The sequence below is a fragment of the Centroberyx affinis genome, unplaced genomic scaffold (assembly GCF_046629955.1).
Source record: "Centroberyx affinis isolate AG114_WGS23_722 - 3 ecotype Tasmania unplaced genomic scaffold, CSIRO-AGI_Caff_v1 ptg001577l_1, whole genome shotgun sequence".
NCBI lineage: Eukaryota > Metazoa > Chordata > Actinopteri > Beryciformes > Berycidae > Centroberyx > Centroberyx affinis.
The window spans coordinates 322,487-385,000 of NW_027280027.1; the positions used below are offsets into that span (position 1 = coordinate 322,487).

At 43.5% G+C, this 62,514-nt stretch overlaps 5 protein-coding genes and 1 long non-coding RNA gene across 8 annotated transcripts in view; all 6 read left to right on the forward strand.

Annotated features, from left to right (window-relative positions):
* Window positions 1-1,676, forward strand: part of hoxa5a (homeobox A5a) — a 2,406-nt gene extending 730 nt beyond the window's left edge. Inside the window, exon 2 of the mRNA XM_071527816.1 lies at window positions 588-1,676. Within this exon, the coding sequence (XP_071383917.1) occupies window positions 588-838 (251 nt within the window). The 3' untranslated portion in view covers window positions 839-1,676. The remainder of the gene's footprint in view (window positions 1-587) is intronic.
* Window positions 1,677-10,013: 8,337 nt separating this feature from the next.
* Window positions 10,014-12,108, forward strand: hoxa4a (homeobox A4a). The gene is made up of 2 exons (XM_071527800.1): window positions 10,014-10,494; window positions 11,034-12,108. Exons 1-2 carry the CDS (start codon window positions 10,077-10,079, stop codon window positions 11,366-11,368), a joined length of 753 nt encoding a protein of 250 aa, XP_071383901.1. The 5' UTR covers window positions 10,014-10,076; the 3' UTR covers window positions 11,369-12,108.
* Window positions 12,109-20,579: 8,471 nt separating this feature from the next.
* hoxa3a (homeobox A3a) lies at window positions 20,580-26,203 on the forward strand. Its single transcript, XM_071527795.1, has 3 exons — window positions 20,580-20,978; window positions 23,048-23,627; window positions 25,413-26,203. Exons 2-3 carry the CDS (start codon window positions 23,165-23,167, stop codon window positions 26,201-26,203), a joined length of 1,254 nt encoding a protein of 417 aa, XP_071383896.1. The 5' UTR covers window positions 20,580-20,978; window positions 23,048-23,164.
* Window positions 26,204-30,520: 4,317 nt separating this feature from the next.
* On the forward strand, window positions 30,521-32,981 carry LOC139650980 (homeobox protein Hox-A2a). Of its 3 annotated transcripts, none has more exons than XM_071527799.1 (3): window positions 30,521-30,558; window positions 31,050-31,251; window positions 31,908-32,981. In XM_071527799.1, the coding sequence occupies exons 2-3, from the start codon at window positions 31,161-31,163 to the stop codon at window positions 32,630-32,632; spliced, it is 816 nt and encodes a 271-aa protein (XP_071383900.1). In that variant the 5' UTR covers window positions 30,521-30,558; window positions 31,050-31,160; the 3' UTR covers window positions 32,633-32,981. The 3 variants fall into 3 exon arrangements, with proteins under 3 accessions (XP_071383900.1, XP_071383899.1, XP_071383898.1); XM_071527798.1 differs by having other exon boundaries at window positions 30,542-30,673; XM_071527797.1 differs by lacking the exon at window positions 30,521-30,558 and having other exon boundaries at window positions 30,868-31,251.
* Window positions 32,982-36,648: 3,667 nt separating this feature from the next.
* On the forward strand, window positions 36,649-38,352 carry hoxa1a (homeobox A1a). Its single transcript, XM_071527819.1, has 2 exons — window positions 36,649-37,267; window positions 37,973-38,352. The coding sequence occupies exons 1-2, from the start codon at window positions 36,655-36,657 to the stop codon at window positions 38,350-38,352; spliced, it is 993 nt and encodes a 330-aa protein (XP_071383920.1). The 5' UTR covers window positions 36,649-36,654.
* A 1,934-nt stretch (window positions 38,353-40,286) lies between these two features.
* Window positions 40,287-56,303, forward strand: LOC139651006 (uncharacterized). The gene is made up of 3 exons (XR_011695665.1): window positions 40,287-40,359; window positions 43,818-43,911; window positions 55,801-56,303. It is a non-coding gene; the product is annotated as an uncharacterized lncRNA (long non-coding RNA).
* The last annotated feature ends 6,211 nt before the right edge of the window (window positions 56,304-62,514 follow it).

Sequence of the window (62,514 nt, forward strand, 5' to 3'; positions counted from 1 at the left end):
TATTGATATTTTAGCCAGTGGGTCTCTTGCCACAAGCAGGACAGGCCTGGATTTGGTAATTTCCCGTTAAATACGAGTATTAAAAAGTCAGCAATTTATTTACTTTCCAATGGAGCATGTGGCACCATATGCGCCACGCGATCAACTGTTTGGTGTGTTCACTTATTGATGTTCAGTACTGTCAAAATGAGCAAAGTACAGGCTAATTTACAAACATTATCTAAGCTTAAATTCTGTAAAAAAATATATGTAGGATGTGTATTTTATTTTTTGAATTTTATGCTGTAATATTATCTGGCTGGATATATTTTATATAATTTAACTGTGTTGATTCCTATACGCAAGGTGTGTATTTGAAAAGGTGTGTCTGTTAAAATGATACTAATTCCTTTTATGACTCATTTTGGGTTCTTTTTACGCGCCGGTTAAATATGATTCGTGCGCCAAGTTTGTAGCCATTTATGCCCCCAGAAACCATCCCAGAGAAAGTAAAAAAAATCGCCAGAAATGTGGTCAAAAAGTTGTTTAACTCATGGTAGACCATATACTGTATCTCCTGTGTTTTTCCCTGTCTCTATCTATACCAGACATGTCAGGACCAGAGGGGAAAAGGGCCAGAACTGCCTACACTCGGTACCAGACCCTGGAGCTGGAGAAGGAGTTCCACTTCAACCGGTACCTGACCCGCAGGCGGAGGATCGAGATAGCCCATGCCCTCTGCCTCTCAGAGAGACAGATCAAAATCTGGTTTCAGAACCGCAGGATGAAGTGGAAGAAAGACAACAAGCTGAAGAGCATGAGCATGGCGGCTGCAGGCGGTGGAGGCTACCGGCCTTGATATTCACTCCCTAATCCAGTTCCTATAATGAGCACTATAAAAATAAAACAAAGATTGTGATATCAACTTCCCCTCCTCCCATTTCAAAAGCGCCAGAGACTTGTTACGGGCTGTGTCCGGGACAAGGGACACCTCACCTAGCCTTCTGTATGTCCTACCGGCCCTTTCAATTCCTTAATATTATTTCCTTTTTATTTCCACCGTGGTAATGCTTATGTGAGTAAAAAAAATGCATTCTGTACAGTTCTGTCTAGATTTAGAGGAAAAAACAAATGAAAATAAATGTTTGTTTAACTTATTTCTTGTTCAGACGAAAAAAAGTCAAAGCTTGAAATGTTACCTACCGCAAATAAATCCAGTAAAAGTTGTGTGATGCACTCAGAACAATAACAACCGAATAAATAGAGGGTTGAGGTTGAGCTGCCTTTGTGTTTAGCCTTCGTTTTCTGTATGTATGTATGTATGTATGTATTTATTTGTTTGATGTATTGTACCAACTTGTCAGATAACTTGCTTCCTAAAGTAGAGCCAGCAAAGTAAAGCCTTGTGTGGTTATTGTGTGCGTTGTGAACACATGTATGGACAGAGGTTCCGACCCAGTCTTGTATGTACAGTAGCTGTGCCTTGTATCCTTGTTTTGCAGGAACTGCTGTTTGCGTTGTTCACCTGGGCGCAGCATTTTAGTAAAACGTGTTTGTCTTTGTTTTCTATATCTATTTTTATGTGGAAGGTCCCACAGTGAATTCCATTGCCTAAGTGTATAGCTCCATCGTGATAAGCTTTTTGTAAATGTTTTTAAATGACTGGAAGTCGAGAATATACTATAATGATGATGATGATGGCCATTATAATAAACTTTCTACTGGAACGGCAACACTGCAGTGAGTGTACGGTTATTTTACAATAGTTGAAGATTAATTTGCGCTTTTGCCACGACTGTTTCTATGCAAATGATCAGTTAGCGTTTGAGGTTAAGTCCAAGCTGTTCACCTCATTTGGATGAACTAGAAAAATTTAACTTTGCAAAGTTTCTCTAGGATCTAGCTCCGTGAATTCAACAGGTAGCCTGAATGAAATCTCTCAGTTTTACTCACCTTGCTGTGGTGCGGGGGGCTTTAGGGTCCTTGGCCACTGACAGGCTCCAGGGGCCGGGCGTCCCCCTGTGCTCGGACTCCCGGGCTATTCCCCGAGAATCAGCTCGACTTTTCAAGCTGTAAACTTTATTAAGGCCGGTTCTGGCTCTCTGACATTTGGGTGCTAAATGAATGGGGGGTTTTGTCTATGAATTAGATCGTAAAAATCATCCGGAGCGCGGCCAGATAGGCTCACTGGCCATAAACGGTCACGTGGTGGCCATTAAAGTAAGTTTTATGGTTTTGGGGAGTTGACAGTATATTGCACATAACATATAATCGCACTGACGGCGAGGCTTCGTCTGACTCTCTCTTTGCAGGCTGTAAGTGTTACTTGACCGGTACAGCCCGTCCCTATTGCTCAGTCTGCCTCAGGATGGACCGGACGCTCTCCAGGAGGAAGACCGCGTCTCTGGGTAAGTTTCTCCAGAATAACCGGTAGCCTGAGAACAGCCAGCCTGTGTTAAACAGCCTTATGATTGTATTCGCTCTCTCTATCCGTCCCTATTAGTCCATTACACTAATTTGTCAGTTGTGCAGTGCTGAATACTGGTCTCGGCAGATGTTGCGCAGGGTTGGGTCCGGCTCATGGCTATTTAATTGCTTCCTTCCCCGTGTAACTTGTTTCCCTCCATCTGTGGTGTAACTCATAATCCATTTTTACATGCTGGATAATTATCTCTGTCCATTTCCACCCCCACAAACTTCTAGTTGTTGTAGTTTTATTACATTGGAGGATTAACAGACCATGAGCCAGAAAGTTACCAAGGGGTGTGTAGATTGTGTAAATTTGATGAAGTTGACCTGTAATGCAGGCCTACAGTTTTACAGATTGTCCAGTTTCGTCTGATCCGTGTGATGTGGGTACGTTTGGAAGTTGTAGATTCACCTCTGAAAAGTTGCAGTTGTTGTTTTGCTCAGGGCTGCGCTCCACATGTTGGCGCCCTGGATGGCTTTAGGACAGGCTGTAAACAGTGTCAAGTAAACACAACATGGGAACAAAACGCAGCAGGGGCACTTTTGAAAAGGAATTCCGTTTTGTGTCAGCCACGTCATTTTGTGTTTTTTGGGGGTTGAAAAGTTCAGATGACCCTTCGGAAAAAGTCACTCTCGCTTTGTGGTGACCTCTTGTCCGATCAGGGCCGGGGGAAACCAGCAGACAGTAGATCCCAACTCCAAAAAAACTTGGACGGAAAATGGAAAAATTAGAGTTTGTGACTTTTTACTAACGCACGGGCCTCATCTGTTGTTTTTTTGGACTGTAGAGACCATTTATGAGAAGGGAATGTGGTTCACAATAGTCCGTATTCTGAAATTTCCAGTATAAATCTGCAGATTTTAAAACATTTATTGAAATAATTTGATGTGACAATTTGGCTCGCATCCCTTAGAAGTTGGCGACCAGTTATCTGGTGTGTAAGAATTACGTTTTTAGTTTGCTGTAACTTTTGTTGGACATGCAAAGGTTTTAACTGTCCGCCAGCTTTGGTTAAATATCAGGTTTTAAGTTTTGTTGCAGAGGCCTTCAGCGCACATGATCGGTCGACCTACAAAACGGAATTATTACCTATTTCATATGAGGAAATATGTTTTTCTGAACCATGCTGCAATTAAACGAGTTTAATTTTCACCTCTCTTAGTCATTTCCACCAATGTTGGGGGCTATTGATTTAAATTCAGGCCACCTCTGAGAATTAATTGAACGTTTTTTGTTTAGACTAGATGAAATCCTCTCAAACGGATTTTTCCATAAAGAATCCACAATGTTTGAAGGTTGCATTGATTGGCAAATTGGACTAATCTAAACCACATTGCTGATATCCCCCGATTTATTGCTAAACAAATGTTGCTATTATCATGTAAAGAAGTCACCTGCTCAGCAAAATACGTAGTCATATCCTTTTCAGTTTGATATAACACACATTGAAAATACAACATGGCACAGTCAGAGTGTGGTTATTTTAAAATTAACACCCTAGCCAACATTTCTAAACGAGATATTTCGAAAGGGCCCCATGTGCGGCATGCTGCCAGGCAGAGAGAGAAGCGCTATAGGTTCATCTGGAGGTCAGCCACAACACCAAGATAAATCTGCATCCTCTCGGAGCCACCAGCAGAGCTCGCTTTAGGCCAAGTTCACTGTCACCCTGCGTATAGGAGAGAGGAAAAACACTCACACAACCACGGTATCACGCACACACGCGTTCACGTTAATGACACGTTTACTTGGCGTTGCCTATAAGCATAATGTGTATAAATGAATTTACTGTGGTATGGAGAGCCTGTGGTAGCACACTGCATTTAGAGAATAGGCTACACAATGAAGAGAGGGGGAGTCTAACTTAAAGTGTCGCCTCCAACAAAGACTTTTGGCTGCTTTGGTTGATCTAACGTTAATGAATGATTTGCATATTTTACGGCCCTATTAGTCTTGAGTTAGGGGCCTTTTGGACTGATCTTTTCGCTCCCTCGTTGGAGAGATCACATAAGCTACAATTGCATTTTAGTTCGACTACTGGCATCTTCTCTAATTATGATATTTGTGAAAATGATCATTGTAATGGCAAGAGATACGGAGTGTTAAAATCAATTTTTCGTTCCAAGAGGCCAGATTCCTCACTGGGCTGGGACTGATGAGATCGAGATAGCGGGAGAAGAGGAGGAAAAATTGGGGTCAAAAGTTTACGCACTGAACAAGTCTCCGTCATCTGTTCACTCGGAGCTTGATGCCAGCCTTATAATAGCGATCTTGACTCTCCACACAAAAGGCAGAATAGCTTTGAATTACATATGTTGCACGGTGCACTCCAGGTGAACCCTGGAAGCGCGGTGACCCCGCGTTAGGGACCAGGGGAGGGGACCCCCCACCCGTCCCCAGCCACAAGATTGAGTGGCTGGCGTTTTATTAGGGCGGTTGATTGGTGAATTTCCTTTGAATAAATTGCATTTGATATGTTTAGGGACGAGGGCAAAATTAGCATTTTGAGGATTGATTCTCTCGACCCGGTCACAGGGTAATGGGAAGGCCCACAGCCCCCAAATTGAGGCCCCGGACCCCTTAAAAAACATTTAGCCTCTCTCTTCCTGATCAGCTGAAAAGAAACATTCGAAGACGGACAAAAATGGCACAAAAAGTGGTTTTATTGATAAACAGAGAGTTGGAATATTTATTTTTTTGTACAATTTTGCATCGAGCCCATATCGCGGTGGTATAACCTACACATTTTTATGCATTTCTTTGTTGGCTGTTTGGGGCGAAAAAGGCATTATTTAGAAGAATTTAGAAGAATATCTTAAAGAGAATAAAAATACAATTCCCAATAAAAGACCAAAATATCAGGACTTATGTTTAGGCGTAAAGGCCTGTTGGATAAAGCATAGTTGGTGGAAAATAAACCCAAAACGACGCCTAGAACACAATAATCATGTTGATATCGTCGTTACACAATGCGTAAAACTGGAAGTCTCGTTTAAATCGTCTAAACTCTCAGATGTCTTCGGCAGTTAAGCCCACAAGATCATAAGGAATACATGTTTATATCATTTTAAAACAAAATAATGAAATTGATCATTAATTGGGATCCCTCAAATATTTGACCCAATAAAACCAGAATGCATATTTCGATTTCAACATCAGTTTATTGACAGGGTAAACATAAAATGAATTACAAAAAGAAACAGACACGGTTACACTTCATTTTTAAAATCTCCAAAAATGTTTTTATTTTTAGACCTCCATCATATTTACACAGATGTAGTATGGCATGACTTCCATTTAGTAGAAATATCGGGCTCTATGGTACAGAGGTGCGTCCACAAAATGTTCAAACAATTCAGAGAAGATGGCCGCCACACTTGCTCCACCAGAAACAACATTTATTTACTTATTTTCAAAGTGAAAACTTAACATTCCGTGTTATGGAGAATATTATCGGCCTCCCTTCTCGTTCGCTCACCAGAACCCAAAATGCTACATACTGCTATTTCTTCAAAGTGTGATACTATCGTTTTCAACAGCGACCAAGCTTTAAACCTGCCTTGAATTATTTTGGTCCTCCAACATATGTGCAGTTGTAACAATCCAGATCAGTTTAAGTTTGAATGTTACACGTCGCCTCAAAGTGCACAGTCCTCTACTTATCTTAGTCTTCACCTTTTAAACAGCTGTTAAAGGTAGTTGTTAGATTGGGCTGTTTAAACAGCGGTTCTTCACAGCACACTCGGACACACAGTCTTGGTTATTGCATTTTGAAAACATTCCTTATATCGTCCCTGTCTGCAGGATGCTGAATCTCAGTACTTTCAATGGCAATTGCCTCATCATTTAGAGGAGTCGTGAAGTTGTCCATGCAGTTTCTGACGGATTTTGCTGGATTTTTTCAACCTCTTTCACCTTTGGTTGGAGCTTTGAGGTCGTGTATTGCATTAGGCCTAATACCCAAGTGGAATTTTGCATCTTTATATAACTTTCATAATTCTAAGTGACCATGCTAAGTAATTTTGACAGCTTGTTGAGTTGTGTATGTGTTCTATAGGCTACCTGTTTTCTGAGTACCAAGCGGTAGAGAGGACAACCATACATGACGCACTGAAACATCATTTTAATATCAGTCTTTTAATATAAAAATCCTCCCATAGTGGTATAAAACGGTGTTTTTTTTTTACCCGAAGCTTTACCCCATCTTGAATGCAGAGGGGATTTTTTACTCTGCCGTCAGGGCTCCGTATAGACAAGAGACCTTGTGAGAGCCATCTGCAATCTGTCACTATCGTCACAGCACTTCTCTGATAATCTAAATTTACAGTAAACTGTCATCATGATGTATATTGGTTAAATAGACCTTCACTTCACAGTATATCCTCTGCAAAGGAACACAATGATCTAGCTGCAAGCTTATTTGGCCCTAAAATAAAATCTAACACAAACCGTTTACGATTTTTTTGCTCACATCAAGCACAAAATTAGAGTCTTTTCAATTTTGCGGAAAATTACTTAGATAGTGCAAGCTGGTTTCACTTAATAGACCTAATTCTTTCCAAATGCTGCTTTTTAATCCAGTGTTGAATGAGATGATCATTATCCTTTTTATGTTTTGGTATTGTCCAAGAGATTCCTAGATGCTTTATTGCATTCATATGTAGCCGATGCCTTGCAGGCCTGGAATAGATAATACAGGTAATACCATGGCTGTTATCTAAAATACCACGGACCGTGCCTGCCTCTTCTAGTACTGAATCAGATCCGCGAACCTTAATGATAGTATATGTTTCAATAAAGTTATTCAGAGCTGAACATTTTAAAACGCAGTATATAGCAACAAGTAGAATGACCTGTAAAAACAGATAGCCGTCATTCACGCAAGGATAACTTTCCCTAAGTGGATAATAGTCAAGCTGACCTGGCCCGTATTTATACAGGATCTATATATAATACATTGGCAGTAGACTGTAAATTTAGATATCATGTGAAGTCGTCTTACCGCGGACATTATGTTGACATATTGCCTCTCAGGTGGTCTCTCGGCCATAAGGATACAGTGGATATATGGCGTAAAGTACATCCACTGCCATTCACAGTGAGTTAGGTGCGAGATAACACGACGGATACCTAGCCTGCCTTACAGCAACTGTTGACTTCAGTGTGTTAAGATGAAAAAATGCAGAATCTGCTGATCAATAAAAACTGCCACCTGCCTGTGTTTGCTGAGTAAAAGAAGAATTCACCTGTATTAGTCGTCTGCATCAACATATCCAAAAGCAAGAGGCTGTTCAGTGGCAAAAATGATAAAAACAATTACATAGCAAATTCATACGACAGGCCCATCTGCAGCAGACTGCATTTCCAGACCTCTATAGCTGAAAAGATCGGCCCTCTACTCAGATGTACACATTTTAACTTTCAGGAGTGCAGGTCGGCGTATATTTTTTTTCAGATGGCTTTAGGGGTTTTGCACAAGTTTTTTTTTTTATCCTTTTGGGATCTTCCTGGGTGCTGACCCGTGCTAAGTGCTCTCCCATCTCCCCAGAGTTGAACAGATCCTGCAAAACTGAAGTCCAAGTCCGGGGTGAACCTCAGGTCACTGCGTCTAACAGATATGAAAATGTCGCCTCTTTGGAGAAGGGCACGCCTTGTTGTTTAACAAAGACTGTCAATGGGCAAGATTAATCAGAAACAAAATGGAAACGGTGTCACATTGGGGTCATGCAGAAGTTATCTCTGTTTAGGGGAGCGAATTGAATGAGGGAAGCAGAAAAAAGAAAAAAAGGAGCAAAAGAAAGCTTTCAATATTTCCGAAGTTTGGCCTCTTGTTTCTCCATGCAAAGGCCTTGTTGACGTGGACAGTGAGGAACAGCTTTGTGTTGGGCTGCTGCTGCTTCAGGGGACACATACAGTGTCCCACCTCGGACATGGAGAGGAAACAGGACCTGGACATCGTGGCTGATGGCGAGGAATACGGTCAGGGGCTGCTATATCTATCTCATTGGTCGACAGGGTGGTTATTTATTTATTTATTTATTTTATTTTTTAGTCTTTAGAGATGTTGGAGTCTGAATAAGGAAGTTCCTGAATTTGTACGTGTGTGAGATTGTAATTAATGTCATAGGCTGTTTATATTATTTACATCTTATCAAAATTATTATTATTATTATTAGGCTATTATTAGTATTATTATTATTAGGGTATTATTATTATTATTATTATTGTTTACTGTAGCCCACCTGGGAATATTTGTGCCTTCAAACTTTTAGTTCCTCTTCTCCTGTAATGGGGAAAACCTATTTTCATTGTTATAACTGATCACAATGTTGCTCATCTTAGCCTGGGTTGTTTACAGTAATATGGTGCCGTAGGAAGCGCTAGAGTGTTTCTCTTAAGCAACACATGACAGATATGAATAGAAATATTTGCAAGTTGTTTGCAGTGCGGATTTGTATATATTGCCAGATTAATTCAGAATTTGAAAATGGTCTATTTCTCAGATATGAGGCTGTTGCTGCTGTGCAGAGTAAATCCACCTGATACCTCTTGCTGTAAAAGGCCCGTGTTGGCTGAAAAGCACACGCTTTGTATTGGCTTAGGCTAATGCGAGATACGTGTGTGCAAGTGTTTGTTCAGTGTTTTGATGGGCCTTTGAGTAACAGTTCACATATGAGAGTTGACAGATAAGTAAAGACCACGCGATAACCCCATCCTCTTATGTTTAATTTGTTACTACAGGGAAATCTGTGCCCCAAAACTGTTCAAAATCTTTGTGATGTTTTGGAAAACCTAAGGACCAAGAGCTGTTAATATTATTTTGAAGATTTGAATCAAATATAGATATTTTTGAAGGGCCTTTTGCATAGACACAGCCGTGCAAAGTCGGTGGCGAGGGTTATCTGTAGTTCATTTGTTGTTGTTTATTTTGATCAGGTATTAATTAGAGTTTTTATTGATGCACTAAATCAGACATAAGGTCATATGACTTTTAATAAGCTTTTGACGTACAGACTTGGACGTCAGCGGAGCAGCGTGCTCGTCAGTGCTTGGTCAGTAAGGCTGTGGCCTAACACTGTGTTTTCTATGTCGATAATTTCAGTAGCTTAATATACCACATGCGTACTGTTGTTTTTGCCTGTTTTTTGTCCGCCTGTTTGCCTGCTGGTGTGAATCTAACAAACATTCTCAGCTCCAATAACCAATATCCATGTCACTGCAGAAATAGTCTTTTGTTTCTCTCGAACCTGTATTTCTGTGCAGGGCTTGAATTTGATATCCAGCTTCTCATCTTTTTTACAGAGGATGTTGATTTTGCTACAGAGTAGCCTCGCCCACTTAAGTTTGGCCTCATGCAGTAAACAAGTTGCTTGATTGGGTTTGCTTTATATACTGTGATTTAATAAGGAAAACACCAACGTAAGCCAGTCCGAGCAGTGTTGGTGGTGCCAGTGCCATGCTTTCCATTGGTTCCTGTTTACATGATGCCCACAGGACACGCGGTGATTGGTGGCGCTTCACACGTGACCAGACAACTTTGTACATTTGACAGGGAGTAGGAGGGTTTTGTGGAGATCAGAAAAACGACAGCGCGATAAAAATTAGTATTGTTGCACTTCACAAATTAATGACCATGAGTTCCTACTTGATAAACTCCAACTATATCGAGCCTTCCTTTCCTCCATGCGACGAATATCAGCAGAGCGGATACATCCCCAACCCTGGTGATTACTACGAGCGGCCAAAAGATACGGGCTTCCCCCATCACGACGAGGCATCCTATCCGAGGTCAAACTACACAGAGCCGGGCTATGATTACGGTAATGTCCCCGCCACCGGTCTTGAAGATTTCGGCGACGGACATCACGCACAGCCCCAGCCCGTCCCACAGAGCCACGGTCCTCGCCTCAACACGGCTCCAGATAGTGGCGCAGGGACCAATGCCAGCAAAGACTGCAGCCTCGCCAATGAGGCATATCCCGGCGTACCGAAGGGCAAGGAGCCGGTGGTCTATCCCTGGATGAAAAAGGTCCACGTTAGCACCGGTGAGTTATCGTCACGGTTAAATAGCAGAACCACTGAGAAACAACCACTGGAACACACGCAAGCCCATTGAGGCAGCACTAGTAGCAGCCCTTACAACAGCAATTTACGACTATCGAGCAGCAGGGTCGGTAATTAAGGACCCTCGTAAATTTTATTGCCTGTGTTCGTCTGTCGGGGCCATGTGCCTTTGTTGCTTTTTAACCCAAACTACCTCCATGTCTGGAGCCGAGCCAAACTGTAATATCCAACCCCGCTGTTTTGTTAATCATTTCTAAGCTTGATCTGTCCCTGGATGCGAGTGCTTGTACACTCGGCATCTCCACATTAAGGTCATGTCCGCAAACAGAAACGAGAGAGAAAATAACACAAACAGAGCGGCAGTAATTCCCCCCCAAAAGAAATACCTTTATAGTTTTACATTCGTTTAATGTGTCCAGTGGAGAATTTAATATGTCCAATGGAGAATCTCGGATTAAACGCTATCAGCCTGCATGTAACACCTGCTTGCATGCCTGTGTATGGCTTTTTTTCCCCCCAGTCAGTGCCAGTTACAATGGAGGAATTCCCAAAAGGTCCCGCACTGCCTACACCCGCCAGCAGGCTCTGGAGCTGGAGAAGGAGTTCCACTTCAACCGGTACCTGACCCGGCGCAGGCGGGTGGAGATTGCGCACACCATGTGTCTGTCCGAGCGCCAGGTCAAGATCTGGTTTCAGAACCGGAGGATGAAGTGGAAGAAGGACCACAAGCTGCCCAACACCAAGATCCGCTCCTCCAGCTCGGCCTCGTCTTCCACCTCGGGGCCCCAGCAGCAGCAGCAGCAGATCAAAACAGGCCAGCAGCTCGTCCCCACGCCGTGCACCGCCGGCCTATAGTGCATGAACACCCCCCAAAAAAACCAACCCAGACTGAGAATGGCAAATAACACAAGTGGAATTTGGTGGACCGATTCTCCAGTATTTTACACATGGTGTTATCCCCTCGCCCCTGCCTCTGCCATTGGGCCCCTGTCACATCCTCTCTATCCCCTTCCTCTTCGTTCGTCCTCGCCCTCTACATATAAGCTTGAAATTCACCTTTATTTGCCAGGGTGGCAACTGAAGTGTATATGTATTTGTTTATTATTATTATCAAAGAAGGATAACGCACATTCAAACGTAGGACTTGGATCATAATGTATGCATTACAGTAAAAATTAAATGAGGTGAAAGTAAGTGGGAACTCATTTTTCTATGTCCTTTATGATTTTTTTTTTATTGCTCATGGAAAGTTCTAATATACTTGAAAGATATTTAGCGAAGCTCTAGATGCCTGTTAGAAACCAGTCCGCTGTTTTGGGGTTAGGGCATCATTCGGAGTAACAATGTAGTTTGTGTGTTTGAGTGGGTCGGTTTACTGTTGAATGTAGTCCAGGTGACTTTCACATCTAATGTACATAGACAAATCATAGCGAAGGCACAATAAGGAAAGCATTTCGTCAAGTAGAAATTCTGTTTGTTGGTATCGTAAGCTGTAGTTTAATTTGTGCTAGTACGTCCCATGTTGTGCTGTGTTCTAAACTGTGAATATTTGTATGTGTTGTCTAAATAATGAACGTTGTAACGTAGGCTAGTATAGACCCAAGGTGTTCTTGTGAAATAAATATGTACTTCACTTACATGGCTGACATGGCTTTGGATATTGTGGCATAAAGTACTGACTTTGAGTTCAGCAATGAACTGTTGCAGCCGTGCGTAACACACAACATGCCTACTGCATTTAAATACCTTCTCATTTGGATTCCTAATTTTGGGATTACAATTTCAGTCTCTAATATTTAGCTTTCATGCTAGTTATTTTATTTTCATAAAATAGATTTAGCATTGGTCATAAATATGTATTTAAAGTCGGTGAATGAGTCATCCAGTGTTTTGTGATGGCGTGCGTAAAAGGTGATTGCGTTTCAGGGGAATGGACAATTCAATGCACCACACTTTCAAAATATTTTTTTAGACATTGCTACTGCATTTGAACACAGTGGACATTCAGTTGCTTCATATTGTATGTTATTTGCAATAAGGGTTGATTTAAATCAGGGCTGCAATATTGCTCAGTTCCTCTCATTCTCTTTTCTTACAATGGCAACTTATTATAAGGCAAGATGGCAACTTATAAGGCAAGATTTATATTAACAGAAACAGTCTCAACCTTATCAAGATTATGGATATTTAACCTATTCAATATGATGTCTGGTCTAAGAAATGTGTAATCCCTAGTATATCACCATGGGTAAAGAAGAATGCAGATAGGCCTAATTCTACTCTGATACGTCTTTTAATGCTCAATTGACTTTATAGCCTTGTCCGTGAAATATTTATCTCTTTTATGCCCATGAATGTCATGCGCCTTTTTGTAGACGGAATTGATGTGATGTGTTAGAAATATAGGAGGCTGATATCAGGCTTTAGGTGTTACAGGCTCTACTCCTGACACCACCAAACCCAAACTGTTAAATGTATTCAGCCACACATACTTTTCACTTGCCATTATAAGGAGATCTCCTCGAACCTCAGTGCACCAGTGTGTGAGTGTTGGTCACTACCTGCTACATCCAAACAATAGAGAGTTCAACCAGAGGACACGGCCGGCTCTGGCCAATCACCGACTCGGAGCACTTCTTGTGACCCCTGACCTTACGACACACACAATGTTCAGACCATACATCAGTGTTAAGACCTCCGTGAGCTTTTTTTTCTTCTCATTTTAGATTCACCCAGAGACAACGCGGAAACAAAAAACGGTGTTTAGGTGTGAATCTGAGCCACCAATTCACCAGATTATTCTCTGAGACAGCTTTTCTGCTATTCGTCACAGAAACGCCGCTGTCAGGCCGTGTGTGGAAAGGGCAAATATGAGAAGAAACATGCTACTGTTATGCATGCCATTCAATATGTTTTCATTTCCATTTCCACTTGGCTACACCAGGACGCTGTGTTTTTTCTGCTCAAAACTGCATTATTTATACAGCATAATAAAACGTGTTTATAATATATTTCATCATAAATTAGATACAATTGGCACCACTTCACTAAAGTCTTCACAGTAGAATCCACAGACCGACAGACAGATACAACTTTAACCTATTTTTTTTTTTTTTTTTTTTTTTTTTTTTTGTAGCTTTCCATCCTTGATTGCATAATTCCATTGCATCTTGTACATTTGCCTACTAAAGCATTTTGCAGGCGAAATTAAACAAAGGAGACTGAACTTGATTCCTTTTTTGTCAGAAATGCTGTAAGCGCTGTGCTTTGCACAGGCCCTTCAGTTCTGTGCAGCAGTTGCAGACATGGCAGCTGTGCAGAAGATGGCGTTTGGGCTGATTGGCACCGATTTTACCTCCTCTCAAGAAGTCAAGCTAGTTAAATTACAGATTTCAACTCATTTGATACACGAATAGAGGTCACTTCCAATGTACTGAAATTTTAATTTGCCCATCCACGTGACTTGTTGAATAATGAATGCCCTCGGGTCAGAAATAGATCTGAAATTCTGCCGTATTTTCATTTGAAGTGATCCTCAGCAGGGTGCGAGTCACATCTCGTCTCCCCTGACAAAACTCTGTTCGGTCCGTGGTGGACACCGACCATCATGACTTGTGAGTAGATTTGGATCTTTTTTACTCTGTGAGGATTTTTGAAATAGTGCAGAATAGCCTAATTTATAACGTCTTTAGTGTGTCATGATCTTTGGCAGCAGCCTGTAAGCAAGGGTATTCTCACCAAGCGAGCATGTGGTCCATTTAAAATTATTATTGTAGGCTATATCCTCAGATACAGTTCTTTCCTCTGTGGGGTTTACTGAGGCCAATCACAATTTGCTCATTGGCAAACTCAAATAATCAGATTTGTAAACATGCCATTCTATCAAAGTATTTTAGAGAATATTTACGTGTAGTTTGTATATTTACGTTACCTAGACTATAAAACATTTTTGAGCCATATCGTATGTTGGACTATTCAGTAGAGTACGGTAGAGTTGTGTGCAGGCCAGCAGCTGCACTTTCCCGTAACTTCTTACAATAGCCTACCTTTCTAAAAGAACATACCCAAAATACCAAGGTGACTATTAAACTATAAATTAAAATATAAAAGTTTTGTGGGACTTAAAAAATCTTGCAGTGTTGCTAAAATGATTTGATACTGCAGAGACAAATACAAAGTGATAGGTGTACATATAATCGATGGCTGGAACTTTTCTGGGTGTAGAAATACAATCCCTTGAATTTGGCGTGAATAACATAATTCTAAATAAATACAAACCTCCGTTTATATTGGCTAGAGCTGGACAGGGGTACCTTACCTTAAAATGACTATGACTTCAAAGCTGGGTTAGGGTTGAGAAATGCTTAACATATAGGCGTTTATTTTATGAATTATGATGGAGGAAGGGTTATTCATTTTAACCAATCTTAATATGTACATTCGCCTTTATTTGTTATACGGATGAGGGGAAATGTGTTAAAACTACTTTAACCCATGCAAAGAGTTTTTAGAGGCCTTTGTGCTTCGCTGAAAGTTGTCAGGACAACTCGAGAGTCTGAAAAGGCCCTTCAGTGAGAGCGAGCACAATGAAATAGGTTAAACATTAGCAAAGTCCTTAGGATATGTAATGATGAATCTCTTTATATTACTATTATTATAATTAATATTATTATTATTGTTAATATTATTATTTTATACTGTTTTGCACTTACCTCAAAACCTATAGGCTAACAGGCAGCCATTGCAAATTATTAGAACTTGCAATAATGCCTCAATATGGTTTGGCAATATTCTCTATCACAGAAAGAAAACGACTGAGTTCAACATGAAAATTCAACTTCAGTGCTTTATTACAACCACCCATAAGCAAACAATCCCATAGTCTGCCGATCGAGGATTCCCAATGCTGCTCTGCATTCGGAGAATGGGCTCCAAGTCACCTTAAGGCGTTGAATTTCGCATTAGCCTTGATGTTGGCCGGTGTAAGCCTTGGAGAAAGAGTTATCTTCGGCTGAGTGTATCGGTAACCCAAGCCTGGCTGTTAAGAGCTCCGAGTGTCAACATTGTGGGGAGATATGGACCGCCGTCTGGCCAACATCCAGAGGTCTGCGCCTCTAACTCCTCTTCGTTGACAGTGATTAGAAGCCTCGATTTGTGTAAATAACTCTGCTAAAACATTTGAGATATAAAACACAATCACTCAACTACCACTTTTGTGCAAAGAGCCACGTTGGAAATACTGCAACAAAAAAAAGTCAAAGGAAAAGTAAAAATGTAGGCTAGAAGCTGAAGGCCTTTGGTTTCCATCTTCTCCTTGTTTTTGAACTCAAAATAACTTCACACTCGCCTCTCCTTGCCTCTGCCCGGGTCAGGGAAAAGTTCAGGTGCGGTGGCGAAAGGCAGCGTGGGAGTGAGGCTCTGTTTTCTCTCCATAGTCAGGTCGAGCCTTAATGCGCCGTCCTGGTGCCTTTGCTGCTTAGCCTAGAAGTAAAATGTAAGAACAGAAAGAGAGCAAAATAAATAATTTGAAATCAAACATTATGGTTAACAAAACACAAACATTGTTTAAAGAAACCTCATTAATTTACTAATTATGTCTTAAAGCCGTGCGTAAAAGTCACTTCCATGGAACCTCATCACTGCTAAATGAAGCTTTGTCCTTTTGTCCTTAATGTTAGACACGTCTGGAAGGTGAATTGATAAGAGCCGGTCTGCTGCTGCTCGTGGCTTTAAAAGTTTACCGCTCAAGTTGTAGTTTGAGAGGACAAAGGCTGGTGTCCGCCCCGAGTGATTAATAGTTGTGGTGGGATTTTCCACGCCCGCTACTCGGTGTTGACGGAAAACAAGCGCCAAACGGTGCCGAGGAGAGAGAGGCTCTTCCGGCCAAGATTTTTGGCAATACCAGGGGTGGCAGAGGCCAACATATCTTCCATGACAGCACAATTACGCATGGCAAAATCTTTAGTGTAGGATTGTTGAATTGTATGGGCATATGCTTAATTGTTTCGGTGGTCTTGGTAAATTAGCATATGATTATGTCTGCACTTTTTACCATCTTTCCCCCTCCCCACAAAAGCGCCAAAACTCTCCCTTTGCGCAAACCTATAATTTCCAACATCACTCAACTGGTCATAGGAAACGCGTAAGCGCATGCAGGTCGAACGGGGGTCCATGTAGTGATCAGCGGGGTCGAGGACCCACACTTTGGTTGCCTCATCTCCACTTTCCGCTCACTGCTGACTGACATAGACTACACGCACCTCTCACGACCACCAGGACGCACACCTTCCCTATAGGATAGGACAGGTAATGATGTGACGTTTTATTTCTATTTAGCCGTCAGCATGCAGGCAATTGATGATGGAGCAAGAGGCTGACTAAGTGGTACTACAGCCCAACTCTGGGATAGAGGACGGGGGGCGACATTGAGTTCGCTGTAGCACACTCCACAGTGTTGACTGCGTTGTAAATCTCATAGAAAGGAGAAGAGGCTGACTGGAGTGTTGAGTAATCATTATGCCATCCTTAAAGGGTATTTTCGAGGGAAAGCCCTCTCCATCTCACATAGTGCGAATTGTCACGCTGCAGTGCAAAACATCCTGCTCTTAGCATGGCTGAGAGCTGCAGCTGCACTTGAAACTCGGCATAATACAGCAGGATTAGCGCTAAGGCTCACTCAGGCACTAATAGGCACCAAATATATGGTACTTTAAAACTGACAGAACAGCCTTTTCCTCTGAATGGGCGACATGTGGAAAAGCTGCTTCTCTGCGAGAGACTTGCTCCTCTGCCAGATACATTGCAGTGTCATGTACCCCTCTTTTTTCTCCCTCCAAACTGATCCGTTTCTCCTCAGGGGCAATGACTGCCTCCATTAATGATTCACGGGCTCAAATAAAAGGGATTTAAGTTGACGTTGCGTCACGTGAGCGGGGCGCATAATACTGCGCGGTGTTATGGCACGGGGAAGAAAACCGGAGCCCCGGTCTGGCCATATGATGCTGATTATATGCGGGTTACCCCCACTTTCCGTGAGGGGAGTCCGGGCTTTGTAGTTTTTTATCGAGGAGAGAAAAAGAAAGAAAGAGGGAGAGAGACAGAAAGAGAGAGGATCCCGGTTTTGTGGATGGTATTATACTGCTGTCACGGACGGATATGTTTTTCCACGCGGACAGAGTCAGAGCCCGTGCTTTGGGAGGATGGATTTTATTTTGAGGTATTTCCGCCGATTGTTCATTACTGTCGTGAGTTATTGCCGCGCAAGGCAGAGGTCAGTAAAAAAGAGTCTAGGTTTTTGCCGGGCTAGAAAATACAGCGCTAATAAGAAGCTATCAATATTCACCTATCTGCAGATATCTCAAATTCATCATAGCTGATAAAGTTAACCAAGCGAAACATAAATAGGCCTCCAGAATTTACAACACAACATCTAGGGAACCATTTGAGGATTTGGCTGAGCGATCCCTTAAAATACACGCATGTAATTGCTCCATGTTATGCTTCCAGGAGGCTAGGCTAAACATTATAATAAACCCATAAACCGTTTCATTCCTACATTACAACAGGGCAGCAAATATTGATATATTTCTATTTTCACCTCATGTTTTGCAGCATGAGCAGCCACTGAGACAATAGGCCTATATAACCGTTTGTAAATAAACGCGGCCATTTAAATATTGGCTGACAACAAAAACCCAAACAGAGCAGGTGAAAGCGGCCGCCCCAAGGTGCAACGCCTGTCCTATAAAATGCATCAGTTTGTGTCTTTACATGGGTTTCTGCGGGTAAATGATAAATCAAGTTGAGCTCCATAAAAAGTAAGGGAAAGCAGTGGGGTTGTGTCGCTCCGCCAGGGAAACGAGGATATAATGGAAGACGGAGTGCCATCCAGGACCGCGCGGCCGCGCTGAGGTCACGGCGCTCCTGGTTGATTTATGGGCGCGGGGACTTAGGGAAGCCGGTGCGCGAGAGCTAATGACTATTCGATCCGTTTCCCGAGAAAATACACACCGACCAGCAGAGAAACAACAATCATGTTATTTGCATAGGCCCATGCTCTATTATTAGTGCTATTACACCTATATGCATGCGATATTTGCTTGGCGTGTTGTTTTTGTCGGGGTAGAATCCGTGCATACTGGCCTTTATTTAGGCGTATTGTTTATTAGTTTTGGATAGGCTTGTGTGTTCTCAGTGTGAATATATTTTTGTTAGTGCTTTGCTAAATTTTTTTTACCAAGAATCTAGAATTTAGGGATACTTTCAAGCCACAAAGATTTAAATATTATGACTTGATAAATACGCCTGGATCCTGCTGTGTTAAATCTTAATTCTAGCCTTAAAAAAAACTATCTTTAAGATAATCGCATCAAATTTGACTGGATTTGGGTTTTATTTTTGCGCCATTTACGCATATAGGGCCTACACCAATACGCATAACAATATTAGTCTAATCTAATTGTCTATTTAGTTTTCGATCGCTATAGAGCTCATCTATTTGAAATAATATTCACAATAATATAACTGCACAATGCATTAAAAGGTTGAATTATTTTCAGTAAAAATGTGAATATTTATTCCATTCTTCATTGCAGAATTCCAGCCAAGTAAATCCAGGCCATCGCACGGTCTTCCAGACACCCTGTTCTGCCTTCGGTAAGTCTATATATCTTTATTGATTTGTGTTATGAATGCTTGATGGTCATATCCTTATTCAATTTCTAATAAGTACCACGCACGCCCACTAAAACGCTCACAAGGATAGACAAGCAGCCTATGGCTTGTATATTTCCTTGTAGCAGCGATATGAAGAGCCCGAGAGCAATAATTCCTTCTCTTCCACTTGTCTTTGTGGTGTAATTTGTCACTATAAAAGTGACGAGGGGAATCGCACCTCTTGGAGCGGTGCCTTACTCCTTTCAAAAACCACTTTCTGTGAAAACCATCTGCCTGTCCCACACTATAGTTTACTGCATTGTAGTTTTAAACAGGATTTTCTTTCCTCAACATTGCAGATTTTTTTTTTGTCACATTGTTGGGGCCTTATTGCGCACGGCCATGCGACCACCAACTCACTGACATTTAACCCTCTAGTCAGGGCCAAATTAAAGAGAAACACGAATCAGCATTTTAGCCCAACACAAAGGAGTAAATAATTATACAATGTGTCTACTTCGGTTTGTAAAAGAAAAAGCCACGTTGGCTAAAAAAAAATCCTCTTGAGTGAATTTTTGTCCCACTCACCCTCCCACGCCGTCCGTGTGTTCTACCTTTTTAATTGTGTCGTTGAATCTGCGTCCCAGAGCCTCAAACCAGCAGAGAAGCTGCTCTGGACGTGTTTACAGCCTGGAGAAGCGAGAGGACATAAATCTTTTTTTTCTTTTGGCTGCAAAAGACACCATTACCATGCAGAGGGATTCCCCCTGCTGTCGGCTCTGCTCTCCCTTGCTTCTCGCTGCATGTCCTCTGCTCGCCTTTTGGTGATGAAACTTCTTTCCATTTTTCTCACCCAGCTCCTGGTGGGGTTTTTCCCTTGATATACAGCGAACAAGGCTTTGATCCACGTTTTTGTTTTCTTATCTAATAAATATCATAGTGTATTCTTTGCCTAAAAAGCCATGCAGCCAGCCGCTCAGAATCAGAGGAATATATGACGTTGAAATGAAAACGAATTGCCCGGAGGATTGAGGATCATATGCAAAAAATGTTGGTTAATGATTAAGCCGTGAATAGAAGCCCTTTATGTCCCATGGAAATGGAAATGCATCGTGGTCAGCGGCTGCTTATCCCATTGTTTTCTCCTCTGCTCCACCATAACATCCAGCAATAATTCCACTCAGAACGTGGAGTAAATAATAACAAATGATTTAAAACACGTTAGGGATGGGCTTGCATGCTATTTGTAACGATATATGTTTTTTTTCTACACACACTACCTCATTTGGTGGGGGGAGGAGGAGATGCAGCCACTTGATTTGAACTGGCTTTCCAAGGCGCTACTTCATTTGCATAATTTTTCTTGTCTATGGTGACGCTCTGGTTCGGGGGAGTTCACTGGTGTCTGCATGGTACTGGTGAAGGATCACATAGTCCAGCAAAGCCCTGGCTGTGTTTAATATTGCTATGAAGCCCTGGCCATTGCTCTATAGCATGTGATAAGTTCAATCGTGAGGCCAGATAGCTCTTATCTCGCTGACCCGACTGCTCACGCCTGCTTTCGTAATCTCGGTTTACCCATCCACGTCGAATAGGAAAAAAAGAAAAGGAAAAAAGGAAAGGGGTTTCTCTCGGCTCTTCCCTTTTTGTTGTGGCCGCTAATGCCTGGTGCATGGCAGGGCGCAGTCTGCTGCTGCTTTACCCAGCCAGCTCTGCCTTTAAACTTTTCTCTGGATTACTGCTTTGATCGATTTCGTCGCTGAATGAGAAAATATTGCTTGGTGCTCTGCATTCGTCGTCAGAGGATAAGGTAAGCAGGCCAGAAATAGGCTCCTCGGTTGTAAATGGCGGAGTTTGTGTGTCGTGCGGTGATTTATCACCGTATGACTTAGATCTCGGTTCAGGAAGAGTTCACACACACAGTCAGGCAGCCAGATTTCTCTAACGTGGAGCAGAGGGCTGAGCTCAAGTCTGTCTTTTGTCTCTCTTTCTATACCATTTATTACTATCGCTCTACCTCCACTGGAAATACACCAAAAAGCTTTCTGATATCCTTTCCAGATCATCATTTGAATAGCAGATGTAGTGAAGAGATCTTCTTTCATTCTGCGGTTTACTTGCGTTGAGGGCAAACTGAGTGGCTCTGATTTTATACAGATTTGCCTGTCGTTATGCACTGCTGCACAAAGACGGAGTTGTTCGAGATTTTCTCTATCTGTTTTTTTATGTTCATTTTATGATAGTTAATTATAGTCGTAGGTCTGGTAACAAAGTAGATCTGGTAACTGTGAAATAAATATGACATATTTAACTGTATAGTAATCAGATCGTTATTGCCTCACGTTTTACTATTAGGCCTATAATGACCCTTTAGCAGTTTCAGCAGGTGAATTTTTAAGTTGAAATAGACTTTTTTTGTTTTTGTTTTTTTAGTCTCAAAATTCTTATTTTTGTGTCAAAACTGGTGTTGTAACTATAATGCCCGACCATATGCTGCCAGACAACTAGCCCACTGAAATCTAAAGCTATACAGCATAAACAAAAGAATTGCATTTTCAGTTCGGAACCAAATAGGGAATAAATAGTGCTGTTTTTGATTATTTTTCAACATTAATTGGAAGCTATTATTATTATTATTATTATTATTATTATTATTATCATCATTATTATCATTATTATCATTATTATTATTGCCTCCACTCCTCACTGGCTTTAGTTAAAAAGTCCTCAGTGCATGATATATTCTAAGCTACATAGTCTACATAAAATATCTCAACGCACCATTATTTCATTGGAATGACATAATATGAAAGATTTCCCAAAAATGACCTGTAGATCTATGTCGATTATGCTTGATAGTTTCCCCAATAATCTTTCAGCGGCTGTGATCCCCATGGTTACCTGAGTGAATTATGGTAGTGGTTTAGCAGCAGGCTAGCTGTGCATCCCGGGTTTCTGTCCGCCTGAGTACCGGGCTTGGCTGCTCACCGGGCCGCTCATTCCGAGCAGGCCGTCCCGGCCCACTGACCCCCATATATCACCGCGACGGGCCGCCGCGCAGACAGCACCGACAGCAGCCATTATTATGGGCCTGCAAGGAAAAGTTCACACCGTGGTCATGGAGATGCACGGATGCCCGCCCGGTTTTTCAGGTTTCCTTGTGGCTCTTCCATTTATCTTGCAGCTCACATGCAAAGAGAAAAAAAAGAGGAGAATGCGGTTGTTTATGCTTTGCACCAGGTGGCCGGGGGAGCACAACGCATTGAGGTCTATCCTGTTACTGATGGAAGATTTTTTTTTGACCAATAGTGAGAAACAAAAATAGGCCCAGTGCACTCACAAAGAGCTTTAGCTAAAAGCATGTGTTTTCACCTGCTGCATAGGAAATAAGCTAATAATGATGATATCCCTGGTAACAGAATAACTGCATAACAGAATTACAAGATATATATTATTAATTAAATATTAGCAGCCTATACCATAGCCTCGGATCACTTGCCAATTTGCCCAGTTTATATTAGTAGCCCTTAGCACATTCTCTATTAGGTGTATTGCTATAAACGTGTAATATCCATACAGTTTCGTGTTTAGTGGGCTAAGAAACCTAAAATGCCATGTCTTTTCTTGTTAGGCCCTAAGACTGATTTGGAAATCTGAAATGCTTTTGAAAACGTTTTTGTTTTGATGTTGCTTGGCACAGATGGTTATACAAGGTTAGTGCGTGCCTTTGTGCCCTGTGTAAGCCATAAGGTAAACGGTAATAGTCTCCAGAACTGTTGGCCCTATCTTGCCTCCATAGTCTCCCGTGTCAGGCCTGTATTGAAAAGTAAGATGGATCGCCACCATTTCTTCTCCTCACAGTGCTTCTTGTAACCCTAGGTTCACCCGAGGAGGCCATTGGCGGAGAGGCGTCACGTGACCACGGGGTGCCAATGTTATTCTACAAGGGTGTCAAGACCCTGTCAGTTTCTGAAATAAATATTGGGAAACGGCGAGATGCAAAAGGCAACCTACTACGACAGCTCCGCAATTTACAGTGGCTACCCGTATCAAAGCGCAAATGGCTTCAGTTATGATGCCAATCAGGTCCAATATCCCCGGGCCTCTCATGTGGAAAGTGAGTACCATCGACCTGCCTGCTCCCTGCAGTCTCCTGACGGCTCCGTGGCCCTGCAGAAGCCGGGGGAGATGGCGGAGAGCTGCGACAGGACCACAGCCATTCAGGCGGCGCAGTCCACGGTTCATCCCGAAAGCAATCAACCGCAGGTGCCAGTGTCAGGCCCACCCCCTCCTCCACAATCACCCGGTGCTATCAGCCAAAACACGAGCAACGGGTCCAACCAGCCCAGTGCCAAGAATGGCTCCCCGACCTCCGCAACTCGCAGCAAGCATATCTTCCCCTGGATGAAGGAATCCCGTCAGAACACCAAGCAGAAACCCACCAGTAGCTCCAGTTCAGGTACTTGGCCTAAATAATGGTGGTGACACACACACACACACACACACACACAGCCTTGATAGCCTATGACCCAGTACCCACAAATCAATATAGACATGCATTCGTTTTGACCAATAATCTACGTGTGTAATGTGCCAGTGCATGCAATTACTATTGTAAATATTACATTCTAGCCTATATCAAATCCTGTTAAACATGACAATTAGCACTGGATTCCACCATTTGCTATCCCAATGCCCTGCAGCTGACCTGTCCCTACAGTAAACACGCATCTCCTCTGATCACACAATGTTCCCGGCGAGACAACAAACAAACACACACAGCAGTTGTTTCAGTTTGTCCTGCTGTTTTGATTAGAGGAAAACTTGGTGGGTGGGGGCGCTGCTTGTTTACCATAGAGCCAACCTAAAGTTCAGGGATGCTAACATTCCCATGGCCCTCTCATTTCTTATGTTTTTTTTCAATACAGGCCTATTATGCTGTGGGTAGTTTTCTAATGTACTTCTCTATGACAGTTGAAAATGGAAAGCAGTGGGGCGCCATTCATTCTGGCTTTCTCTCCAGGAGCCAATTCAATCTCATCATTCGTGATGATCATGGCAGTTCTCGAAGACTTTGTAAATTATGTTTGGGAAGGTATTTTCGTGAATTTTTAATAATTTACACTGTAAGGTGCTAACATTTATGGAAAGCCTTTTACGCACCTCTCCAAGTCTGATTACAATCTTTTTTATAATGGCATATTTAAGTTTTTAACGCATGCGGCAGGCCTTTTACGCACGTCTCCAAAATCCGTCTCCTTTATGAACCGGTCATTTACAAGCATTTTCAAATTGAATTCATAAATAATCGTGTAATAATCATAGTAATCATCCGTAATTGCCCTTGTAGAAAGTACACGGCTATTCCCCGTGTTAAGTTCTCTTTCCATCTCTGGAACAACCTAATGGGTTAGGTTATGTCATGCTGCATTCCTTTTGCTCTGGGTTTGGTCGACTGGTAGTGAAATTTATTAAGTGTTGGCCGCCTGCCACAGCGGTAAGTAGACCAACACCTTGCTGTTCTGCAGCCAAGCTCCAGCCTCTTGGAAGGGGAAGCTTATCAGTGAGGGCAAGGCGAGCTGCTTTATACACCCCGAGGAATACATAATGCTTGTGTTTGCATTACGCGTGTGCTACCGTGTGACTACGGAGAAAGATGAGGGTCAGAATGCTTTAGTAGGAAATCTGAGGTTACCTGGTTGCATATCAGGTATTGACCTACTACTCTCTGGTTACAATTTTTTCTGCTTTGCAGTTAGTGTAGCGCGCACAGGAGCGCATTCTCCATACATTGATTGTTAATTGTCTTATGGCACCCTGATGATAACCTCTGTGCTGTGCAGTAGGGAGCAGATTTATCAAAATCTTGAGATGCTTGCAACAGCGAGAGAGAGAGAGAGAGAGAGAGAGAGAGAGAGAGAGAGAGAGAGAGAGAGAGAGTCAATAATAAAGCCTTTATTTGAGTAGGCGAGCAGGGCATATCTAGTAAACTACTCTCTCTCTCTCTCTCTCTCTCTCTCTCTCTCTCTCTCTCTCTCTTTCTCTCTCCACCTCCCTCCAGCCCCCTCTCTGATGTGGGAGATTTGTTATCAGCTGTGTGTGCGTGTTGTCACACTGTGTTTTGCTTTCTGTTTCACTCTTTCACTCTCTTCTCCTCTCTCTCTCTCTCTCTCTCTCTCTCTCTCTCTCTCTCTCTGGAATGGATTACTGATTGACATCCTCCTCTTCTCCTCCTCCCTGACAGTGGAGAGTTGCCCCGGAGACAAGAGTCCTCCGGGGTCAGCAGCATCGAAGAGGGCCCGGACAGCTTACACCAGCGCACAGCTCGTGGAGCTGGAGAAGGAGTTCCACTTCAACCGGTACCTCTGCCGGCCCCGGAGAGTGGAGATGGCCAACCTGCTCAACCTCACCGAGAGGCAGATCAAAATCTGGTTCCAAAACCGCAGGATGAAGTACAAGAAGGATCAGAAAGGCGTCGGAATGATGCCTTCGCCCGGAGGACAGTCCCCTCGGAGTCCCGTGGGCCCGGCCTCCGGTGGGGGAGGGGGCGGAGGATACCTCAACTCTATGCATTCTCTTGTAAACAGTGTACCTTATGAATCCCAGTCGCCGACGTCTTACAATAAACCCCATCAAAATGCATACGGTATGGCCACGTCATATCCCCCTCCTTTGAACAGCTCCCTCAACAACTGCCCGCCCTCCCAGAAGAGGTATCCCGGGACCGACTCGGCCACGCCCGAGTATGACGCGCATCCTCTCCAAGGCAATGGCAACTACGGGACGCACATGCAGGGCAGCCCCGTTTATGTCGGCGGAGGCTACATCGACTCCATGCCCAGTTCTGGGGCCTCCGTTTTCGGTCTGACCCACCTCTCGCACCCGCCGTCCGCAAACATGGACTACAACGGAGCAATCACAATGGGCAACAGTCACCATCACGGAGTGTGTGATCCGACCCCGACGTACACAGACCTAACGCCGCACTACTCTCAGGGAAGAATCCAGGAAGCGCCCAAACTGACGCATCTGTAGCGGTGGCGCAGCCCGGATCACTCCGCCCATTGTCTTATCCACCTCCAGACACATTACTGCTTTGTTTCTGCGCCTCCTCACGGCTTCCACCTTCTCTCTGCTTTTGTTTATGTTCTCTATAGTTTGATGTGTGAAGTAGCGTAGGAAAAATAATCACTACTTGCTTGAATTTTTCTCTATTTTCTCGTGTCATTGTCCCACAAAGACCTTTATCTGGGCTATAGGACGGCAAGCGCGGGAGGGGTTTGGGGAGGGGGGGCATTATATGCATAGGCCTATTTAATCTTTTTTTTTTTCTTGTTTTAAAATCGAAAATCAAACAGGGTATTATGAACAAATCTTATGGTATTTCTTTTTTCAATGTGAATTTGTCCGTCTTTTATTTATCCGCATTTGAAGAATTGTGTTTTGCATTTTGTTGCACTTGTGAAAGGATCCTCAAGAGCCACGAGTTGGGATTATTATGAGGGAAATACATTTTCAGAAGGAGGGTCTTGAGCTTACACGCAACCTCCCTTGCTTGTGTTGTTCTGATGGACTTTTCTAATGTTATTTATTTTGTTCGGTGTAAAGATAAGAGTCCTCTAGTATTATTTGACACCCCTGCGCTCTTTGTGTGGGGAGAAGGTTGGTGGAAAATAGCGTCTTGGCCCTTTCCAGCCCATACTTGTAGTCTGCAGAAGCTCCTCAGCAGGACACTGCTATATGTTGCTATTATGGTTTCCATTTTTCTTCTTCGAGGAGGTGTTTTATTTTCTCAACGAATGTAAAATCAATCAATCATGCAATAAGGGTGGAAAGAAGGACACACGTTTAACAGTTTCTTTATTGAAGAAAAAAGAAACAGATATCATAATTTTTTTTCAATGTCATACATTCCATGCTGCTCCAGTTCTAAGAAATAAATAAATGAATTGAAATATAATTATAGTATATCCTTCAGTTTTAATTTTGGCGCATCCCAGAAACATTACACAAAAACACAAAACTAAATAAACAAGACAGTGTCCTCAGTAACAATACCAGACTATATCTCTCCTTTGCCATAACTGAGATAAAATGATCCAAGAAGCTTTACAACTATCAGGTCAATAATACAATGACAAAAAAATACATTTGTAAGAGAATAGGTATTAATTGTAAATAATGAAAAAAAAGCGGCTTTTTTTTTATTAATAAACAATAGATGCTAAATGTTAAAATAAGCTAGGCATTAGTTAATGCACAGAAAAAAATAATATAATATCAATAGCCATAATTAATGTTCAATAACATCAAAGGAAACGGCTGAAAATAACGTCAAATATTGAATAAAAGCTACTTGATTTTTTTTTCCTCCTCTCCATTCGACATGAAGGAAACTCTCGGGTGGCCTTCTCCCCTCCTCTCATCTGCGTGGGCACATCCATAATAATAAAAATGTCACCCAGGCCCTTCTGGAGAATCTGCAAGAAGACAACAAGCTAAATGAGAAATCGTTGGAAAAAATAATTCCCTGATATATTCAGTCAGTCAAATGTAGTCAGAAGGAATACAGGCTCTACTAGAATCGTAACGGGGCTTATTTGCCTCATTATTTTACTTATTTACAGACGCCAACGTAAAGCCAGTTGAACACGAATGCTTCTCAGTTGAAATTACACATTACCGAAAAGCAAATCAGCATTGACGAGGTGAAAATAGTGAGCGGCAATATATTTTTGTGTGTATACTTTGGCGAAATAGGAGGGTTGTATAGAAATTACCCTCTATTTTATTTTATTTATTTTTTTCATTTCAGGTATATACAATAAGTACCTAGCATTTCTGAATTTCCATAAGTAAAAATACAGACAGATAGAGCTAAATGTTTTTATTGTTCTGTATTTTTCTCGCGTTGTTTGGAACAAATGCAGACAATTATTTCCCAGTAACATGCTCATGGTTTTACCTCTCTATTCATAAAATTAGCAAGACCTTTTTGTATTGTGTTTAGTCTTTATGCTTATGTTATAGCCTACCTTTGTGTAACAGCAGTATAATTTGATCACACTGATTTTAACACCAAGAAATGGTTTTCAGCTGAATATGATTGATATTACAGGGCATGAACATTACTAGCCCTGACATATGGTTAGCAGGGGAACCTAGAACAATTGAACCATGGTGTGTCAGTGTAAAAAAAGGCTCATGTACTGAGCAATTCTGGATCCAACACACACACACACACACACACACACACACACACACACACACACGCACACACACGCACACGCACGCACACACACCCATACACAGCGAGACACTGATTTGACCCATATGTGGCATACACAGGTAGCACATAAATAACGTTTTAGCTGAAATAGAAGATTTGTATTTCTTTCATTGCATTTCCATCCGTGGGAAAGTGGTCCTAAATCAATCCTGCTGTAAAGAAAAGTGTGTAGGACAGGCTGGGGTCCACTAAATGCCGCCACCCACTCCTTTCCCTGCACACAAAGCCTGTGCGTAATTCCAAAAAAGCCATCCATCTCTTCCCTAGCAACTCTGTCCTCCACCACACTGCCCGGTCCGCTCGAAAACCTGCACGTGTACTAAAACGAAAAATAATGTCGTTATGTAAAACAGTCTAATGCAAAGACTGGGAGTAAAACGCTGCTTTGCCCTACTCACCGTTGGCGCATTACCGCCTCCTCATAAAGGAAATCGTTGCATCGTTTGGTTGGCTTCTGATTTATCTTTTAAAACATCCCTCCAGCGACAGCTCGGCTAAAACTGCGAACAGAAACTGGTTCTAATCTGAGTGACCAGTGTTTCTCGCCACTTCCTGGCTGCATTTGATCCGGGGGAGAGTTAGAAGCCTTAAATGTGTTGTGAGGGCACCGAGCTGTCAGACCTTTTGGCGAGTAAGATTGATCGCGCACAGGCTTCCAGGACTCTTTGTTTGGTATATAAGCAATAAACTGAGAGAGGCCTACCACTTCTCTTCCTCTCCTCTCTTACTCACTATTCCATTTTTTTGGAGAAAATACAACATGTACTGCTTGACGAAAAACATCCCAAATGTGGCTTTCACAGATTATTCTGGAAGGCTATAAAACCAAACACTGCGGGGAAGACCCAGTCAATAACATTTCTATCTGCATAATAACCCGGCGATGGATTCGTTGTAAATGGACAATTCTAACGTCGTTGGTGTTTGTTTCATTGCAGTTGCAGGCAGAATTAATATTGGAAATGCAATAGAAATAGTCCTTTTCAGAGGAGACGGTCTTTCTCTCCATTCTTGCCACTGTCCACCCAACAATCCCTGGCTTAGCCTCTGCTGTGGCTTCCCACTGCCAGAGACATCAATAGGGAAGCTTCTTAAATATGATTAGAATAAAAATTAGGAGAATGCGGTCGCTGCCGTAGCCTTGCAATCTTTAGAAATCGAAATTTTGGACTATTAGAAAGCTCTATTGGATCAAAACAGAGGAGCGATTGTGTGTGGGTTTCCTACTCTGTGTGTATATGTGTTTGTGTGTGTGTGTGTGTGTGTGTGTGTGTGTGTGCGTGTGTGTGCACGCGTGCGCATGACCTTGTTACAAAATCGACCTTTTGTGGATTAAAACAAAAATGCACATGTAAACTAAGCTACGAGGTTTAATATTATATTCATACGGTCTGCATATTCTATAATTAATACAATAATGTTTGTGTGAGTGTGTATATCTGTCTGTTTACAAGTTTATAGACTACCTCTGTAAATGTTAAGCTATTGTTATGGGATGAAATGGTCTTAACGTTTCAATCAGTCAGTGCTACCCTGATTACATAATGGTTTTATGATTTTTATGGCGACACATGTCAATGAATATATTGTATCTCATTATTTTGTTTTTATAGTAAATCTTTGCAGCCTGCGTTACATTTGTGAGTATCACATTTTCGTCTCAAGTATGAGAGACATCACAGACACAGAGCTACCGTACACATTGAATTGTTGGGGTTTGTTTCTGTCAAGAAGTCTCAATATCAGTTTTTTGGGGTGTGTTTTTTTTTCACCCATGAAGCCTGACTCTAGCCTATATGAATAGCTACTGGCGTGATGTGTGTGTGTGTGTGTGAGTGTGTGTGTGTGTGTGTGTGTGTCTGTGTGTGTCTGTGTGTGTGTGTGTGTGTGTGTGTGTGTGTGTGTGTGTGCACGCGCGGTGGGGGCGTTCTCGACTGACATCCTCAAACAATACCAGAAAGAGGAGTGCACGAATCCGCGCACCCTAGGCTGGGCTCCTTCCCTGTAATAGTGAGCGTCAGCCATTCTTAAAAAACACATTTTGTAGCTTAGTGGAGTGGACTGGAAGGGCGAGAGGAGGATAAACTGAGCGGACAAAGATGTAAATAAAAACAGTCGTCCCCCAACTGAGCGAGGCGTTCTTCACCAGAGTTTTTGGATCAATCAGGCAGACAGTGGCTTCTTTTGATTAAACCCCAAATTGTCATTGGGCAGAGGTAATCATGTGACAGGCAATTCGGTCCAATTTCAACCTTGTCTCCATGAATTCAATAGTTTAATAGTAGCTCGGTCCCCATACGGCCGTAATCAGTGAAATAGAAAAAACACTACCAGGAGATTTTTTAATGATTTTTTCTCTCTCTTTCTCGCTGAGCCGCAACATTTATAAAAATACGCGTGCAAACTTTCCTCGGCTCTCAGGGAGCGGAGATGAATTACGAATTCGAGCGAGAGAGCGGTTTTATCAATAGTCAGCCGTCGCTTGCTGAGTGCCTGACATCTTTCCCCCCTGTCGCTGATTCATTTCAAAGTTCATCAATCAAGAGCTCGACGCTTTCACGCCCGACACTGATTCCTCCTCCCTTTGAGCAGACCATTCCCAGCCTGAACCCGGGCAGCCATCCGCGGCACGGCCGGCCCAGACACAGCCCCGACGGATGCAGCCCGCTGCCCACCGCCTCCTTACCCCCGGAGTACCCCTGGATGCGGGAGAAGAAAGCCTCCAAGAGGAACCACCTGCCGACCTCTACCGCCACCACCATCTCCAATGGACCTGTGTGCTTCTCCCCGAAAGGTGGGTGATTTCAACACACGGGTATTTACTGCAAAGCGCAGCACTGAAAGGCAAACGTACACTGCGCAGGTCGTATGTTTACTATCTGTTGCTAAATTGTAGCCCAGTGCACAGGCCTTTCCAAAACGAATAGAGTCGTTTTTATCCCAGTAGATTTATGGATATTGGTTTGCTATGGTTATGTCTGAAGAAAGAAAAAAAAAAGTTTGGGCAAAGTTTGGTAATGTAAGATGATTTATTCCCCTAGCCGTGCCAGAGTTTTGATGTGTGACAGTAATGAAGAGTGATGGAGTGCCGTTGCCGAGGAGGGCAGCTGGAGCATTCATTAGTATCCCACACAAGCCTGGACCTCACTGCCTTTATAGTGTGGCTCTTAGCTGGGTTTTGCTTCGATTTTAGCTCATCTGGGGCGTTATTTTTATGTGTATAACAATGATTCCACGATTAGCTTTATGCAGTAATGATTATGGGATAAAAGCTATAGGCTATAAGCTTGGGTTAGTAGCACCAGCGGCCATTTTGCTGCAGTGTGTTGTGAGGCATTCTCCAGTGGCTTGTGGTAGCCTAACGCTGGATTCACAAGCTAGGGTGTTATGTAATTTATGTCGCTTTCTTTCGTTTTAATCTCACGCTATCATGGTGCTTTTCTTTTCCAGGCTCGCCTGAGATTGTGGAGAGCGGCGGGGGAGGAGGGGGCTCCCGTCGGCTGAGGACAGCATACACCAACACACAGCTGCTGGAGCTGGAGAAGGAGTTCCACTTCAACAAGTATCTGTGCCGGCCGAGGCGGGTGGAGATAGCGGCCCTGCTGGACCTCACCGAGAGGCAGGTCAAAGTCTGGTTCCAGAACCGGCGAATGAAGCACAAGCGGCAGACCCAGAGCAAGGAGAACCATAACGGGGAGGGGAAAGGGCCGGGCGCCGACGACGGCATCCACAGCGACGAGGAGGACGAGGGCCCCCTGTTTGAGCAGAGCGGGGCCCTGCTGGAGAGAGATACCTGCTCCTTTCAGTCCAACTCTCTCGGCCCCACGCAGCAGCTCCACAATGGCGAGACCATGAGCTTTGCTACTGCGCCGCTGAACAGCAATGACAAAAATCTGAAACATTTTCCCAACCCGTCACCCACTGTTCCGGGCTGCATGTCAACAATGGGCCCCGGCTCGGCATCTGGCCCGGACAATGGTGACAGTCCCCCGGCCCTGGATGTTTCTATACACGATTTCCAAGCTTTCTCCTCGGATTCCTGCCTACAGCTCTCCGATGCAGCCTCGCCGAGCTTGTCAGAGTCTCTGGACAGCCCCGTGGACATTTCTACGGACAGCTTCTATTTTTTCACGGAGTCCCTAACTACAATCGACCTGCAGCATCTGAACTATTAATTGAAATCAATCAAAATAACTTTTCTTTTATTTTTATCCGGGACAGTGAAAGTCAGGCTACGATGGTATTAACTTTGATGTTAATTTTGTGGTTATTTGTATATTCGGCACATTTATTCTGTTGATATTTGACTTGAAGATTAATTCAAGGTAAGGATGAAATTAAATCATTGAAATAGATCTAGGCCTACTCAAACGTGGCTTGTAATTACCATAACAAATTGATCTCTTGAAATGGAAATTATGAGTGTATGTGAATAATTATACAATATTAGGCCTATGGAACCTGGTCATTTTTATTTTTGTATAGCTTCCAATGTCTTGGATATTTTTGTTAGAATACAATTAACTTGCTACAATCTTTTTCTGGTGTTCTGACTCGTTTGTCTTTTTCTTTTCGCGGGTTGAATATTTTACTTGAATTATTCATGTAGAAAATATGCTAAATAAAAAGAAGTAGGGCATAGAAAGATATAGATGTTATGCAAATGTTAACAACAGGTTGGCAATGAATATAAATAGTCTACTCCGCTGGTAAATTGGGGTTTCGAAAGCACACACACATTTGAATTTGACTGTAATTATATAATTTGTCGTGAATTTGAACATTGCCAGGTTTATTTTCAATAGTTTGCCGATGAGTATGAAAAGGTTGTCAGCTGAAAAAAAAATGCTTCAGCGGTCCTGTTTCTTAACTTCGGTGATAAACTTTATAATTCTTCTTTAAAATTACTTTTTTACTCTCTCTAAATTAGCAGTTTATTAGCAGCTATTGAAGTCCAATAGTAACATTTTTGTTGAAATTAGCTGTGGTCAGTCTCTGTATATTTACACAGAAACGTTACTATTTTGCCCAGGCTATCTAAAGAAACCATAATGTATTTTATTTTTTATTTTTCCTCCAAAACTTCATACTTAATAGAGTAGCCTAAGAGGAATAGCAAATAAGCCAGCGAGGATCTTCATATGACAGAGCTGCTAACACTGTGTGCATGTTGCAGGCAAATACCCGAGCCATGTTTGCCTTCAAGAGCTCATAAATCACTCCGTGGCATGAATGAGACGGACATTAAAGGGACCAATTGTGGCGCAATGTGCACAAATAAAACCCCACTTACATTTTCATACGGGACTCCCCAATTCCACGCTAAAAGGGGCTGAGTCTCTGCATGCGTTTGGTAATAATTCATTTTTATAGCTTGTTTAAACACGGCTCTGGCTCGGCGACAGCGGCAACAGTAGCAGCCTGCTCATGTTATGAGGCTGCACTCTTCCGCGTGTTAAAAGTAACCCAAACCCAAAACAGACTGCTTCTGGACCAGATATTCTTTATCAAACTTACATTTACTAAGAATAGCGCTCTTGCTGCAGAAAAACCCCAAACATTATGTAATGTTTGCCTTGATTTACTGAGAGAGTTTTTGTGTGTTTTGGATTTTAAAAACATCATTACAACAACGGTAGGCTAAGTGTTGCATTGATATTATGAAAAGTCTTGGAGTTCAATATAGGGATTATGGATGGTCTTGCTCTATTGTATTGCACTTGGGTTGATTTATGGGAATCAGTTATTAGCTCATGGAGGGCTTGACTCAAGACTCAACAGGCTGTCCCACTTTAGCAGCTTTGTGTGTGAGAACAGCAAACAACCACCGGTTGCGACGCCGGCCTGCACGGATCGATGCAGAAACTCATCTGCACATGCGAAGTTCATAACCTTCCAATGTTCAGCAGCGTCCCGACGTTTGGAATAATCTGGAAGCCATAAGCAGCCCATCGACTGGCTGAACGTTAGCCTACTGGGCAAGTGTGTGTGTGTGTGTGTGGGGGGGGGGGGGGGGGGGGGGGGAACTATAGCACTCCAGCACCCAACGACTAACCAAACCAAAGGGTCAGTAACAAAATCATTCCGAGACAACGCGCCTTTTCTGTGCACATGTGTTCACACAAAGAGCCAAGAAACTCCAAGGCCTGGCGAAGTTTCCACAGGCAAGGCAGGACTCACTGCGCCCACGCACTCTGTTGCAGAGGCAGCTGGGGGAGAGAGAGAGAGAGAGAGAGAGAGAGAGAGAGAGAGAGAGAGGGAGGGAGGGAGGGAGGGAGGAGGGGGGGGGGGGGGGGGTATAATATTGGCCCCACTGCGCCCACAGCTTTTTTACTGGTGGGAAGTTTGAGGGAATCTTGCATCACCTCTCCTTTCAACACTTTCGTCCATATTTTTTGAGCTTGGAATTATAAAAGTCTGTCTGAGTAGAGTGCGGTTCTGAGATCCCAGCTGGCAAAACTGTTATTGCACGTTATATCATTTTAAATACTTAACCCCAAAAGGTTAGGCTATATTATAAATTAAATAACACCACAAAAAAGTCAGATATAACCTTATAATTCCAAACTCACGAGTTGATATTTAGGATTAGAAACCGCTCTCCAATAAAATGTAAGTCTATTTATCTATCTATCTATCTATCTATCTATCTATCTATCTATCTGTTGTCGAGGAAATATTTATAAGGAAATGTGTCGCTCAGCATTTAAAAATAGAGTGAAAAGCCTTGTGGGTTTCTGCACAAATACTGCCAGTAGGGGCGCTCATCCATTCATCTGATTCTCTCTCGCTCTTCCTCTCTCTCCCTCCTCCCCTCTCTTTTCTTTCTCACTGAGAGGTTGGCTGTCTATGATAGCTATACCTCAGCCCTCCCACGCACACTCTCTCCTGCTCTGTCTTTTCAGCGGTGCTTTTCGTGACCATTAATTTCTCCAACAGCTTTATTTGATGAACTTAACAGGATAATCAGCCCACATTCCCACCTCGGGCTATATGGGCGCATTAGCTCCGCGACTGGCCTCGCATTATCAAATCACTTGATCACTATACATGCATAATGAAAACGTGTAGGAGTGAAATCAGAGTAGATAGCAGACCCTATGACCCTAGGAGTGGAAAAAAATTAATACCACATCATCTTAATGGATATGTTGTCTTGTCGTAACTTCACCTGTGACCTCCCTGCGAGAACATAGACAAGCAGCAACACATTTCTAATGTGACCTTGATGGGCAAACAAAGGTATCAAGAAACAAACCGAAAACTGTCTTTGCTTGAACTTTGCTGAAAGGACCTATGTTTTTGTCAGATTTTACCTCATTTTGACCCGTGAAACCTTCTTGTCTCTCCCTCACCGTCACACTGTGCCAACATTTGCTGATCAAATCCCTCACACTATTAAAGTGTGAAACACCATGCATTGAAATTGGACCCTGATAGCCCACAGATAGCCTGTGGCAGTGACACACAAACTCTCAGCCACCCATCCAAGTGAAAATGATTGCTGCCCCTCTCCAGCAATGACACTATTATACATGTGACATCATGGCAGTTACGCACGGACGGATAGAAATACGCACAGAACGCACACAACCGTGCACGCGCGCGCAGGCACACATTCTCGCGCGCGCGCGCACACACACACACACACACACACACACGCGCGCGCGCTCCACCACCTCGCTCTCTCTCTCTCTCTTCCAAAAATACCGCACCTGAGGTCAGAGTGGTAGGTCGTCCTCATGGAGAGGTTTCAGGGGGTGAAACGTTAATCTTCCCCCGGGCGGGCGAGCACACAGCGGGGGTTAGAAGACGCCGTGTTTGCCGTTCCCCGCTCTTCATGCGACCCCGGAGCTGTCCACCACCGTCTGCCTCCCAGCTCATTGTTTGCTCGGCCAATACATTAGTGCCGACGCGCGTCACCTTGATCGACGAGCGCCTGGAATTTAAATAGCCACTCAAACACCAATCTGTCACCGGCTAAGGGGATAAGGACAAGTACCTCACTGGCTGACCCGGGCCCACGTGACAGCACCCGTTCATTGATATCGGCCCGTGTCCACCACCCCTCCCTCCTCTGATAAGGACAGAGTATAGGTAAAGGTTGGCACGGTCACTCAGGGTAAGAAGAGAGAGACAGTGATCAGAGGGTGTCTGTAAGTGGACGGTCCCTCTGTCCCGGTAGGACAATGCTACAATGAGCAGCTTCTTAGACTACTCAGTGATGAGCGGTGAAGGTGGCTCGTGCTCTGTCAGGGCTTTCCACTCGGACCACGGGATTACAACTTTCCAGTCCTGCGCGGTTACCGTCAACAACTGCGGGGCGGATGACCGTTTCATGGCGAGCAGGGCTTCCCCAGACGGCATTCCTCACCAGCCGGGGTCATACCAGTCTACAGCGGGCTCTCTGGGTCTCACCTACGGGGCACACCCGGCCTGTAGCTCCAGCTATGGGCACCAAAGTTTCTGTACTACGTATAACCATTACGCGCTCAACCAGGATGTAGACTCGGCCGCGGGCTTCCCCCAGTGTGGCCCACTGATGTACTCGGGGAACATTTCCTCCTCCATGGTCTCTCAGCATCGCCAAGGTTACGGTGCCGCCCCCCTGGGTCAGCTCCAGTATGCTCATGCCACCTATGGCGGCGGGCACGAGCAGGCAAACCTGCCCCCCTTTCCTGGGTGCTCGAACCCGCTGTCACCACTGCATGCCACTCACCTGGAGGCTTGCTGTTCACCTCTGTCTGAGGGCACATCTTCAGCACAGACCTTCGACTGGATGAAAGTCAAGAGGAACCCTCCCAAAACAGGTGGGTGCCATGTGGTGGGGGGATGGGGGGCGCCAACAGAAACAATGGTCGTGGGTTATTGGTCCCCGCTTTGTTTACAACCCCATGGAGTAAAGATGTAATGTCTGTAAATTATGCTGTCAAAATGATATGATCACTGGCAGTGGAAGTGAATGGCTTCCACTTGGTAGCCTTTGATACTATCAAGAGCTTATGTGCAAAAACGGGCCAAACTCCCTTTGTTGGAGTGAACTCAGAAGAACATCATTGTGTGAATGTTGGCAGGTGTTTGCTGTATGGCACAGTTCTTTGCTGCTCAGGAGAGTAAACTCATGCAGGGAATAATGGGTGATTTCAAATGTGGCACTTTATTCAGACATGTGCCCAAAGGCCACATAAAATCTTACTGGCTGTGCCAACACGACCCATTACAAAAGGGAGCCAATGCAAAGAGGGTAGGCTGGGAACCCCTTAAGTCATTTATGTTGTACATTTTAAGCCTTATGCGTCGGAATATGAAGAAATGTTATTTTGCTGACCCATGAGAGACGATTAACAGCGCGTAAAAATAGTGGTTGGTGCGTAAAAGTTGCGCCCTGTGACACACAGCCACAAGTGGGACTGTCTGCCATAGCTGTCTTTTGATATGACTCACATGTATTGTGAGCAGCTGTGAAACTTAATCTCTATTCTCCCGCTCACAGTCGGTTGTTAATCTGTCCGCAGGAAGGTCGGGGGAGTACGGCTACGGGGGTCAGCCGAACACGGTCCGGACCAACTTCACCACCAAGCAGCTGACCGAGCTGGAAAAGGAGTTCCACTTCAACAAGTACCTGACCCGGGCGCGGCGCGTAGAGATCGCGGCGGCGCTGCAGCTGAACGAGACTCAGGTGAAAATATGGTTCCAGAACCGGAGGATGAAGCAGAAGAAGCGGGAGAAGGAGGGGCTGCTGCCGGCCAAAGCTCCTCCCTCTGACCCGGGAGAGAGCAGTCAGGAGAAAATGGACGATGCTGCGTCAGAGAAGTCTCTCTCGGCCCCGTCCACTCCATCTCCTACTTCCTCCACGGTGTCTTCCACGGGGGCTGATCCTTACTCCTCCAACTAAAGATCAACTGACTCGTACCTCTCTGGGCCAAAAGCGGCCTGTATATACCAAAGATCATACCCAGTGTTTCAAGGCCAAAGCCCTGGTTGATGGAAAACATAGGTACAGCTGATGTGGACATTTAGGATGAGTTAATGCACTATTTGGGACTTTGGACAATGATGGACCATTTCTGGGTTATAGATTTGTTTTATATTGTGTTTTGTGTTTGAAGGGGAGAAGAATAGCATAGCTGACCAAACAAGTGAGTTGTAGGCCATTGTTTAAAATGTGTCCGTTTTCTTCTTCTTAACTTTTGACGTTTAATGTGGGTTGGACTGTGTTGGTGCAAAGGATACCTTCCCTATACTTCCTCCTGCCCAGTGCTGCTGAGTGTGCCAATGTAAAGTCACAAAGCTGCACAAAGAAACAAATACCTCAAGTGTGCCAAAGTTGTGCGTCATGGCCACGGCCAGTTTGATTGCACTGGATGTCGTGCATTAGGCATCACACAATCAACGAGATGACCTCGTGTATTAATCGCTGTTGGTATAGGCTGCATTCTTATAGTACCTCCTTAATCACCGCCAGCCCCTGTGTTTCTGGCCTGTGTGTCTGTATGTCGCGAGTGTTTGTCTGAATGTCTATTGTGTGAGATTTGCATGATGCGTAACGCTTTCATGTATTATTGACTGGACGCTGAGTTTTATCAGTTTGGGAACCGGTGATGTATGACCTATGTTACAGGCTTTTATCTGTTATCTATTTAATCCAGTGGAGCACATACAAAATGTTTTATCCAGAGCGACGTTTACGGGTCAATTCATGTGTATTAAAGTGCTTTTACCTCTGAGAAAACCATTTCCTACATGTCATTGCTGAGGGGCAACTGCTAAGTCGTGTGTATGTTGGTAGCCTATTATAATGGAAGGAGGGGAGTGCACTAGGAAAACAGACAGGAGAGAGAGACCCTTCCATTTCAGATGGTTTACTGTCCCACCACCTCAGTGAGATGTTTTTCCTTTTAAAACAAATCTTTGATCCACATTTAAGGCCTTTATTTTAAGCTCCGCAGACAGAAAGGCAAAGCTCTTTCTCCACGGTTTGAGGAGCAGTGTGTATCTGCTTTACGCACAGCAGAATCTCTCAATGTATGCAGCCGTGCGCGCTCCCGTCCCTGGGGTAAAGAGTTATTGGCATAATAAAGGCATGTTTATCCGCGCAGGAGATGAGAGCGCGGACGTCAGCTTCATTTGTGATGACAACCTTATCGAGCTCTCGGCTTATTGAAGGGACAAAAAAGAAACGCTATTGATTAAAACATCGAGGTTAGGGTATCGACAAGGATGGGGCCCCTCTGGTCCTGTCAGCGTCGACTCCTCAGCTCCCCAAGTTACATGGAGGTGTCATCATCCCCACCTGATGACAAGAGGAACAGTGAAAACTTGCAGCACTGAATGTCATTCTTTAACAAAGCAATATAACCGCACAATAAAACTTGAACACAGAAGTGTTTTCCCCTGGTAACTCAAGCAAAGTCTTGTTTATATTTTGACATGTCTAAGAATTATGTACGCCTGCAGGTTTGAGAGTCTGCTGCTTATGAGTTATTAACATGACAATTAAGCATACAATCTTCAAAACAAACTTAGTCTATAACTGGAATAATGCCTATAATATTCTCAGTTGTGAATATAAAAGGAAAAAAACGTGCCTAAATCCCTTCCACAATTCAAGACAATAGTTTTTTGTTCCATTCCCCCCTTTTTCAAAGAATATCCTCTATATCATTTTCAAACCAAAGTTTCCTGTCTTTGTTGATGTTTTAATTCCTGGTGTGCAGGATGCGAGTCCATCCTACCATGAAAGGGCGCAAAAAGCTGAAATTGAGTCATGATTAATGACCGACGTTCACCTTTACCTTGGATCCACCTGCAGGAGCTGCTGTAGTGGAGCTGAGGAGGCCTGCTGAGGCTGCAGTGCAGGCTGCTCAGTCTAATTCAGACACAACTAACGTGGAAAAGGAGAGTAAGTTATATATTTCTCTCTTGTTTTTTTGGTAATTTTTTTTACTATTGTTTTGGGTTGTAATGTGGGTTTTTCTGCATTATAAGCTTCCAAGAAAAAAGGATGTTGGGTTTGACATTTGTGACAAGGTTAGGTTGGTGAATGCCAGCCAGAGCCAGGAAGATGCCCTCATTTTGTTGATAGAAGATTTGTTTCGGTATAAATAGTCACGAAAGTACACAGGCTTGTTGCTCAGGGACCAGTTTGTCTTTGCCAGGCCCGTCTGGATGTGACTGAGGTCAAAAGCTTATTATATAGGTGTTATTCGGGGAAAGAAAAACACTCTTATAAAAGCATATCGACTGAAGGATATTTTTGTTGAATTTCCGGCTAAATAGTGCTGTTTTTCTTTCCTTTTTTTCCCTCAACAAAGTGAATTGCTATTATCTTGATTTTCATCAATAGTTTGTTTATAATTTTAAAGTTTGTTAATCATTTTAATAATAAATTTGTCAGCATTTAATGGGCGATTATATTCCAACAAAATACTTTTTTCCTACTTACCTAATTATGTGCGATATCTAGTTGCTATATCCTTGCTATTGTTCTTTTTTTCAAACCTATTGCGATTAATATTATGCTATAATAGCGTCATTGTTCAAGTTTTATAAAGGAGACTTAAAAGCGTGGGAAAGGATCTAGTGTCCAGGTCTACAAGACAGTTTGTCAAAATAATTGAATTCCTTTGGACCGTGATGGCCCCGTATTAAACGTTTTTAACTGATAAATACATATTTATATTTAAATAGGTCTACTGTCATTAGCCTATAATAAAACCCGTAGAATTGGTCTAAATATAGACTAATGAAACTTTGTTAAATTGTATTTTAAACGAAAACTTCGAATTTCACCGTGAGAATTTATCACAAAACAGGTCTGGGTTATTACAATTCAATTCTCTTAACTCATTTTATATAAATTTGGATGCATTAGATTAACCTGCCTTTCGACCTGGATATGGAAAAAGGATATTGCATGGTCTAAAATATTTTCCTATTAGTGTATTTATGTGTGACAATCTATAAGCTTTAAAAAACTTAAGGGCTTATTTAGTCCTTTAGAATTTGAGGCTCTCGACAAATTTCACCAACACAGTCATTTCCGTGTGGCTTCCTGTAAAATCTACACATCTGTAGGCTACGTCCCTTTATTTTGCCTGGAATGTTAGGCCTAAGACTTTTCTTTCTACCACATCTTCTGCATCTGCTAAATCTAGGATTCCATTACATTTTTTCTGTCTAGAATCCCCAATTCGGCCACAGAAAACACACAAAATAAATAAATCCTCAAACCTGGCGATATTTTAGCTGTTCGATGCAATTTAATTTAGACATAATAAAGTTTGTCTCTACTGTAGGTGGAGAGACAACAGTGGAGAGTGAAACTTATAGAGTAGTCTTTCTTATACAGTTTATTATCTTTATGGGGCAACTTTTGGCAACATATTGTTGGGTAAATGCAATATTAATGAAATGTAAGCGTTCCCTCTTTTTTGAGAAACCTCCTGAAGGACCCTTGGGTGTCCCCGGACCCCACTTTTGCGAACTTTTAGGAAGACCCGAGTCTCTCCGAAGCTCCCTGCAGGCCCCTGTGCGCCATGCAGGAGCCACACGGAGTGGATTAGAAACGCAGCTGACCCTCAAAAGAAGCCCCGGGGTCAATCCTCGGTCACAGCAGCACAGCAATCCTGTTGTCACAGCAGCACCCAAACCTAAACAACAGTTTACAGACCACACTGGGCAAACACGCACCTCGAGAACGCAGTCACAGTCCAGCTCCGACGACCTGTTTGAGCAAAACACCTCTATAACTCAGCTCAAAATGCTAAAAATGACCTCAGTATTGAAGAAAGGTCTATCAGGACGTTTTCACTGGTCCGACCGCCAGATTCTGGTCCTGTGCGGCTGATGGTTCCCATTAGGGCCCTCGGATAAACACATGGACGATGACAGATGTTTGACGCAAACCATTAAGGCTTCGTGAAGGGGGAATAGATGTTTAAAGCTTCTGACTTGAGGAGGTGACGCAGAAATTAGATGGAGAATTTATTTATGAGATTGAGAATCATTTACGCGTCCTTGACGTGGCCTAAAATAGACCTGCATCTTGTGCCAGTCAGACATTTGTGCCTTGTATGGAAAGCAACAGATGAAAAAATAACATTTTGACACTGAGTGGTCAAATAGGCTTATAGGCTACAGGCCTATAGCTGCTGCGTCCAGAGTTATACCAACGAGAGACAATATTTCATAGAAGGTCTAATGAAATTCGTGCATTTTATTTAAATCTGTAATAGCTTTTAGGCCATTCCTTTGACATGAAAATAAACAATTAATCTCATTTCAAATATACAAATCTAATCCAAGTTTAACAGGATAACTAAATGGAAAAAAAGGATAAGTATATGTACGCCATAAATTATGCCTCTATAACTGTAGAAAAATTACCTGCATCAAAGACTATATTCTTTGATGCATCACTTTGTATAAAATTCAAAGTTTGGCCGCAGGCTTTAGTGTGTCGAAATGTTTAAATCAATGGAAAGTTTGAGTTCAAACACAGACTGTTAGGGAAAAAACAAAAAAAACAAAAAACAAAACATGACTAAAACAAAAACAAAAAAATACTATTATAACATATAGGCCTTCCTCAAAGGGGTGTCATCATTTTTCTTTATTATTATATATATATTTTTTTTATCATAAATGCATAGCTGTGCAAATATTATAGGCTAAATATAGAGTAAGCTGTAGATGAGAAATATATTTTAACGATATGTAAATATACATAAATAATAGAAATTGTTGTTTTATTTCTAAAGTTTGACAGCGACTTTGTTTGCTTTGCATTGTTCTTGAATTTCTTGCTCAAATGCAGCTTGTTTTAGATGACGGCTCAGTGCGGTGGGGTGGCGCATTTTGTGAGTCTTACATTATTAATGAAGCAAGAAAACTCGCCACCATCTCTAAACACAGGCTATCTCTGATTTCTCTTCATTTTTCAAGTGCCTATGTGTCTTCTTCTGCAGGACTTCGGTAGTTTTACAGAATTTGGCTTCGGCTTAACTTAAAGTAAACCTTATTTGGCTAATTTGAGAGAAGACAGGTTTTTCCTGCGTCTCACGTCCCTCCTTTTTGTTCTCCACGTGAATCAACGCCGCGAAAGAGATAAAGTTCTAAAAGGGCTTTGCAACTGTTTTTTTGTTTACCGACTTGAGCTAAATAACAAACACCTTCAGTATTCAAACAAGGCAACTTTGATAATCATCTTTTCACCAAACTTATCTCCATTTCCTGAACCCATCTTTATATTTGATGTCTGTCTGTGTCTGTTTCTTAGTCTTTATAAATATTGTAAAGGCTGAAAAAATAGAAATCTGAATCTTAACAAGTAGCTTTTGACAATGTGTCTCTTGTCAGCAGTATCAATGGACACAGAAAGATCATATTTGGAGACATGAAGAAGAAGCAGAGAGCTGCCAATGCAAGACCCATGCCACCTGAGAGGGTACAGGTATTCAGCCCAAAACCACACACACACACACACACACACACACACACACACACACACACACACACACATATAATCACATATAGACAATCACCTACCGACCAAAGCAAATGCCTCAACACAAAAATTCATATCATGCAAGTGTGCATGTCTGCCTATAGATATTATGGTACACACACACACACACACACACACACACACATGCATGCAGACACACACAGATATTCATATTGAGGTGCCTCTTAAACTAATGCAAATGTACAAGCGCTTGTAGACATTGAGCTCACGGGCAAGTTTGCACATGCATGCACAGGCACACACACAGACACAGAGTGAGAGAGAGAGAGAGAGAGAGAGAGAGAAAGAGAACATAGGTTTGAAAAGATGTCACCCCTGCAGTGTGAAACTGATGCCTCTGCTTCCAAAGTCTCACCTTGTAGATTTCATTTTCTCAGAGATGAGTGTGTGTGTGTGTGTGTGTGTGTGTGTGTGTGTTGAGTGCGTGTGTGTGTGTGGGTGGGGGGGCAGAGGAATAGGCCGTGAAGACACGAGAGAATGAACTAGGAAGAGGAAGATAGAGGGATAGAGAAGCAAGCGAGAGAGCTTATACAGAAGTTCAGAATATGCATTGTTACCACCCACAGTAAATATCCATTTGGCATTCGCATTGCCATCATCAAATCTTATTGACCGAAGCTTTTTTGTGGCTAAGCATCATTTCTTCGTTGTAATGGAGAATTCCTAGGTGTTCTGGGACATTATGCAAATGCTAGGTGCGAGGATATGAACGCACCCTAGTCGGCGTGTCCTCAGGGCCTTGCAGTGACTGGAAAATCTTTGCATACACCTGCACCGATCAGGCTGTGCTTTTACATAAAACTCTTACTCGTGGTTTGTTTATGGTCACCCATGGTACTCTGCCTATAGGGATCCAAACATCACCCGACAGGAAGACAGACAGACACACACACATGCCAGTGGAGCACATCAACAGCACAGATTAGCACGGATATGGCAAAAATCACATAGAGAGACAGTTTCCGCCCTCAGACGGTCCATTAGTGTTCAGAAAAGAATTGACAGAAAGTGCTGGAAGCACAGAAAGACAGAGAGGCAGACAGACAGAAGTCACTCATCAGGCTAGTCGAGGTATTGGCACGTCTGCGCTCATTGACCACTCCCCTGTTGTGATTGGCAGCCAAAATGAATTCCTCCATCGACAGACGTGCGTCTCCATGTGCCGATAAAGGGTTGGAGCCGATGGAGGGATTGACAGTATGATGGAGGAAGAGAAGTAGGGGAACGAGAGCAGAGATGACATCATGTGGTTGGTGGCGGTCTGTCCTGCTGCATCTACGCGTGCGATGCCGGTTAGTCAATGCTGGGGTATATGAGAGAGCCGTCCGAAATAGAGAGAAGCAAGCATGAGCGTTGTGGTGTTTAGAATGAGGAATATAAGCAGAAGTTAGGTATTGATTAGACATGGATGACAGAGGCTGACTGGAACGCTGTACTCGGGTAGCAGAACTCACCTCAAAGAGTTGTCTGCAGCTTTTAGTGAGATCCTTTTGTCTGTTGAAGCAGTCCTACTTGGCCGAATGGAGTGACACAAAGAGACGTGAAAAGAGGAGAGTAGAACCAGGACGCTTTTGCGGTCTGAGGCCCAGAAGGAGAGACAGAGAGGGGAAGAGAGAGAGAGAGAGGGCTAGGAGAAGGGCAGTGGTATAGAGACAGAAAGGTCCATCCATCACACACACCCTGACCTCAAGTTGACCCCATCCTGGCAGCCAATGAGGCGCCCTCACCCCCTAAAGAAAGCCCCCCACCACACACATTGACACGCACACACACACACACACACACACACACACACACACACCACACACACACAGGAGGGATCGGGTATCTGTGAGTGGAGTCTGGATACTCTTTGTGAAGGCCATCGTCGCTTCCCAGAATCCTTTGTTTTTACGTGACTAATGTGAGTACCAACACCTGACAGACAAGCTGCTCATCCAACTTCTCTCCGCACACACACACAAACACACGCACACACACACACACACACACACACACACCCTCCACCCCACCCCTACGTGCCAGTCAGCAGACAGGAACAACCACTGAAAACACTCTGGATGGAAAACCGTAGGTCAGAAAAGCTCGCCGTATAGGACAGACCTGGGTCAAGGAGAATGCTGTAGTGAAACATACACTGAATGTACAATATTATAAGTCTTACTTACTCTTTTCATGAAGTACACTGATGAGGTGAATCCAGGTAAAAGGCAATATCTCTTATTGATTTCCCTTATTAAATCTATACCAAACACAAAGGAGGAGATGTAGATAAAGAGAAGCAGACGAGTTAGAGAAGCTAGGCTTGTTTCCGGTCTAGGTTTATCTGGAGTGCTAGATTTTTTATCACAGCAACATGTCACCACAGCACTGTGGTCTAAGAACCAATTTCAGGTCAGACACTTAGCTCTTCTACACGATCTTCATCACAGTGAGGTAAAAAAAAAAAAAAAAAAAAAAAAGAAAAAAAGATTTTCTACAAATGATGTATGTTCTTTATTGAACAGTATCTAATCATTAAAAAGTAAAACTTGTTTTATTGTGAAAATGTAACTTTAATTATAAATCTTGGGTGCAATTTTGGGTGCAATTTTTTCACAACTGACTTGTATGCAAATTAATTTAGGTGACATCACACAATGGGAGAACATACTTCTGGATTCCTCTTCTATTAGTTTGCATGCACTGCTGCAATACAGTGATGCATGGTGAAACAGTAGGCTCTCTAGCAAAATCTTTTTATGATCGTCAGTCAATACACACTCATATCAAAGGACATTGTGGTTTGCTTCTATTCTTGTACACAATATGCTAAAGCTATGTTTGCTAACGGCTCAGTTGCTAACATAAACTAGCAAGTCAAGCTGCCTAAAATTACTGTGTTCTCCATAGAAGAGATAAGGCAGCTGATCAACTAGGGAACTAGAGAGTTCAGATCACATAAAAAAAAACCTGATAATTAATTAGCTCATTATGCCATTATTACAAATACAGGGTGGGACTGAGCAGAATCTGTACTTGTTTAAGACTTGACCAATCGAGCACATGTAAATTGTTATAAATATTCAAAAATATTACTTGACCCAGGGCTGCTATAGGTTCTGCATTGATTACTAACTAAAATCACAGATAAATCTGAAGCTCCAGCTCCAGTTTTTAAACATATCAGTTTGCTTCCAAATACATTGCTGAGTATAATGATTTGTAGATTTTTAGACTATTTTTTACAAACAAATGTACGTGAAAAACTCACAGCGTAGACAGATCTCAATTTCAACAATTTATTTTGGACATGCTATCGTTTCCAAAATTGAGATCTGGCTACACTGTGAGTGCTACCTGGTGTCTTTTGTTTATAAATTTTGGATTAGCACCACAAATCAGCAATACCAGTGAAGCACATCCCTACATACAATAGGAAATGTAAACAAAACAAAATACGAAAATATGAAAGTTAAAATTCAACTTTCATATTTTGTTTTGTCACATAGAGTGAGCTAATAATAAAAGTTCTGTCAGTCACATTGACAATAGAAAAATGTCTTCATTACCTCAGTTTACCTATAAATGGATTAAAAATTTGGATAAAAAAATTGTTGTTCAACTTAGTCAAAAATGGATGTTGCTTTATAGATGCTGCAGTTTTTTCAGTAGCTTCCACACTTGTGCTAATTGTTGTAAACTGCTTATTGGGCCAAAGATGTAAGGTTCACACACAAACCAAACCCTAATCCCAAACCCTACACCACACAGCCAGGCTGACTTTACATTCAAATCAGCACACCCAACAGCCTTTGCTGAGTACTTGTCAATAAGCAAGTACATCCTGAGCCAAGCCTTTGATATCAAAGCACCTGAGCCTTTGGTCTCATGAATAACTGGACAGGTGGAGGAGCACGTGTTAAAATGGCCTAAAGGAGATCATTGCTAACATATCACAGAAAGACACAAAGAACCACAGTCACTACTGACACACACACACACACACACACACACATGCACACGCGCACACACACACACGCAGCCCCTGGGGCCAAAGGGAGGTTTCAGCACCTCAGATTAAACGTCTCCATGTCAGGGAGAGTTTGGAGATATGTGAACGTTTGATTCTGCTGGGGGGGACATGGCAGCGATCGTCGGGCCGTTTGAGCTCACCTGACACCGTTTCACCTGAGACCCACACCGGTGTTCAGCCTGTCAGTCTGGAAGTCAGGAAGAGGAATAGCGCTCACGTGCGTTGTGACAGAGGACCAATGGAAACACAATCTGTGAGGGATTAGGGAGCAATTTGTGAGTTTACTGACACAAACTGGAGCCGTCGACCTCTGTGATGGTTTACTGATGCTGTCACAGGGGTTGGGCTTGGCAGACCGGGGTGCACTGACAGAGTTGTGTGCTTTTTGGCAACGTTTGGCACAATGGTCACAGTTGTTACACTTGTCTCGATTTCTTCCATTTCTGATAGTGTCAGTGGTGTGTTGTAGCATTCTTAATCTTGATAACACAGATTGAAATGAACATGATAGTTTCAACACCTTTTGATAGTCAGACGGGCAGCGCCTTAATACGCAAAGTGAAATTTTTTGATCCCAGTTGGTTGGATGCATCGAAGCAAAGTTTTGTTTTTTTGGTGCCAGACATGATAAACACAACAGAGAAGCCAGCATGGGTCTACGAGCAGTCAGTGGTTTTACAACCGCTTGTTATTGCAAAGAATGGCGGAGATGTTTCAGTGACAGATGTGAGGCTTAGTGTAACTCTAAGCCTCTGGTTTGTACACACCCTGGAGCGCATTACACTCTGGGAGCCTGAGAGCCAGAGTGAAACTATGCACTGATAGGCTGCCTGTCCCCTCCAGGCAAAGAGTAGTCTAGATTTGAATCTCCAACACCCGTTACTGTAAGCTTAGGAAGACAAATTGACTCTCAGTAAAATCCACAAGATACTGTATGTTTATGGATGTGTAAACATACCAGATAATAGCTTGTTATCGCATTGCTGGAGTTGAGACACTGACAGAGATGGCCACTGTGGTTCACCAACGCCAGTGGACGTTATTATCAGTCAATCATGATTTCGTTAAAGTCGTGATTCTCAAAATTCTGTTTTGTTTTGTTTTATTATTTTGGTGACATCTTTGTTGCAAAGCGCTCCTTGCTGTGGTGTTTCTGCACTGCATTTCCCAGAGATCACCTGTCAATCAAACAGTGTGTCCACTACTGTGACGTCTTTTTCCTTTGGATTTTCTGTTGATGAAGTTTGAGTTTCTGTAGGTGGCGCTCTTTTCTTTGTCTGTTCAGTCATGGTGGCTATCGCTGCTCATGCTAACTACCCAGTTGTTCTATTTATTCCAGACAAACCGCTTGTACTGCTGCTGGAAACGAAAAGCGCATCACTTACTGCCAGAGGATTTTTCCCGGGAATGACCTACCAGACACCAGGTGTTTACAACAGCAAATATAAAAGCTTTCATGACCTGGCTATAGGTGGAATCATTATTGTATTATATGAATTGGCGATAGAGAAAAACTGACATTTATTTATGTGAAAATGATGCTGATTATTATGTTAAGTTACTATGTGGAGTAATATGGTGCGTACCTTGAGTGTGTACTTTGTGTATGTGTGTTAAAGGGAGCTGACCTCTCCAACACCACATGCTCACCTGAAGACAGCTGGACAGTCACCCTCCTCTAACTGCCCCCCCACACACACACACACACACCAACCCCCCTCCTCCCCCTCGCTCGTTATCATTTGAGCTCCACGGGGACCGTTCTAATGACAGCGCTTGTCTATAGCGTCGTCGTCACGGCTCGTGTATGTGTGTGTGTCTTACTCTGTGTGTGTGTGTGTGCATGTTTGCCCTGTAATGACAGCGGCTGTCTATAACGGCTCGTCCTGGCAGGGATCATTCGGTCCCTCCTCTCTCCCACGTCCGCTGTCCGGTGTCACCCGTGTCCGGGCGGACGATGATGTGATCTTTAGTCCCCTCTGCGATCTATAGACTGGCATTTGGCTCGGGCAGCGTCCCCCGGCCCTGACGTGCATGCTAAAGCTCGCCGCTGCCGATATCTCCAACCCCCCCCCCCCTACAGGAAGTTAACGCCAGCCAGCGCAATATTCCGACAGGCAGCGTTAGATACTGAAGTGGCAGTTAACCACTGTGTTTGTGTGTTTGTGGTGTGTGTGTGTGTGTGTGTAGGCCAATGTCTGTCTGTCTATTGATGGTATACAGTAGTGACAGATGCAGTGAGTTGGACTCTCTGAGGTCATTCGATTGGATGTGTGCATGGGAGCAGAAATATAAAGTAATAATCCACAACATTTTCATATACATAACATACACATTTTGCTGCTCTTTACCTCCAATTGCTTTAACACAATAGTGAGTCAACTGAAACACATGAAAACTTTTGCATTTGCTTTTCTAAACACCCGGAGTCTACTAGGTCTTTCCTGGGAAAAATCAGGAAAAAAAGTGATGCATTTTACGTTACCAGCAGCAGGACAGCGGTTTGTTTGTAATAAACAGAAGGAGAACTGGGTAGTTAGCATGAGCAGCGATAGCCACCATGGCTGAACAGACAAAGAAAAGAGCGTCACCTACAGAAACTCAAACTGCATCAACAGAAGATCCAAGGAAACAGACATCAAAGTACTGGACACACTGTTTGATTGACAGGTGATCTCTGGGAAGAGCAGTGCAGAAACACCACAGCAATGAGCAACAAAGATGGAGACAAAATTAAAAACAAACAACTCATGGATTACCACTTTAAGGTTAACAAGTTATGTAGTCTACCATCTTTTTAGTGTGATTATCACTTTTCCTCTAGGTTTACATTCTTCCTCATGTGTTTCACCATCTATCCCTTCAGAAAGTCTCTATCTCTCCCTGGTTGGCTGATTATGTTGGCAGGAGTGTGCTCTGTTTATGTGTTCGTGTTTTCTCTCCCTAATGTAGGCTTATATGCTCTTTGGTGTGCCATTTAGTGTGTGTGTTGTCGTTGGTGTGTGTGGTCCTGAGGGACTAGCTGTGTCCACTCCTGCATTGATGCCATCACACACTCATCTGCATACCTGACAGCACAGACCTTCTTCTCCCCCCCCCCCCCCCCCCCCCTTCATCCCCCTCTCTCTCTCTCCCTGTACTCTATCCCCTTTCTGTCTTTCTCTCTCTCTCTTCCCTTGCAACCTTTAACTGCCATTCCCCTTCCTTCTCCCCTAATCTTTTTTCCTCCTTTATTCATTGTCCTTTCTTGGTTCTCATCTCTCTTTTACAGCTCTCTCTCCCTCTCTCGCTCTTCCTCTCTCTGGGTCAATACGGTGTGTGTTGGGGATTCAGCGGTTGCAGTTTCTAGATAAACACCCTGTTAGCAGGATTAGCCCTGTTGTCCTAACAATGTAAACCTGGGATTAGGCCCGACTCTCCAGGGATATGCGTATGTGTGTGTGTGTGTGTGTGTGTGTGTGTGTGTGTGTGTGTGTGTGTTGTCCTAACCATGTAAACCCACCATCTGTAAAGCCTCCCTCTCAGGAGGCACACACATACGCACACACAAGGTCTCAGTAGCACCCTGCGCTTAGGAACAAGTCAATGGGGGCAGTGTAATTCATGTATGTGTATTTAAGATGTCAAAAGGTGTGTGTGTTCACGTTCACCTTGTAAGAAAAACAATCCTTTTGCCTAATAAAATTTATGGTGTGGAAATTTCCCACAGTGCTATTGGCGACAGCACTGTAGTGCATTGTAGACTGGTTTGTAGGCTTCCATCACATGGTATGATATTATGGAAATAAAGTCATTTCAAACATAAAATATGTGAAAGATATTTCAAATTAAATTATTGTTTTCATAAATCCGAAATTAAACATTATCACTGGAAATTAATTCTTTTCGGTTAAGGATTAGATCAAGAAACCATCTGAAAAGCTTCCCTACAGTTTTAAGCAACCATATTGCTGGAGCAGGGGCGGAGGGGAAAGAGTTGGAAAGAAAGTAGGGCGGGGAGGCGGGTGAGGAGGCGGGGCAGGGGTAGCGGTGGCGATGAGGGAGTGAGAGGTCAAAGGTCAGTCGCCCCCCCAGCGGTTTCTCCTGGGCCGGGGAGGCAGTCACGACCCGGTCAGCGGAGGTTCAGGTGTCAGAGAGAGACGACTGACTGACGAGACCAAGCGGGACCTCTCCTCTCCTCCGTCCCAGTCGGACCTTTCATCCTTCCTTCCCTCCCTCTACCCGTCACTCCTCCGTGACCCATCCCTCCCTTCCTTGAACCGCAACCCTCTTCGCTCTCTTCACTCTCTCTCTCTCCCCATGCATCCCCATCTTGTCATCCTTCCCTCCTTCTTCCCCCCCGCCCGCTCACCCTTTTCTTCACCCCCTAAGCTAAACATTACCACAGGGTTTCACTCAGCAGGGCTGGCTGACTGGGGCAGCTCTCTCAGGGGCTGCATGTCTTCAGTCCACCTTCATACAAACGCTCACACGGCTCACGTTCACACACACACACACACACACACACAAACACACACACACCCATGCGCACACTGCAGATGTTGGCAGAGGCCCATGTGGTCTATGCTATACTGCGTATCCTACACAGGCAGATTTGAATGTATGAATTTAAAGGGCCATTAAGTGATTTATGACTTTAATCATCTTCTATTGGCAACCAAGGAACTGCAACAGCAACGACAGATTGATTGACAGTAATTGACATAAAGAATAAAGTCATACCTTCATAAAAGAGACAGTAAACCTAGATAATTGGAACAGAGATCCAACAGAAACGTCTCATGAGGAGGTAATATATCACCATGCAAAATACCACAAATACCACTGCTTTGTCATTTGTTTTTATGGCTTGAGAATGAAATGTCGCTTGCTCGTCACACCGTCTTGTGGTTGTGGGTTGTGGAGGGCGGATCGTGAGTATCTTGAAACTCCAGTGGGTGAGTAGTGGCCAGAAAGTGAATTTTGAAAGACAGAAATCTCAGCACCTGGCCAAGTATTCAATAAGATATATTACGGTCATTTTGTGCTGTGGGACAGTAAAAACCTTATGTATTGCAACTTTAACACATACATACATACATTCACACATTCTCATACCCATACATTTACTATATCAATTTAACACACATCTGACTGTATGACATCCTATACCACTGTTGAGAGGGATTGAGCTGTCTCTTTCATCCTGTTGCAATGAGTATTTTCTAGTTCCAGAAGCAAAAACACATTGTCCAGGGTAACCATGTCTGCATGTCAGGATACTGTGGGAATAAGATGGAAATTTCATGATGGTGGACACTCATAAGTTATTGACCGTTTCTGACCTGGTTGCAAGCCAGCGAGCCAATAGATTAACCACAACTGACCGCAGGTCACAGTGATGGTGTCATCTCTTCAACCACTGATGACTGGTTGAAGTGTTGCCGTAGTTAATAAGCTAGGGAGAAAGTTTTCTTGTATTTCTCACAGTCTAAAAAAAGCAGTTCTTCAGATATTCCTTGTGGGCAAAATGGTACTTAATAGAACCATCACTATTTGATGAACCACTTGAACTGCAGAGGGGTTATTTTGCAATTCCCAAATGACAATGAGCCAAAGAACAACTAATTGCCACTGTTAAGCACCTTTCCTACCTAGAGGCTAGATTTGTGGCTTTTATGGTTTTGTGAGGGTGGACGCCAACCACTGCTCTTGTCACATATAGCCTTTATACTTGAGTCCAAGTTGGCCATCACACCTTATTGCAGGGGTTCAGTTTTCTAACCTGCAACCCAAATCAGAAATGTTTTTAATTTCCTACTCCTATCACATCGGGACCCATCATCAATAGCAAACACTTGGGCCCCAACCCACAGCATAAGAAACCAGGCCTTATGCTACAGTATAATGTTTTTCTCACTGTGTCTAGGTATGTCAGTGTGGGAACAGTAGCTTATATTCATAACCATTTCACGTCTGCAGACTGGACCCCGCCCTGAAGCTATAGACTAGCTTCTCATCACTCTCATACTGTCTCATCATCATGTTGACTGGATGGCATGCCTGAGGACATGAGAGTGAGAGACATAGGCACTGGCAGGCATGCACACACAGACATACACTCTGGCAGGTGTAGCCTACCCGAAGGACAGACAGTCGTTTCTTCTGTGTTGCTTTTCATTAACCTGTCTAATACAATCAAAGACTGTCAGCAAGAGCGACAGAAGGAGAAAGAAAGAGAAGAAGAGGAAGAGAGAGAGAGAGAGATTGCCTGCTTCTTTTCATAGCTACGACTCTGTTCGTGCAGCTGCATCTAAAATTAAACTTCCTTTATCTCACTGATAACATTGTGTCTGTCCTTTTGTTGTGCCTGCAATGTCCTCGGGCATTTTCCAAACACAGATGCACACAGATGCATGCACACACACATACACACACACACACACACACACACACACACACACACAGGTGAGAAAATGCAGTGATAAAAGTATGAGCGCTCAGGGCTGCATACGTTCTACTCTGTCAGCTCTTCATGTAGTATAACTCCAGAAGCCTGCACCTGCACTTTCCCAGCCAAAGTAAAAAAAAAAAGAAATACAAAGAAAACCAAAAAAAACAGTATTATTGTTGAAAAGCGACATTTTCAGCAATGCAATCAGGACGTTTAGGGAAATGCCACTGCTTAATGAAATAACGACAGAATATATTTGCCTCTCTGCATAAACCGATGGTGTATTTCTTTCTTGCTTTCAGGAGGCGCGTCACTCCGCTAAAGGTTAAAGGGAAGATATTCTAATCAGGGACTCTTTATACAACAGCAGCTCAATAAGGTCAACTGGTGTCACAACATTCAGGATGGAGGGAGGGACAGATGTGTGTGTATGCGTGTGTGTGTATGCGTGTGTGTGTATGCGTGTGTGTGTGTGGGGGGGTGCTTTGCAGTCGTGCTCTATCCCCCTTTCTGTTGCTTGTGCAGTCTCTCTGTCACTTGCTCCCTCTATTTCTATCTTCGCTTGCTCATTTCTTGCTGTATCCCAGCTCCCAAAGAAGAGGCCGTCACTAAAGCACTAAGACATCCTACTTCTCAATACATTGCTAAAACACACACACAAACACACACACACACACACACACACACTTACACTTTCTCTCTCTCTAACTCTCTCCCCACCCTCCTCTCTCTACATTGCTCTCATGCGAGCACACACACACACACACTGAGTCACACGTAGACGGTGGTGTCTGACGGGGTGATCCGCGGGCCGATCGGCTGTATTGATTATTGGGCCAGGGGAGGCTGGTGGAGCGGCAGCAGTAATTAGGGCTTTTTGGTGTGGATTAGCCGAGAGAAAAGGTCACCCGCTCAACATCACTGGCAGGACCACAGGCAGGGGAAGGATGGGGTGGGGTGGGGGTGAGGATTGTCCCCAAACCTGATGATCACGATTGGCAAGGCCACGTAGAGCTAGGTGGACACGTATGCAAAAACAGAAAAACAGCGAAACGCACACATAGACGCACAGAGTATAAGTGGACAGTGCTTTTGTCTGCACACAGTCTATATGCAAAGACATAAAAACAGTGTCTAAGTACATGCACATACACCCACACACCGTGGTGTACTGATGAAAGCGTAACTCATTTACTGTATATGAGTTCCTTTAAATGTTATATTAAAATCTCTCTCCAAGTTTTACTTCATGTGCTGCTGTGCTGACATTAGTTTTACTTTTGTAACCCTTTCTCTCTCCTTCTGTTTGTCTCTCTCTCTCTCTCTCTCTCTCTCTCTCTCTCTCTCTCTCTCTCTCTGCTTGCAGGTTGAGTTCCCGGCTCGTATGGCAGGACTGAGTGTATCTTAGAGGGTCGTGACCCTCCAAGACTGTGACCTAGACAAACAGGACCGAGGAGCTGCAACAGGACACGGAATGTCCCTTTTGTTTATGTTTTGTTTTGCTTTTCTGTTGAAAAGATGGAAAATTTCCCCCTCCCCCTCCCTTTCCAGTGCAAAGGAAAATATTTGCTTGGCAAAGAATGAGGCGGTATTTTTATGAGAAACTTTGTTATGCGACTGTAACGAATATCATAAAAGTTCTGGCAATGTTCTGTGTCGTAACTGGGATGCATTATTCTTTCTCTTTGTGAATGCCTTTTTCTAAACCACTGATAAATTGATTTATTTTAAGGGCAGCCTTGTTTCTTTGTGAACATCTTTTTGTTATTACCACAGCCACTTTTCTGCATTATCTGTAGGCTTATATGTACTGCATAATATATGTTCACTATGCCTTTGGTACCATGTGGAACCAATTGTTTCTTAATAAAAAAAGGCCACGTGAATGATTAAGAAGGTGTCTACTTGTCTACGTTTGCTGGGTGTCAGCTCCCCTTCTCCTGCTCCGCAGCAGCTCAGTGTGAAGCAGCAGCAGCAGCTGCAGCAGGCTGGGAGCGCTGGTTTTGTGCAAAGCTGCAGCACACCTAGTGGTGGGAACATAGAGGGACACAACAGTTCTGCAAAACTAACCAGACAGGAGGAGACAAGTGATGATTGAGAGAGCTTGCATGCATGGGTATTGCACTGTATTGCATGACCTTGTTTTTGTGTGTTGATATATGTGTTTCCAATGGTGTATATGTGTGTGTGTGTGTGTGTGTGTGTGTGTGTGTGTGCATGCACGCATTCGTGACTTGTCTGTGTCCGTCTGTCTCAGTGATCACAATGACTGTGGTCGCAAATGCGTGTAAGTGCATCACTGGACAAAACGATCTATGGAACTTGCTGTGTGTGTTCTGCTGTATAACCAGGCTGTGTGCATTTGACCTCTGCATGGGGTGTCTATCTAACAGTGTGTATGATCTGTAAATGTCAGTGGAGATGGCATGCCAACACACGTTGTTAAGTGTTGTGTTGTGTGATGCCTGTGGACACAACTGAAAGTCGAGTGTCAGAAACCAAACACGTAAGGGCCAAACAAACCGTGAATCCTGTCCAGCTCCAAAATAGTCAGCCATTGCCCCTTATGGTTAATGTTAAGACCATGAATGTGGCAGGTATTCGACTGTATCTTGAATTTGATGCTTCCTCCCGTTCTACCCTTTAGCTGGAGATTTGACACATGAAAATACGACGACTATTCGTGTGAAATATTTGCAGTGCAGCTGGAGAATGTCACCTTGACTGAACTGGGAGAGGTAGAAAGGTTTGTCCATTGATCTGCAAATAATGCATTTATACAACAAAATATGATAGGATGACTTATTTAAATGGATGCATTCAATCTGGAAGGTTTGCAAGGTATTACTATGTACGCAGTTCATGCACTGATCACAAGACACTTATCCATGTAATACCAGGTATTCTTGTTGTCATAACAAATTGGTGTGATTAAGTCTTTGTTGAGCTCTTATTTTGTTACCATAGCGAAGACACTGGTTTCCTCTGGTTGGGACTTTGCCTAAGAATCTGTTGTCATGCTGCCCTGGCCATGGAAGAGCTAACAGGACCTATATGGTACACTATAGTGGCAGGATAGCAGGGCAGACGGAGTCTATCCGGACTCTGCACGGCTCCTGCCTTATAGAGTTCACCAGAGGGTCAAAAGTGTCACCACATACATCACAGCTGTAGCAGAACGGCACACACCGTTGCCATGGTGATCAGCCATTTTTTTCCCCTGCTGCGCTAAGCCAAACAGTGGTGGGTGGGTGCCGAGACACAAGAAGAGAGGAAAAGACAAAAAGGATTGTGTGCCTGTGCCTGTGTACGTTTCAGAGTGTGTGTATGTAAGAGAGTGTGTTTATTTGGCCAAGCGTATTTCTGTTGCTGCTAAAGAGACGTGTGTGTGTGCCTTCCTTGTTTGGTCTGGCTATCTGTGGTCTCAGCTGTACTCATCAGGAACACTGTGCAACAATAGCTAAGGTGCCCGCGGTGGGAGCTGCACAGCATGATAAAACCGGCAAAATGACGGTGTCAGAAGCTCCATTGAACATAATCAGCCTGTGCTAGATGGGCTCGGCTGTTGGGTTTGGGACCATAACTCTGGCGATTAAACATGCATGGGGAGAATCCTTCATCACGGGCGAAACAAAGCCGCCCTGCCCTTCCCACGTGTTCCAACATCGCCATGGAAAAAGCCTGTTTCCTTGGCAACCAAACTGGCTCTCTTTGTCACGGAATGGAGGAGGAGGAGGAGGAAGAAGAGGTGGAGGGGGAGGGGGGGGAGCAGGGGCATGACACCCCACGCTGACCTCCACCTGACCTCTAGGTGAACATGCCCCATTGGTTTCCTGCTTTCCTGGAAGGAACAATCTGATTGGTCGTCTTGACGAAACAAAGACGAGTCACAAGTTATAAAACGTTTTCTCATTTCTTTCTATATAATATATATATATAATTATAATAGGTACTTATAACCTTTCTGTGAGTGTTTAAAACCCCATACCGGTTTATGTGGTAAAGACAGGACCAGTGAACATTCTAGGCAGGCTACAAGGAAGACGGTTAGTATTGTCCTGGCCAAATGCTCCCTGAAAGCAAACATCTTTTCTTCTACTGCCCCCAGTGGCAAAGAGTGAAGGGGCAGAAGTGGGGGCGGGGGGGAGGGCGGGGGTGAGGGGAGGGGGGGGGGGGGGGGGGGGGGGCAGAGTGAAAGAGAAAATAAGTGAAGGCAAGAAAACAGAGGATGCAGTTCGGAAAGCATAGTGATGAGAAAAAGACAATGGGCTGTTAATATAAGCGGCCACACAAAGAGAGGAAGGGAGACAAAGTGAGACGCCGCTTTTATGTCGACCCATGGGTGCTCCCATAGCAAAGGCTGGTACCGTTGCTGTAATGCTAATCTAGCACCTCCCTAATGGGCTCAGTGACATATGGAGCACAGATTGGAACAGGAGCCAGTTCACTTCGAAACCGCTGTCGCCTCCCTCAGGGCTAAGCAAGCGGTACAATGTGAAGACGCGGTGACTAAGGACACGGAAGGTCACGTCTGGTGAACTTTCATGGTTATCAGATGATAAGTGACAGGATCTTGCAGCTGGCCATGATTGCCTTTCAATAGGAGCACTTCTTTGTTTTTCAATGCCTAAAACGACATGAGCAAAATGCAAACGACAAAAATCACTTTTTTTCCAAAGACACCACATGATGATACGCCCTCTTTCTTAAACCCGTGCCAGTGTGACATCTCCCTAAGCATCTCCCCGCGGCATATCAACCGCCATTTTGTTTCAATTTGTTCCCATCACTGATATCTCTTACTTCCTCTCAGCTCCTTTAGTCTGTCCAGATCTCACTTGTCGTCTGGCTGTCATCTTCTGTTGGACTGTTACTGATGATATCGGACTGCCGTTGGGTTTACGGCGCTGGAGTCTGGCGCTAATGGGCTTTCAAACACTTTATTGTGAATACAACCTGTCACCGGGGGAGCGATAGGATCAGATTTGATCAGGGGGACGATGGCAGAATAAAATGTATTTTCAAAGAGAAGGGATATTTTGTGTTTTCCTCTAAGTGTCTGTGTGCGCGTGAGAGAGAAACTTCATAAGGTGTATTTCATTTACTGCTTTGCACCGACCCTATTAGATGCTCTTGGATCATCCTTATCTCTGGAAGTCTTTTCACCCCTGCTCCCATCCTCCTTTCTCCTTTCACTCCAGTTCCCCCTTTTCCTACGCACCCCTCCCCAGCAGAGGAGAGAGTAACACTGCCTCTTTTGGCTGGACGCGGTAAGTGTGTTCTTCTCTGGCAGATGAATGATGTCAAACAGACATATTTATATTCATTTAGGACTGAGGAGGAGGAGAACCCATCTGTAACGGATGTGATAGGAGCCGCTACATTTGAGCATGTGTGTGTGTGTGTGCGCGGATATGTGAGTCTGTGTGTGTGTGTGTGTATGTGTGTGTGTGTGTGTGTATGCGCATGCATGTTTGAGCATGTGTTCCAAGGTATCCATCGTTTGTGATAAATGGATCGTGCTTGTGTGTGAGTTGATACCGTGTTTGTGTATTTGTGTGTGTACTGTGTGTGTGTGTGTGTGTGTGTGTGTGTGTGTGTGTGTGTGCACGCATGTGTGTGAGGTCATTCCCCGGTCACTCGTTCAGGCTGTGTGATGAATGAAGAGGAGAGGTGCCTGCAAAGCCGGAGAGATTTGGGAGAAACATTGTTCCACGGGGTTAAAAAATTGTCCTGCGTTGTGCCAGAGGCTGAGGAAATGTTGCTAAAAAAAATGTAAGAAAGCAATTTGAATCGGTGTTCATCATTTCAAATGGTGAATATCAAATCCAGGAAGGTAATAAACCAATAAAATATTAATGTCATTTTATTGTTCAGTTATGCTCTGTGAGAGATTTTGCATAGAGTAAAGGGAAAAGGAAGCAAAGGAAAAGGAAGTCAAATTTGCTCACTCTCTGCCCAGTTCTTCCTCCCTACAGGAGAAAAGAGCTGGAAGTGGCGGTGTTTGGTTTGGACGGCAGACCAGCGGGGCCAAAGACATTTGACTCAACCAGGAAGTATCAGGTTGCAGTAGACAGGAAGCCCGTGGATGAAACAGGAAAGACTTTGCACAGAGGAGGCTACTGAAAGCCTGCCGGATTCACAGCCCTCGGTGTCTGTCAGCATGGGGCCAAAAAAATAGTGTATATCTGTGTCTGTGTGTGCTTGAGAGTGTCGATGTATTTGTTTTTGTGCGCATGCATGTGTGTGTTTGCGCATGCTCTTGTGATGTGTGTCTATCTTGAAATATCTGTGCATTTTTGCAACTTGAGATTCTATAATTCTTGAGTGAATCCCGGGTTTCCTCTTCTTTTTTAATGATTAAAAATTGCATGATGTAAGGAGGGGAAAAAAACATTCTAAATCATTTTTTTATCTAAGTGCTGGGAGTCTGAAGTGAGGTGAATGAGAGAGAAATCGTTTCTCTGATTGTAGGCTTGAGAGAGGTCAGTTCTGATCCAAGGAACTGCTGAGGATGATTTGTGTGTGTGTGTGTGTCTGTGTGTGTACAGCCAAATGTGTGTGTCTGAGAATATGTGCTTGGGACAGTGTGGTCAGGCAGAAGTGCATTGTGGGATCGATGTCCACACCTCGTCCTAAATTATTCATCCTGTCAGCTGGCCTGTCCACCATCGCCGTGGAAACCGCTGACCAAGAGCTTTACCCCCATCCCTACGGATTCACCTCTTCATCCCCTCCACAGCCCTCACTTCCTCCTCTCTCTCTCTCCCTCTCTCTCTCTCTCTTTCACTCTCACTTGCTCGTTATCCTTTCTCTGATACATACATTTGCAACCTCTCTCACCCTTGCTCTTCCTTTCAGTCTCCCTTACTTGTCCGATCTTTTCTTTTGTCTTTCTTCTACTCCCATTACTCAGTGTATCTATCTTCCTCATTAGTCCTGAACTCCCTCGGACTCTCTCTCTCTCTCTCTCTCTCTCTCTCTCTCTCTCTGTCTTTCCCCATGCAGACGCTTTCTCCTCGTCTCCCCCCGTGTTGCTGACTAAGATTATAATGTGTTGGCTTTGTAGGATGTTTATGTTTGTGTCTTTGAAGTCTGCCCCAGTGGCCTCTTGGAAGACAGCCATAATCCTAGTGAGCAGCCAGAGGTTGTTCAGTGTGTGTCTGTGTTCTGTGTGTATTCATGCTCATACATGTGTGTGGGTGTGTGTGTATGTGTGTGTGCACATGATCAACTGCGGTTGTAGTATGAGTGTGTGTGCGTGTGTGTGTGTGTGTGTGAGTCAGTAGTTGTGACATGGCTCATACATCACGGCCAGAGCCCGTTTGATTACAAGCGGAGGGGCTCGGTGATTAATCGCTGGATTCAGCTTCCTGGCCCGAGTTGTGACACCCGGTCACAGAGCATCTGTACTGACACACCCCCCTAGCCCCGCTGCCCTGCTTCAACGTACCCCCATACCCCCTACACCCCTATACACCCCCCGCACACACACACACACACCCCAATACCCCCTGTCTTCCCCTCGACTTCCTATCTCCCTCTCTGCACCACCCTGCACCCCCTAACCCCCCCGCCTTCTCCTATAGCTTCCTCCCCAGCACTCCTTTACCTTCTGTCCTTCTCTTGCCTTCCTGCCCCCCCCCCCCCCTCCTCCTCCTCCCTCGCACCACATGCACCTTGCCTTTCCCTTTCTTTCCCTTTCCTTCCTAGCTGCTCTTACACTCCTGTACAGAGTTGGAGAGGTTACTTTAAAAATGTACTCCCTTACAGTTACTAGTTACCTCATCAAAACTGCAATGTTACCCAATTTCAGTCATGCATTCTGATTACTTTCAGATTATTTTGCCATATTTGAAGTATAAATATACAAATATGAAAAAGTGAAAAATTCAGGACATTTATTGTACGTTTACATACAAACACAACTTTTATTCTGTGCCAAATTTTATATAGAGATATAACATCTTTGAGTTTCTCACTTTCACTTTAAAAGTATTCCTGGAAGTAATCCACTAATTTATCACAACTATCTGTAATCAGAATGCATTATTGTTTAACGTATTGGAATACAGTAAAA

What these genes read in the sequence shown, in the direction of transcription:
- hoxa4a (XM_071527800.1), top strand. Translation starts at nt 10,077, where the DNA reads ATGACCATGAGTTCCTACTTGATAAACTCCAACTATATCGAGCCTTCC. An exon ending in AAAGGTCCACGTTAGCACCG is followed by an intron (nt 10,495 to 11,033) that starts GTGAGTTATCGT and finishes TTTTCCCCCCAG; the next exon opens with TCAGTGCCAGTTACAATGGA.
- hoxa3a (XM_071527795.1), top strand. Translation starts at nt 23,165, where the DNA reads ATGCAAAAGGCAACCTACTACGACAGCTCCGCAATTTACAGTGGCTAC. An exon ending in CACCAGTAGCTCCAGTTCAG is followed by an intron (nt 23,628 to 25,412) that starts GTACTTGGCCTA and finishes CCTCCCTGACAG; the next exon opens with TGGAGAGTTGCCCCGGAGAC.
- LOC139650980 (XM_071527797.1), top strand. Translation starts at nt 30,888, where the DNA reads ATGAATTACGAATTCGAGCGAGAGAGCGGTTTTATCAATAGTCAGCCG. An exon ending in TGTGTGCTTCTCCCCGAAAG is followed by an intron (nt 31,252 to 31,907) that starts GTGGGTGATTTC and finishes TTTCTTTTCCAG; the next exon opens with GCTCGCCTGAGATTGTGGAG.
- hoxa1a (XM_071527819.1), top strand. Translation starts at nt 36,655, where the DNA reads ATGAGCAGCTTCTTAGACTACTCAGTGATGAGCGGTGAAGGTGGCTCG. An exon ending in GAGGAACCCTCCCAAAACAG is followed by an intron (nt 37,268 to 37,972) that starts GTGGGTGCCATG and finishes ATCTGTCCGCAG; the next exon opens with GAAGGTCGGGGGAGTACGGC.